We start from the raw sequence: 72,089 nt of genomic DNA, 5'->3' as shown, positions 1-72,089 counted from the left end.
AGACAAGTTATCTGTTATAACAAGTAAAAGTGATTTGTTAATCATGTATAAATTCCATATTACATATTGACGGCGCATATAACTTGAACTCTTTGCTAACTGACTCACTTTAACAAAAACAACTTTTAACGGTAATAATTATATACATTAACAAAAGTGATAAAACTTTTATCGACATTAGTTAATTGTCATTGGATCTAGTGTCTCTATAGACTTTAGGGGCATTTACAAACCACTAGCTAAAAATATGCTTTTAGCAGCAATTAAGCTTTTACCGCTAAAGATCATTTTTAATGTAATGACTCTTCACATTAGTACTCTATCCCGATGTCAGCGTAAAGATTTTTTTTACACTATCAAGTAGCTTAAAAGATATTACTTATAGATAAGTCTTCCTAAGGCATGCCATATATAATCTTAAAAATAAGACAGAGTACCTGTTACAACAAGGAAAGGTTGACTTGATGGTGTACAAATTTCTTACACTGACTGACGCACGATGCATATAACTTAAACTTTTTTCTTAGTAATTTTGATGTTGAAAATTTTATGACTAATTATTTTTTTGTACCAAAATTTTGCAGGCTAAGAACTCATTGTTGTACAGAGCCATACATTATTGCATCAAATAGGCAACTAAGTGCAATGCATCCAATATATAGATTGCTGCATCCTCATTTCAGATACACAATGGAGATAAATGCCTTAGCTAGAGAAGCACTTATTAATGCTAATGGTATTATTGAGAGTTCATTTTTCCCAGGCAAGTATGCAATTGAGTTGAGTTCTATTGCCTATGGTGCTGAATGGAGATTTGACCAAGAGGCACTCCCACAAAACCTTATTAGTAGGTAATAATTCACTAATCTTCTATTATTCTAATTTGATTCGGTGTTTGGTATCTGTTTTGGGACCCTACTAATCTAAATTCATGTAAAAAGATCCCACTTTGGAGTAAAACGCTCCCAATTAAATGTGACTCTATTAAAAAAAGGGGTAGATCTCGAGACACGTGGGGCTCATTTTAGGGTTAGAAAATCCTATATTGGAGGTAAAATGCTCCCAACCAAAGGTGCTTCCGTTTGCGAAGGTCGAACTTGAGACCTCTAATTATTAAGTTTATTTTTTATTGGGGCAATAGTTCTGAAAAGAAAAATAACTAATATTTTCTTTCATCTCGGGAGAAATACGATCAGGATGAGCTATAAAGTATTCACAAGTAACTTCTTTACCCTTTAGACAACCTTGATTTTCTAAATCAAGATTTATTGGTTTGTACATTGGTATAACACAAACAGGAGAATCAACATCTACTATATATATACATAAAAATAAGATTGACCTTATATATAGTATAATTTTTCGACGAAAAGGACTTGGACGAGCCCCTACTTCTACTAACATGTTATTTTGTGCAAAATTTACAGGGATTGGCAGTGGAAGATCCAAATGAACCACATGGATTGAAACTAGCAATAGAAGATTACCCTTTTGCTAATGATGGATTAGTACTTTGGGACATACTTAAACAATGGGTAACAAATTATGTAAACCATTATTATCCACAAACAAATCTTATTGAATCTGATAAAGAACTCCAAGCTTGGTGGTCAGAGATTAAAAATATTGGACATGGTGACAAGAGAAATGAGCCATGGTGGCCAGAGTTAAAAACCCCAAATGACTTAATTGGTATTGTCACAACAATAGTTTGGGTAACTTCTGGCCATCATGCAGCTGTTAACTTTGGCCAATACAGCTATGCAGGTACACACCTTACCTTTTTTTTGCTTTATCAGTATGATCTAACAAGTGGAGTCTGGAGTTTGCTGAAAAATAACGTGGTTTAGCTAGGTCAAAATTTTAGTTTAGGTATATATACTATATGTCCTTTAACTTGGTTTCAGCTGACATCTACGCTCTCCAACTTTGACTGTGCACAAGTAGACACTTAAACTTGTTATAATTGAACAAATAGACACATTCGTCCTACGTGTCCTATGTGGCATCCTACATGTATTATGCCACGTAGAACATGTGTGTCTACTTGTACACAACCAAAACTGGAGGGCATAGATGCTAGTTGAAGCCAAGTTAAAGAGCATATTTATGTATTATGCCCCTTTTTTATATTGTGACAACTGACACTCCTAAGTAAAACTTCTGGCTACGTCACTGTTTGGAGAGAGTGAGGCGTATTATACAGACCTTATCCCTATCTTGTTTGGGTGAACTAGGTAGATAGTTTGTTTTCGATAGCCGGGCGCTCGGCCCTCATCATATTAACTATTCTATTACATATGTAGGCTACTTTCCAAATAGGCCAACAGTTGCTAGATCAAAAATGCCAACTGAGGATCCAACAGCTGAAGAATGGGAGTGGTTCATGAATAAGCCTGAGGAGGCACTACTAAGATGCTTCCCTTCACAAATTCAAGCAACAAAAGTGATGACAATTTTGGATGTCTTATCAAACCATTCACCAGATGAAGAATATATTGGTGAAAAGATTGAGCCTTATTGGGCTGAAGACCCCGTAATTAACGCGGCGTTCGAGGTGTTTTCGGGGAAATTGAAGGAGCTTGAAGGGATTATTGATGCTAGAAATAATGATAGTAAGTTGAATAATAGAAATGGAGCTGGAGTTATGCCATATGAATTGTTGAAACCATATTCTGAACCTGGAGTTACTGGAAAAGGTGTACCTTATAGTATTTCCATTTGATTTTTGTGTGTGTGTGTGTGTAAAAGATATGAATTTTGTAATAAAGTTTCATGTGTAATAAAAATGATGCAATCTATCATATGTGCTAGCTCATTTTGCTTTTGCAAATGCCCGTTGATACAAATTAGTCGTGTTTGATGATAACCTGAACCGGATGTGTAGAATAAAAGAAGAAGTGGATAGAACCGGCTGCTCACCATAGCAGATTGCTTTGCCCATCTGCTATCCGCGAAAACTGCAGCTTCTATAGAATGCCTGTTTTTAAAAAATAAATAAAACATTTGAGATTTATTAAGAAATAGGAATGCACAGAGAACAGAGGCTAGTAGATCAAGAAAAAAAAGTATATCTTTGGTTTGGCATTAAATCTTGGGAGGCAAGTATATGTACATGGTAAAGAATGAGGAGTTGAGTGTCTTCATGACGACTGCATTGTTTGTGTTTTATGGAAAGATGGGTTGTTTGATATATGCTTCAAAGATATTTGATGCAATGATTAGCAAGCAGGTTTGCTCTTGAAATGTCACATGAATTTGGACTTGTAGCACTATGGTTGTCTGATTGATCTCTTACGCAGAGCTGGGCTACTACAGGAAGCGTACGACTTCATAAAGAAGATACCTTTTGAAGCTGATGCCACTGCTCTGATGGGTGCTTGTACATTTCATGGAGCTATCACTCAGTTGTGTGTTTATGTCCATCTTATTTTGGGCTCTGAACATTATTTCAGGTCTCTGTGCAAGTTATTGTTTGGGGCTGTGGCGTAGTTTGTTGTTGTATAACAGTGATGCTCAGGTCAACTTGTGTTCTATTCAATTAATTCAATTCAACTGGTACCGTCTACCTTCCACCAATAGAGATATCGGGGAACTCTGTCATCCGAGAGTTGGATTCTCCAGCACTTCAAAGAATGTTGAAACCACAGGATGTTGTCTATGTGAGGCAGTAGAGAATAATGCAAATCTTTTGCTGCTGCTTCAATGAAAAGAGTTAATGATAGAAAACTGCTACTTTGGTCCCTGATAATGTTTCTTTGATTTTTTGATGAAGGACCATCATGAGCCTTTATAAAAATATTTCCGAACTCTGTAACTACAGATTTTTTTTTATTTTTATGTTTTGGAACTTAAAGTGAGTGTTCTATGTTTATGTTAATGTGAAAGAGTTGAGGGAAATACAATGATTTTAGTGATGGCACATATTGTCCGATTGAATGATCTAAAGATTCAAGTTTGTGTCTGATTTCTGTTAACTAATAACTACATGCCATAGAAAAATTTGATTGAGTCTCAAAGAAGAAAATTCATGTCTTTATTCATAGGATAACAAACACCTAACGGAAACATCACAAACTAGGAAAGATAAAGGCTTTCATCTGCATCCTCAGCAACTCTGTAGGCATGAATCCTGCAATTTTCAAAAATAAAGCATTAAACTTGCACATTAATAAATCGATATAGAAGAAGTAATCTTCTGAAGGATAAAGATCAAGTTGAATACCTGTCGGTTACACACTAATATCTTTTCTTGTGTTTTTTCATTCTCGTAGTAATTCTGTGTTCCAATTGCACAACCAACCTCGAAAACCTTGTTGGATATTGTGTTGACAACATTATGTATATTAAGGACAATCCAATAACTAGACCACAACCGTAACCCATGAGAACCGCCTGCCAACTGATCATTGGTGAATCTTCTTCTTCTTTATCTAGCTCAACTGGAATTGTCACTTGTGGTACCCTATCATCACGACCACGATCTCTTGAGGGTGGCAATCCTCGTAATCCATCATTTCCTTGGTATGAACTGTTCTCAAACGTATCAAATTGCTTTCCTTTGGGAATGCATCCAACAAGATGATTGTGAGAGAGATTTAAGACTTCAAGAAATGTGAGGGATGCAAGCTGCTGCGGAATTTCTCCGCTGATTTTGTTAGATGAGAGATCCAATGATTCGAGCACAAATAGATTTTTCAATGATGCCGGTATATGACCTTCCAAGACATTATGAGATAAGTTCAACGTATGAAGTCCAACAAGATCTCCAATAATGTTTGGTATATGACCTTCAAATCTGTTCTTTGAGAGATTGATAATCATGTTAGAAGCCAAAATTCTAACAGAATCATAATCCTGTCCCTTTGTTGTAATTGTCATCACATAATCATAAACAAGCATATATTGATCAGAAATATACTGTCGGGTTCTTGTACTTTCATCAAATTTCTTCATGGCTTGCAAATTCCCCAAAAGACTTTCGGGTAAATTCTCACTAAATCCATTGGATGATAGATCAATAATTTGAAGCTGCGGAAACAAGTTTGTATTCCCTGAATATTTAATGGGACCATGCAACTTATATGATCTCAAGCTTAAAATCTGCAAATCAGGTAGGTCTCCTAACCAGTTAGGAAATGTGTCATTCAATTCATTGTTACCTAGATCAAGGAGTTTCAAATGTTTGCAATTGATTAAAGATCATGGGACTTTCCCCTTTAGCTTATTCCCATGCAAGCTAATGACCCTGAGAGAGTTTCCAATACTAAAAGTAGTATTACTTGTCCCACTAAGACTGTTGTTGCTCAAATCCAAATTCCAAAGGTATTCATTCATCGCACCCAAACATTGTGGGATTGTTCCCTCCAAATTATTACTTCTCAAATCTAGTACTGCCAATATTTTCAGATTGCAGATAGCTGAAGAAATCTGTTCACTGATATTATTGTGTGAAAGGAGAAGAAGTTGTAGGCTCTGCTGGTTTAGGAGTGACTTTGGAATAGGACCTTCCAGCTTATTTTGTCTTAGAGAAATGTTATATAATGTTTTGGACTTGAACCCCTGAAGTTTTCCACTGAAAGTGTTATTGCTCAAGTCTAACACTCTCAGTGAAGGAAGGGAAAATATCCAGGAAGGTATAGATAGTCCCATTCAAGTAGTTTGATGACAAGTATAGCTTTTTTAGGTTTTGCAGTCCACTCATGGTGGATGGAATTGGATGACAAAATTAGCCATTCAAGTTGCACCCAGCTTCTGTTGAAGGATAAGAACTCAAGTCGGTCATCAAAGTTGTTATTTTTAAGTGTTAACTTCTTGAGCTTTTCAAATCTCGAGAACTGGGAAATTGGTCCTTCAAGATGGTTATCATCAAGGAACAAACTCTCTATGTGGGTTAAATTCCATAGAGGTTTAGGAATGGGCCCTGACAGATTAGTATAACCCATGTACAACTCATGAAGTGAAGTTAGATGGCCAAATGATTCAGGTATCCTACCGGTAATATTCACATCATAGAGATATAACTTCATGAGTGATGCACTGCTATTCCATTTGGTAGTAGGAAACCTAACAGTGAGCTGGGGATTTTCTGATAAATCAAGGGATTCCAAATCGGAAAGGTGGAAAACTCTTTCGGGCAATACTCCACGTAACTGTGTGTCTAGAAGCGATAGAGTTTTAAATAAGTAGAGAAATTCAGAGGAATGGTGGAAGAGATGTTCACATAGTCAAGGTTGAGCTCTCTTAATTGGGTCAAGTTCTTAAGGAGCAGTTCAAAATTGTGAAGCCCAAGACTAAGCTCATATAGACCACTTATTCAAAGAACGTGCAATTTAGAAAGGTGAGAGATTTCAGAAGGGATTATACCTGTAAAACTTGAACATGACAAATCAAGATGCATCAAGTTAGAGAACTCGCCAAATTTAGGTGAAATGAGCGATCCAGTGAAATCATTATAAGACAAATCAAGCCTTTTGAGATTGGAGAGTTGAAAGAGACTACTATTGGAATGAAACTTGCCTTGAAGTTGGCTGCAACAGAGATCAAGCTCAATCACTTGTCCTGTCATCTCGTCACAATGAATTCCATCCCATGAGCAACAATCTGTGCTCTTGTTCCATAAAAGAGTTCTTGGATATGACTGAATCTCTTGCCCTGTACTTATGTTGAGACAATAATCAGAAGCATTAGGATTGATGGTAAACATGTGTTTGAATTGTAGAAGAGCAAGAGCTTGATCTTCGGGGCATAAATGAGGTAAGGATGAGGAGAAAGCAAGTTGACCGAAAAAGGGATATAGCATAAAAGATACAAGTTTTACACAACCCATTTCTGCACTAAAAATGATCAAAACTAATTAAGTTGGTAGAGAAGTAAACAAGAAATGTTTGCTTTATGTGTCTATTTAATAATTTTGATGAGGTATATATAACACAAATTAGGCAAAGAAGAATTTATTACAAGTTACCTAGTCATTTTGCTAATGCATTAAGGTTAGACTGGAAATCTACTCCGAATACAACGCCTTACATAGTGCGCCAGCTCCAGCTAATTTTCCACAAGAATTGACCTGCTGATGGAAGACAGTGCAGGAGTCCAGATATGGCATATTCTTCATATATTCAACTAAACATATTCTTAATTAATAGTTTGGTCTAAAAATGCCCATGCTGTCAATAGTTTGGACCAAAAATGTCCATACAATTTATAGTTTGGTCGAAAAATGCGTCTATTGTTATTGAATGAGTCAAAAATAATCATCCCAATATGTCACACCATATGCAAAGACTATGTAAACTAACAATATAAAGTCAAGTAAGAAACTGTTATTTTATTACGAATTGAAATTTTTCTTAGTTGGTGTATAGACTGGGGAAAAAACCTTTCAAGTCAAAAATTCAAAAAGTTTGATTAGTCAGAATAGGTGGCCATCAGAATAAGAATAATAGTTAGTGTATAGACTATGAGAAAAGACATTTCAAGTCAAAATTCCAAAAAGAAATTGATTGGTTAGGATAATCGTGTTGGTTGGTACATAGATCTTGACTTCCAAGTAGTTTCCAGTTTCTGTTCATCAGTCTAATAGGCCCCAGGAGATAGTTAGCTAATAATTGTGATACTGAATGTTGTTAATACGATGCTTGATGTTTGTGGGAAAAATGGGATATGGGTTTGGGGTTCTTGATGTTTTCTCACATGCCTTATAGAGATGTTTATTCATGGAATAGCATGATTTATGGGTACATGAAGAACGGGTGCTCTGAAGTTGCTGTTAAGTTTTTCCAGAGAATGATGGTACACGCAGAAGTGAAGTGTGGTTTATTGAAGCCAAATGAGACTACATTTATTAGTATTTTTTCTTCTTGCACGTTTTTGGATGTTTGTGTGGCATTATATATAGGGAGGCAAGTACATGGTTACATGGTAAAGAATGACGAGTTGAGTGTCTTCATGACGACCGCATTAATTACGTTTTATGGAAAGATGGGTTGTTTGGCTTATGCTTCAAAGATATTTGATGCAATGGTTAGCAAGCAGGTTTGCTCTTGAAATGTCACATGAATTTGGACTTGTAGCTAAGATGGAGCACTACAGGAAGCGTACGACTTCATAAAGAAGATGCCTTTTGAAGCTGATGTCACTGTCTTGGGGGCTCTGATGGGTGCTTGTAGACTTCATGGAGCTATTGAATTGGGAAATGAAGTATCACAACTACTGCTTGAGTCGCAAGTGAATCATTTGTGCTGGCGCAGAGAGGTGGGATTATGCTTCTGCCTTGAGAAAAGCAATGTTAGATGCTGGAATACTCAAGGTTTAAGCCCACAGTTTTATTTAGTGGAGCTGATAACTGCCGCATCAGCTAAGTCCTAGCTTGACAGATACATTCTTGTGAAATCTCGACTCATCAAAATCAGTTAAAAGGATCCTGCATATGGATTTTGCAGAGAGATTAAAGCACTGCTTAAGGAAAGCTGTAGTGATATCCTTTTGTTTGGCGAGGTATTTCCTATTGTTTACTACTTTTGTTTTTATGAATCTTTTTCTTTGCCCCGAAACTTTGAAATTGTGCAGCGGTTTGCTAAGTAATTAATCTGAACAATAGTTGATCACGATAAAGCTCACCTATAGTCAAGCGCTTCTGCTTGATTTCTTCCTAAATGAAGTTTGAAATCCTTATGGATTTCGATCACTAGAAATTCTATCATTCAGTTATGTGTTTATGTCTATCTTATTTTGGGGTTTGAACATTATTGCATGTCTCTATGCAAGTTATTGTTTGGGGCTGAGGCGCAGTTTGTTGTTGTATAACAGTGATGTTCAGGTCAACTTGTGTTCAATTCGATTAATTCAACCTGTACCGTCTACCTTCCATCTTAGAGATGTTGGGTAACTCTGTCATCCGAGAGTTAGATGGGAAGAGTTGAAGGCTCTTTCTCCAACTCTTCAAAGAATGCAGATTCCAGTCTATGTGAGGCTCAGACAGTAGAGAATAATGCAAAAAATCTTTTTGCTGCTGCTTCAATGAAAAGAGTTAAACATAGAAAATTGCAACTTTGGTCCCTGGTAATGTTTGACCTTTTGATGGAAAAAAGTATTTTTGAACTCTCTAACTACAGAGTTTTTCAACTTAAAGTGAGTATTCTATGTTTGTGTTAATGTGAAAGAGTTGAGTGAAATACAATATTTTTTAGTGATGACACATATCGTCTGATTGAATGATCTAAAGATTCAAGTTTGTGTCCGATTCTGTTTATCAGTCGAATTTATATCTAAATGCCACAGACAATGTAAACAAAATCTGGTCGAGTCTCAAAAGAAGAAAAGTCATGTCTTTATTCATAGGATAAGAAACACTTTATGGAAACATCACAAAGTATGAAAGAAAAAGGATTTTATCTGCATCCTCAGCAACTCTGTAGACATGAATCCTGCAATTTTCAAAAATAAAGAATTAAGTTAAGAGCTTTGAGGATGAAGTAATTCTTTGAAGGATAGAGATCAAGTTGAATACCTGGAGGTTACACACTAATATCTTTTCTTGTGTTTTTTCATTCTCGTAGTAATTTGGTGTTCCAATTTTACAACCATCCTCGAAAACCATGCTGGATATTGAGTTGAATACATTATGTATATTATGGACAGTCCAATAACAAGTCCACAACCGTAACCCATGAGAACTCCCTGCCAACTGATCATCGGTGAATCTTCTTCTTCTTCTTCTTGATCTTGCTCAGCTGGAGTTGTCGCTTGTGGTACCCTATCATCACGGACACAATCTCTTGAGGGTGGCAATCCTCGTAATCCATCATTTCCTTGGTATGAAGTGTTCTCAAACGTATCAAATTGTTTTCCTCTGGGGATGCATCCAACAAGATGATTGTGAGAGAGATTTAAGACTTCAAGAAATGTGAGAGATGCAAGCTGTTGCGGAATTTCTCCGCTGATTTTGTTAGATGAGAGATCCAATGATTCGAGTACGGATAGATTTTTGAATGATGCTGGTATATGACCTTCCAAGACATTATGAGATAAGTTCAAGGTACGAAGTCCAACGAGATCTCCAATAATGCTTGGAATATGACCTTCAAATATGTTCTTTGAGAGATCGATAATCATGTTAGTAGCAAGAATTGGAGCTGAATCATAATCATGTCCCTTTGTTGTAATTGTCGTCAAATAATCATAATAATTAGCATATGGATCAGAAACATACTGTGGGGTTCTTGTACTCTCATCAATTTCCTTCATGGCTTGCAAGTTTCCGAAAAGACTTTTGGGTAAATTCCCACTAAATCCATTGGATGATAGATCCATAATTTGAAGCTGCGGAAACAAGTTTGTATTCCCTGAAGATTTAATGGGACCATGCAACTTATTTGATCTCAAGCTTAAAATCTGCAAACCAGGTAGGTCTCCTAACCAGTTTGGAAATGTGTCATTCAACTGATTGTTACCTAGATCAAGAAGTGTCAAATACTTGCAATTGATCAAAGATCGTGGGACTTTCCCCGTTAGCTTATTCCCATACAAGCTAATGACAGTGAGATAGTTTCCGCTACCAAAAGTTGTATTAATTGTCCCACTAAGACTGTTTTTGCTCAAATCCAAATTCCAAAGGTTTTCATTCATCACACCCAAACATTGTGGGATTGTTCCCTCCAAATTATTCCTTCTCAAATTTAGCACAATCAGTTCTTTCAGATTGCAGATAGCTAAAGCAATGTGTCCATTTATATTATTGTGCGAAAGAAGAAGAATTCTTAGGCTTGGCTGGTTTAGGAGTGAATTTGGTATTGGACCTACCAGCTGATTTAGGTTTAGATAAACTTGAGACAATGTGTTGGACTTGAACTCCTGAATTTTTCCACTGAAAGTGTTATTGCCTAAGTCTAACACTGTCAGTGAAGGAAGGGAGAATATCCAGGAAGGTATAGTCCCACTCAAGTTGTTTGATGACAAGTAGAGCTGTTTTAGGTTTGGTAGTCCACTTACGTTAGGTGGAATGTGACCAGTAAGGTAATTGGACGAAAATTTTTAGTATTCAAGCTGTGTCAGGCTTTTGTTAAAGGATAAGAACTCAAGTCCGCCATCCAAGTTGTTATTTCTAAGTGATAGCTCCTTGAGCTTTTCAAATATCGATAACTGGCAGGAAATTGGTCCTTCAAGATGGTTATTACCAAGGTCCAAAAACTCTATGTTGGTGAGATTCCATAGAGGCTTAATAGGCCCTGACAGATTAGAATCACTCATGTACAACTCATGAAGTGAAGTAAGATGGCTAAATGATTCAGGTATCCTACCGGTAATATTCACACTATAGAGATATAACATCATGAGTGATGCACTACTATTCCATTTGGTTGTGGGAAACCTAACTGTGAGTTGGAGATTTTCATATAAATAAAGGAATTCTAAATCGGAAAGGTGGAAAACTCTTTCAGGCAATACCCCACATAACTCTGTGTATGGAAGCCGTATATTTATTAAATAAGAAGAGAAATTCAGAGGAATGGTGGAAGAGATGTCCACAGAGTGAAGGTTGAGCTCTCTTAATTGGGTCAAGTTCTTAAGGAGCAGTTCAAAATTGTGAGGCCCAAGACTAAGCCCATATTGATCACCTATACGAAGAACGTGTAATTTAGAAAGGTGAGAGATTTCAGAAGGGATTAGACCTGCAAAACTTGATCGCGACAAAACAAGATGCGTCAAACTTGAAAACTCACCAAATTTAGGTGATATGAGTGATCTAGTGAAATCATTATAAGACAAATCAAGTCTTTTGAGATTGAAGAGTTGAAAGAGGCTACTATTGGAATGAAACTTGCCTTGAAGTTGGCTGCAACGGAGATCAAGCGCAATCACTTGTCCTGTCGTCTCGTCACAATGAACTCCATCCCATGAGCAGCAATTTGTGGTTTTGTTCCAAGAAAGAGTTCTTGGATATGACTGAATCCCTGTATAGTCGAAACAAGCATAAGAAGCATCAGGATTAATGGAAAACATGTGCTTGAATTGTAGAAGAGCAAGAGCTTGATCTTTCGGGCACAAATGAGGTGAGGATGAAGAGAAAGCAAGTTGGTAGAGAAAGATATATAGCATAAAAAACACAAGTTTTACAGAATCCATTTCTGCACTAAAATGATGTTAAGTTGATAGTGAAGAAATCAAGTTTTACTCTGTCTGTGTCTATATTTTTCAGTAAGTTAGATGAGATATATATAGAACAAACTAAGCAAACAAGTTTAGTTGCATTGATATAATCAGTTCTACTGAAAATTCAAAAAGTTTGAATTAAGAATAATTGACGTATAGACTTTGAGAAAAGACATTGCAAGTATAAATTCTAAAAAGAAATTGACTGCTTAAGATAATATATAGTGTTGGTTGGTGCATAGACCTTGACTTCCGAGTCAAAAATTAACAACCCTGCCCCACACAACAGGTTTTGGTTCCCTTAACAACCCTGCCCCAATTCCCACCCACCCACTTTCAGCATGATTTCAGGTCCATTAGTCCATTTTCGTACCAAAGAAAATTAAAAAATGAAGGTCACTTTTTAAAATTTTCGGTCTAATTGAATGATCTAACGATTCAACTTTATGTCCAATTCTGATTTTCCTTTGTTTTGCTGGTTTGGGTCGATGAGCAGATTGGGCCTTCAGTGTTTTGTGCTTTGGGCTGTTACACTTCAAGAGGCCAGAATCTTTTCTAAGCACTATTTCATTGCCATTCATTTATGTTACTTGCATGCGTTAACGATGTATGAGAAGATGAGGGCAAAGGCGCTACAACCAAATGAGATTACCTTTGTGTCTGTTCTATCAGCTTGTGCGTATGCCAAGCTTGTCAATTTCAGTTTTAAATTGTTTGAAGCAATGTCACATGAATTTGGACTTGTAGCTAAGATGGAACATTATGGTTGTGTTGTTGATCTCTTAGGGAGAGCCGGGCTACTGCAGGAAACGTACAACTTCATAAAGAAGATGCCTTTCGGTAGTGTGTTCATGTCTAGTCTTAGTTAAGGCTTTAAACATTATTCGATAGTCATTTTCAGTCAATTTAAACTTGTCAATCACGTATGCCCATTCAATCTGTCACACAAGTGAATGCCGGAAACTATCAATAGTTCACATTCTCAATTCAAATGAAAGCAACAACACAAAGTTCCACGACTTGTACATAACACATGCATTATGTCTGATACTTTATTATAGACAAATTTGTCACTAAAAGTTCTACGTTTTGGCTCTCTTAACTACCCTCCACACACACACACACAACTTTTCTCTTTTTTTTTTTTACAACTTCTCTCAGGATTTCATGATTGGCTAATGAAAATGTGATGAGCTTATTTGTCTACTTTGTGTTCCCACATCTCAGGGAATAATAAACCTGAATATTAATAGATCAGGGAATCTGTTCAATGTTTGTTAATTAGTTTTCCTAGATTCACATTTCTACAGTTTTGGAACTGGAAGTGATGAATTAAGTTGAAAGTTGTTATGTCGATAATTGGGTGTATGAACAAAGTCTTGCATTAGAAGTTGGTACGAAAAAGAAGATATGTTTAAAGTGAAGTGATACTGTTAATTAATGATGTGAGACATTTAGGAGGAAACTTTTACCCAAAGCCGACAATATCACACCATTTTAAGAGTTTCTTCATCCAGATTTTTGTGCATGATATATGTCGGTCTATTTGAATCCTTTCAAGTTTTGATTGTTATATGAAAAGAAGAAGAATCTTTTACTTACTCTTTTACCTGGTTCTAGAATGAGTCCGACTAACTTATTTTGTCTGATACCTTATTATAGACAAACATGTCACAAAAAATATCTTTTTTTTTCTCTTAACAACCCTACACACGACTTTCCCTTTTCTATTTACCAAAAAAAATATTACAGTAGTGCCAGCTCTGAGGACAATCAAGAATGTGTGGTTTGCTTATAACTTTATATCGTAGGAATAGGACAGTCACTTTGCTAATGCATTCAGGTTAGATTAGAAATCTACTCTGAATACAGCGCCTTACATAGTGCACCAGCTCGAGCCAATCTATTCTGATGGAAGACAGTGCAGGAGTTCATACATGGCATGTTCTTCATAGATTCAATACCACTGATTCATTAAGATATATAGTTTCTATCTTCCTGGAACTTATAGGTGAGTGTGATACTGCTGTTCTTTTCTTCTTGGAGAGTAGAGCGGAAGAAACATGTTATATTCCTCAAAGTTTAGTGATGGAATGGAGGATATCCAGGATGGTGTATATCGTCCAATTCAAGTAGTTTGATGACAATATGAGAAACTGTAGGTTTTGTTAGGAGTGACTTTGAAATAGGATCTTCCAGCTGATTTTGTTTTAGTGTAACTACGATTAGTTTTTGGGATTTGAACTCCAAATAATTCACATTTACAAGTTATATACTTGAACTTTAGAACAATTTTTTTAACACCATAAGGATATTTAAGTCAATTACTAGGACAGTCTCAATTGAAATTACATCACAGATAAGATAACTTAATAAATTTAACTGAACTTCGCAGTCGAACTAAAGTAACTAACTAATAATCAGGCTGAATATATTACTACATATTATATAACAGACTATTGGTAAACGAAAACTCGTGCTATTGCATCCCAGTAACTCAGTAGACTTGAATTCTGCAATTTTAAAAAATGAAGTGTCACGCCCCGAGCCTACACCCTGGGCGGGACCGGCACCCGGAGACCATTTATGGCCCCAAGCGAACCCTTGGCCTGGCTTTCTTAACTCAGCGGAAACCTCAACAGAATAACTCAATGCAATGCAACATTTCAAAACAACTTAACTTATAAAATATGGCCATAAAGGCAACTCGAATCTCAAAATAGAATATTTACATATATATATGGATGAGAGACTCAAAACTAACTGACTGACGGTCTGTCTATGAAGCCTCTAAAAATACTGAGATGGATGTTAGGACAGACCCCGCAACATCCCAATAAAAACAAAGAACACCAAAATAATCGAGTCCTCCGGAATGCAAGGAGGCTCACCACTGACTCTGGAGTGCTCAGCTGGATCAACGACGTGCAGGATGCTGATCTGGGGTACCTGAATCTGCATCATCAAACGATGCAGACCAACTGGCATCAATACATGGAATGTACGAGTATGCGAGTTGGAAAATTAAGCAACAAAGGCTAGAAGGAAAATCTGGAAGAAACTGAATAGCTTACCTGGCTCAACTCAACTCAACCTGACTGACTTCTTTCAATATAAGGCAATTTTAAAACAAGTGCGATATAAAGAAAGACTGTTTAAAACATGCTATAAACTCTGTATGTATACAAAGATACAATAAGCCTGAAATGTATATAGAAATACAATGAACTGATGTATATAAAAATACAATAATCTCTGCATATGAAAATATAATAACTGCTGTGGGAGCTTCTCTAACCGACAACCATCACATAAGAGCTATAGTGATGATACAGCGATCGACCTCACGCTGCCAGAGCATCTTATACCCGGCCAAAAGTATAAGACCTGAACTGCCTAATGGATCCACTAGTCTAATATGAAAATGATTCATCTAAAAAGTATGATCCTTTTCTTCCCATGGTGGCTAACATGGTTCTATGGGGGCTGTGGGTTCTTTGAACGCTCCCCCAATTCGGTGCTCGATACTACTCCCAAAAAAAACGTACTGGCTCTTATGTTTTTAAAACATATTTATTCCTGCTGATATGAGATAATTACTCAAAAACTAGCCCGAAGGCTCCTTTGGAAATCTCAGTTTCCAACCTTGTCTAAATGTAAAAACATTTCTTTAAAACTTCTTTGGGAATACATAGTTCCCTAATATCTTTGAGAAAAGAACTCAACTTTAAACTCATGACTTAACTTGAAACTGAGACTCTTACTCGACTTGAAACTCTATACTCTTTTACTTGACTTCTGACTATCTTTCCTTGAATCGAAATTATGAATTTAAGGTATTCGATCACATGTTGAGGAGGGATCCTTGAACGCTTAGATGTACTTAGGAGTGTCGGAAACTACTATAAGACATAGGTATAATAGTTTGGAACTTGCATGAGAAAGTGAGAAAAGAAACGGGGAAACTTGGCTGAGACTTCAGGTTTTTGGTGACACAGGTGGAACCTACGGACGCCATCGACGGACCGTAGATGGACTTACGGTCCGTACTATAGGTCCGTGGATCGCGTCAGAGATTTTTCCCCAGAATTCATTTAAGAAAAATGACTAAGTGTTGACCTACGGTCCTGACTTACGGTTCGTAGGTCAGGTCACGGTCCGTAGGTCAGGTCACGGACCGTAGGTCGCGACCGTAGATCGAAGCCCCAAAAAAACCCAACTCCTGATCCGATTGACGGTTGACCAGTACGGACCGTCAATCGATCTACGGTCCGTAGGTCAGGCCCGTAGATGGGTATCGACAGCCCAGAAGTTTCTGCGAATTGAGGGTGGATCAACTTTAAAAGGGGCATACCTCTTAGAATCAAAATTTCCTCAACATACAATAGGTTTCAACTTAATTACACGACTCAATCATGTCTCACAACGAACAATAACCTCAACTACTCTACCAACAACATCAACAACAACTAACAACTTCAATAATTCAACAACAATTTCCGATTCTTTCTCAAACCATAGAATAGACTTGGTGTGTGTGAGGGAAAGGATAACCCACACGAAAACTGACATACCTACTAGGGATCACCCCCGACGATAATCCACGACGGAAACTTGTTGACCTCCTTTCTCCTCTTTCTTCTCTTCTTCTTCTTCTCCTTCTTCTCTTCTTCACTCCCAAGAACCCTAACTCTTTCTCTTCAAAAATGGGACAAAAATGATCCAAAGATCATCCTAATACAACAATATGAGCTCAAAATAAATAATTTGTGAAAGGACCAAAATGCCCTTAAATTTCCGGATGGATTTCCCTTCCAACTGCCCAACTTCTACAGGGAATAACTCCCTCATACGAACTCGGAATTGAGCAAACTCAGTGGCGTTGGAAAGATTGTTCCAAATGCTTCGCAACCATAACTGGAACTACTCCTAACTCATCCAGATCTAGGAGTTACGACTACTCAAAGTTGGCCAAAAACTCATTGATTTCCACACTTAGCCAAATCTCCAGATTCGTCATTTTTTTCCAAAAATGACTATTTCCAAATTTCAAGCTCCTTCAAAGCCACTTAAATTGTCGGATGTTACATGAAGAATTAAACTTAAGAGCTTTAAGGATGAAGTAGGTAGAAATTACTAAAAATAATCTTCTGAAGGATAAAGATCAAGTTGAATACCTGGAGGTCGTTACACACTAATATCTTTTCTTGTGCCTTTTCATTCTCGTAATCATTCTGTGTTCCAATTTCACAACCATCCTCGAAAACCATGTTGGATATTGAGTTGACAACATTATGTATATTATAGACAGTCCAATAACAAGTCCACAACCGTAACCCATGAGAACCGCCTGCCAATTGATCATTGGTGAACCTTCATCTTCTTCTTCTTCTTCTTCTTGATCTTGCTCAACTGGAATTGTCGCTTGTGGTACCCTATCATCACGACCACAATCTCTTGAGGGTGGCAATCCACGTAACCCATCATTTCCTTGGTATGAACTGTTCTCAAACGTATCAAATTGTTTTCCTCCGGGGATGCATCCAACAAGATGATTGTGAGAGAGATTTAAGACTTCAAGAATGTGAGGCATGCAAGCTGTTGTGGAATTCCTCCGCTGATTTTGTTAGATAAGAGATACAATGATTCGAGTACAGATAAATTTTGCAATGTCGCTGGTATATGACCTTCCAAGACATTATGAGATAAGTTCAACGTACAAAGTCCAACGAGATCTCCAATAATGCTTGGAATATGACCTTCAAATCTGTTCTTTGAGAGATCGATAATCATGTTAGAAGCCAAAATTGGAACAGATCATAATCCTGACCCTTTGTTGTAATTGTCGTCAAATAATCAAAATAACCAAAAAGTGGAAAATGCATAAGTACCTCCCCAGCCTATGCCCGAAATCCCAGAGCCACACCTAACCTTTACTAAGGTCCTATTACCCCCCTGGACTTATTTTATATGTAATATTCTACCCCTTTTTGGCCTACGTGGCACTATCTTGTGGGCCCAGCACATGTTGACAAAATTTTCAAGGATAGTGCCACGTAGGCCAAAAGGGGTAGAATATTATAGATAAATTAAGTTCGGGGGGGTAATAGGACCTTAGTAAAGGTTAGGTGTATTTCTGGGATTTCGGGTATAGGCTGGGGGTACTTATGCATTTTCCCCAAAAAAATCATCAATTATATACTGTGGGATTCCTATACTCTCATCAATTATCTTCATCGGTTGCAAATTCCCAAAAAGCCTTTCTGGTAAATTTCCACTAAATCCATTGGATGATAGATCCATAATTTGAAGCTGTGCGAACAAGTTTGTATTCCCTGAAGATTTAATGGGACCATGCAACTTATTTGATCTCAAGCTTAAAATTTTCAAATCAGGCTAAGTCTCCCAACCAGTTTGGAAATGTGTCATTCAATTCATTGTTACCTAGATCAAGAAGTGTCAAGTACTTGCAATTGATCAAAGATCATGGGACTTTCCCCGTTAGCTTATTCCCATACAAGCTAATGACATTGAGATAGTTTCCGATACCAAAAATTGTATTAATTGTCCCACTAAGACTGTTTTTGCTCAAATCCAAATCCCAAAGGTTTTCATTCATCACACCCAAACATTGTGGGATTGTTCCCTTCAAATTATTACTTCTCAAATTTAGCACATTCAGTGCTTTCAGATTGCAGATAGCTGAAGGAATCTGTCCATTTATATTATTGTGCGAAAGAAGAAGACTTCTTAAGTTTGGCTGGTTTACTTGCATGCCTTAACGATGTATGAGAAGATGAGGGCAAAGGGGATGCAACCAAATGAGATTACCTTTGTGGCTGTTCTATCAGCTTGTGCGCATGCCAAGCTTGTCGATTTCAGTTTTAAATTGTTTGAAGCAATGTCACATGAATTTGGACTTGTAGCTAAGATGGAACATTATGGTTGTGTGGTTGATCTCTTAGGGAGAGCTGGGCTACTGCAGGAAGCGTACGACTTCATAAAGAAGATGCCTTTTGAAGCTGATGCCACTGTCTTGGGGGCTCTGATGGGTGCTTGTAGACTTCATGGAGCTATTGAATTGGGAAATGAAGTATCACAACTATTGCTTGAGTCGCAACCAAATCATTCTGGCCGTTATGTGCAACTCTCAAGCATTTATGCTAGCGCACAGAGGTGGGATCATGCTGCTGCCTTGAGAAAAGCAATGTTAGATGCTGGAATACACAAGGTTCCAGCCCACAGTTTAATTTAGTGGAGCTGATAAGTGCAGCAGCTTGGTGATGAAATCTCGACTCATCAAAACCAGTTAAAAGGATCCTGCATATGGATTTTGCACAGAGATTAAAGCACTGCTTCAGATCAAGGAGGATACATTAAAGAAACCTGGTTTCAAAGTCTGTTTGGCTAGGTATTTCTTTTTGTTTTCTACTTTTGTTTTTCTGAATCTTTATCTTTCCCCCAAACCTTTGAAATTACGGTGCAGTTTGCTAATTAATTAATCTGAACAATAGTTGATCACGATAAACATCACCTATAGGCAAGCGGTTCTACTTGACTTCTACTTAAATGAAGTGTCAAATCCATATGGATTTGGATCACTAGCAATTCTATCACTTAATTGTGTGTTCATGTCTAATCTTAGTTAAGGCTTTAAACATTATTGCAGGTCTCTATGCAAGTGGTTATTTAGGACTGATGCATAGTTGCTGTTGTGTAGCAGTAATACTTGATTAACTCAATCGGTACCGCCTACCTCCCACCAACACAGATAGTGGGTAACTCAACCACCAACACAGGTCAGCTTGTGTTCTGCTAGGATTCTAACCTTGGTTTCTAAGGTTGTTTCTCCTATTTTTCAACTGCTAGACCAACCCCATTGTGGTTGTCGTTGCTATTCAAGTTATTGTATGTTGAACAATATCCTGACAAATTGTCACATATTTTACTATGATCTTGACCTTGGGCGTTGTACGTGATCCCTAAACATTATATTATCAACCCGTAGAACTTTACCAATTCATCTTATTTACACTTAAATTCATCTTTAGATACTTAAATGACACAATCCTATGAGCAGCCCATGAGGCCGTGTTGGATACTATAGCGTGTAATGCTGAATTCATTGATGATATTAACAGAAGATTCTCCTTCTCTGAGATAATAGTCTCTTTCTCATGATTCGTCGGTTGGGCATTTTGCTGCTGCTTCAATGATAAAATTTTAAGTTTGAAGACTGCAACTTTGGTCCATGGTATCCTGATGTTTTTTGATCTTTCGATGAGTCTGTAAAAAGTTTTCGAACTCTGTAACTACAGAATTTTATGTTTCTGAATATTAAGTCAAAAAAAAAAAAAAAAAAAGTCGAGTGCTCTATGTTTTTGTTATGATCTCACGTGACAGTGTTGAGTGAAATACAATGTTTTTAGTGATGACATATACCGTCCGATTGAATGATCTGAAGATTCAAGTTTGTGTCCGATTTCTGTTTGTCAGTCAAATTTATTTCAACATGCCATAGACAAATGAAAACAAAATCTGGTCGAGTCTCAAAGGAATAAAAGTCATGTCTTTATTCATAGGATTACAAAAAACTTTATGAAAACATCACAAACTATGAAAGATAAAAGGCTTTTATCTGCATCTTCAGCAACTCTGTAGACTTAAATCCTGCAATTTAAAAAAAATAAAGAGTTAAAGTTAAGAGCTTTAAGGATGAAGGAGGTCGAAAATACATTGATATATAAGAAGTAATCTTAAGAAAGATAAAGATCAAGTTGAATACCTGGAGGTCACTACACGCTAATATCTTTTCTTGTGTTTTTTCATTCTCGTAGTAATTCTTTGTTCCAATTGCACAACCAACCTCGAAAACCATGCTGGATATTGAGTTGACCACATTATATATATTACGGACACTCCAATAACAAGTCCACAACCGTAACCCATGAGAACCCCCTGCCAACTGATCAGTGGTGAATCTTCTTCTTCTTGATCTAGCTCAACTGGAATTGTCTCTTGTGGTACCCTATCATCACGACCACAATCTCTTGAGGGTGGTAATCCTCGTAATCCATCATTTCCTTGGTATGAATTGTTCTCAAATGTATTAAATTGGTTTCCTTTGGGGATGCATCCAACAAGATGATTGTGAGAGAGATTTAAGACTGCAAGAAATGTGAGGGATGCAAGCTGCTGCGGAATTTCTCCACTGATTTTGTTAGATGAGAGATCCAATGATTCAAGTACAGATAGATTTTGCAATGATGCTGGTATATGACCTTCCAAGACATTATGAGATAAGTTCAACGTACGAAGTCCAGTGAGATCTCCAATAACGCTTGGAATATGACCTTCAAATCTATTCCTTGAGAGATCGATAATTATTTCTGTAGTCAAAACTCGAGGAAGTTCAAGATCCAGTCCCTTTGTTGTCACTATCAAAGAATTTGTGTAAATAAAGGATAAATCATCTGCTACATACTCTCGGGTTTCACTGTTCTCAACAATTGTTTTCATGGCTTGAAAATTCTGAAACAGGCTCACCAGTAACTCTCCACTAAATCCATTGGATGAGAGATCTATGACTCGAATTTGAGAAAACAAGTTGCCAGTCCTTATCGGACCATAGAACTTATTTGATCTCAACTTTAAGATCTGCAAATGAGGTAGGTCTCCCAACCATTTTGGAAACGTGTCATTCAACTCATTGTTACTTAAATCTAGAAATTTCAAATATTCACAATTGATTAAAGATGGTGGAACTTTCCCCTGTAGCTTATTGTCATCCAATTTAATGATGTTGAGCTGGTTTCCAATACTAAAAGTCGTATCAATTGTCCCACTAAGACTATTGTTGCTTATATCCAAAACATCAAGTTCACTCATCTCACCCAAACATTGAAGGATTGTTCCCTCCAAATTATTACTTCTCAAATCTAGTAATAGCAGATTTTTCAGATTGCAGATAGCTGAAGAAATATGTCCACTGATATTATTGTGTGAAAGGAGAAGAACATATAGGCTATGCTGGTTTAGGAGTGAATTTGGAATAGGACCTTCCAGCTTATTTTGTTTTAGAGGTTTAGGAAGGGGCCCTGACATATTAACACTATTGAGATATAAGTACATGAGTGATGCACTGCTATTCCATTTGGTTGTGGGAAACCTAACTGTGAGCTGGGGATTGGATGATAAATCAAGTAATTCTAAATCGGAAAGGTGGAAAACTATTTCGGGCAATACCCCATGTAACTCTGTGTATGGAAGCCGTAGAGTTGTTAAATAAGAAGAGAAATTTAGAGGAATGGTGGAAGAGATGTTCATAGACCGAAGGTTGAGCTCTCTTAATTGGGTCAAGTTCTTAAGAAGCAGTTCAAAATTGTGAGGCCCAAGACTAAGCCCATATTGAACACCTATACGAAGAACGTGTAATTTAGAAAGGTGACAGATTTCGGAAGGGATTATACCTGTAAAACTAGAACTCGACAAATCAAGATGCGTCAAACTTGAAAACTCACCAAATTTAGGTGAAATGAGCGATCCAGTGAAATCATTATGCGACAAATCAAGCCTTTTGAGATTGAAGAGTCGAAAGAGGCTACTATTGGAATGAAAATTGCCTCGAAGTTTGCTGCAACGGAGATCAAGCTCAATCACTTGTCCTGTCATCTCGTCGCAATGAACTCCATCCCATGAACAACAATCCGTGCTCTTGTTCCATAAAAGAGTCCTTGGATATGACTGAATCAATTGGCCTACACTTATGTCGTAACAATAATCAGAAGCACTAATTGTAAACATGTGCTTGAATTGTAGAAGAGAAAGAGCTTGATCTTCGGGGCACAAATGAGGTAAGGATGACGAGAAAACAAGTTGAAAGAGAAAGGTATATAGCATAAAAAATACAAGTTTTACACAACCCATTTCTTCACTAAAATGGTCAAAAACTAATTAAGTTGGTAGAGAAAAAATCAAGAAATATTTGTTCTGTGTCTACTCAATAATTTTGATGAGGTATATATAGCACAAATTAAGCAAAGAAAAATTTTCCACGAGAATTGACTGGAAATCTACTCCGAATACAGCACCTTACATAGTGCGCCACCTCGAGCTAATTTTCCGCGAGAATTGACCTGCTGATGGAAGACAGTGCAGGAGTCCAGACATGGCATGTCCTTCATATATTCAACGGAAAATATTCTTAGTTAATAGTTTGGTTTTAAAATGTCCGTGCTGTCAATAGTTTGGTCCAAAATTATCCATACAACTTATAGTATTGTCCAATAATGCCCCTATTGTTACTTAAAGGGTCAAAAATAATGTAACCATCCAAATATGTCACATCATATGCAAAGCCTATGTAATTTAAATTTTTCTTAGTCACTTCCAAGTCAAGTTCAATTTTAGTGATTACATATATCATCCGATTGAATGATCTAAAGATTCAAGTTTGTGTCCGATTTATGTTTATCAGTCGAATTTATTTCTACGTGCCATAGACAAATGAAAGCAAACTCTGATTTGAGTCTCAAAGGAAGAAAAGTCGTATACATCACTATAATTTGAAGCGAAAAAAGAAAGAAGCTGCAATTTCATATACAAAGCATCCCATTGTAGTAGGGTCCGGAAAAAGGTTCATCCCTCTTAATAGCTTACTCTAATGCAAGCATTGATAATTACTCCCTCCGTCCCATTTTATGTGGCACTTTTCGAATTTCGAGATTCAAACAAGTCTAACTTTGACCGTAATTTTTTCATAGATCTTTTAAATAATTTGAATTATCAATTGTTGTGACTTATAGTACTTTTTACGTAGTTTACAAATATATAAATTTTATTTCAAAAAAATTGAAGATTTCATGCACAAATTCTTGGTCAAACTTAAATTGTTTGACTCTCGAAAAACGAAAAGTGCCACATAAATTGGGACAGAGGGAGTATTAGATTACGAACCGATCGTGACTTATAGATCACACACAAATGGCTTTACTATTACATCAAGGCTAGTTCCCGTTCATGATAAATATGGAACTTTAAAAAATAAGATGACTTTTGAATTTTGTGGTTCTAAATTAAAGATACATAGGATATATTAGATCACTGAACCACACATTAAAGTGCAAATTATAGCCTTTTCCTCCAAATATGACGACAATCGTTAATCCATTGCTATTTCACTCGTAGTTAACAAAAATCCGTCGCTAAATAGAATTAACAATGAATTTTGTTGTTTAACTACACGTTACACTTTAGGCGAATCTTACATCAAAATGGGAGAAGAAAGTTAGGGATCTTGTAAGAATAAGTAGTTCAAAATCAACTGTTGAGACCGAGGCTCAAAGCAAACAATACCTTAACAGTTGGACCAGTATAATTACAACAATTGTCTTGCCTTATTATATATACTTCTTTCAATTGTATCTTATTACAAAATTCACAAATATTAATTAAAAAAAATCAAATAGAAATGCTATAAGGGACACAAGAATTGACCTGCTGATGGAAGACAGTGCAGGAGTCCAAACATGGCATGTCCTTCAATGGAAAATGTTCTTAGTGAATAGTTTGGTCTAAAAATGCCCGTGTCGTTAATAGTTTGATCCAAAAATGTCCATACAACTAATAGTTTGGTTAAAAACTGCCCCTATTGTTAGGGTAAATAATAACCATCCAAATATGTCGAACCATATGCATGCGAAGACTATGAAATCTAACATTAGTCAAGTAAGAATTTAAATTTTTCTTAGTTGGTGTATAGACTGGGGCAAAAACTTTTCAAGTTGGAAATTCAAAAAGCTTGATTAATCAGAAAAGCAGCCATCATAGTAAGCGTAATATTTGGCGTATAGACTTTGAGAAAAGACATTTCAAGTCAAAATTCCAAAACGAAATTGATTGGTTAGGATAATCGTGTTGGTTGGTGATAGATCTTGACTTCCAAGTCAACAATCCAACTTAATTTACTGTTACGTCAAGCTAAGGTTAGTTCCCGTTCTTTTAAGGCTCTGTTCATATTTTAGGTTCAGTCAAATCAACTGCATAAATAAAAATTACAATTATAAACAACATTAAGTTAAAAATTATATAGTAGTCTTTTTTAATTTGTTTATCTTTGTTTGACTTGATATGAAATTTTAAAAAATAAAGATGACTTTTGACTTTTGTGGTTATAAATTAAAGATACGTAGAATATATTAACTACGAATTTCGTCGTTAATCCATCTCTATTTCACTCGTAGTTAACAAAAATCCATCGCTAAATAGAATTAACGATGAATTTTGTTGTTTAACTATACAAAATTTATCCATCAACGAAATCATCCTATTTTATTTTAGTAGTGATGGTTAGAACTAATATTGTTACAAAGGGCATTTACAAAACAAGAAGAACACATTTGAGACGCCCATGACGGAGGGATCATAGCCACTAAAAAAGAGGAATATGTTACACTTTAGGCAAATCTTACATCGAAATGGGAGAAGAAAGTTAGGGATCTTCTAAGAATGAGTTCAGAATCAACTGTTGAGGCACCGAGGCTCAAAGCAAACGTATAATACCTTAACAGTTGGACCAGTATCATCACAACAATTGGCTTGCATTATTATATATTCTTCTTTCAATTATACATCTTATTACAAAATTCACAAATATTAATTTAAAAAAATCAAATGGAAATGCTATAAGGTACACCTTTTCCAGTAATTCCAGGTTCAGAAAATGGTTTCAATAATTCATAAGGCATAACTCCAGCTCCATTTCTATTCTTCAAATTACAATCAGCATTTCTAGCATCAATTATCCCTTCAAGCTCCTTCAATTTCCCCGAAAATACCTCGAACGCCGCATTAATTACGGGTTCATCTTTCCAAAAAGGTTCAATATTTGTACCAACATACTCTTCATCTGGAGAATGATTTGATAAAACATCCAAAACTGCTATTACTGTTGTTGCTTGAAGTTGTGATGGGAAGCATTTTAATAATGCCTCCTCAGGTTTGTTCAAAAAATCCTCCCATTCTTCATCTGTTGGATCCTCAGTTGGCATTTTTGACCTAGCAATTGTTGGCCTATTTGGAAAGTAGCCTACATATTCAATAGTGTAAGTACAATCAATCGTCTATCAGAAACAATCTCTCTACTCTCGTAACAATATCGTAAGATTTGCATACATTCTACCCTCTCAGACCTCACCTGTGGGATTATACTGAATATTTTAAATAATTTTACTTATATATATACAGTAAAGAGTACGTAGCCTAGTGTACGAAGCATCCTACATTAATTCACACATGATTCAGGGAATGACACACCCTTAGTTGAGTATAATCTATGCAACATACTCTAAAAAATTCGTAACAATTTTACTGTTGTTCCAAGACCTATCCTTCATTTAACTTATATGCACGGACAACTTATTTTGCTTGGGCTTTCCAAAAATGTTGATACATCCATGTCTGATTCTCCAAAAATTTACTATTTTTGAAATATCTGACACACACTTGTCGATATTTTTAAAGAGTCTGAACAACATAGATTTATCGTTCATTTAACTTATATGCACGGACAACTTATATTACTTGAACTCTCCAAAATTGTTGCCAGATTCTCCAAAATTTCACTATTTTTGAAATAGCTGACACACACTAGCTGATATTTTTTAAAGAGTCCGAACAACATAGATCTATCCTTCATTTAACTTATATGCACAGACAACCTGTGTTACTCAAACTCTCCAAAAATGTTGTTATGTCTAATTCTCTAAAGATTCACTATTTTTGAAAAATCTGACACACACTAGTCGATGTTTTTAAAGAGTCTGAACAACATAGCAGACAATATGGAAAACAAATGCAAAGAGGCTAAGGAGAGTACCTGCATAGCTGTATTGGCCAAAGTTTACAGCTGCATGGTGGCCAGAAGCTACCCAAATTATTGTTGTGACAATACCAATTAAGTCATCTGGGGTTTTTAACTCTGGCCACCATGGCTCATCTTTCTTGTCACCATGTCCAACATTTTTAATCTCTGACCACCAAGCTTGGAGTTCTTTATCAGATTCAATGAGATTTGTTTGTGGATAATAATGATTGACATAATTTGTTACCCATTGTTTAAGTATGTCCCAAAGTACTAAACCATCACTAGCAAAAGGGTAATCTTCTATTGTTAGTCTCAATCCATATGGTGCATTTGGATCTTCCTCTGCCAATCCCCTGTATATTTTGCACAAAATAGCATATCAATACGGAAGCAGGGGGACAAGGTCCGAGTTCTTTTTCGTTGAAAAGTTACACTGTATATATAGTAGATGTTGAATATTCCCCTGGTCTATCGTACCAATGTTCACAACAACATGTCTTGATTCAGATATGTGTGTTGGTATGGATGTGTGATAGTAGGTTAGTTACCATTTTTACTAAGTAACCAATTCAGGTTAATTGTGGAGATTTACTTGTAAATATCTCATAACTAAATAATTAGCGAAAATCAAAAGTTGTGTTGAGGTGGTAAGTACCCTCTATATTTAACCAAAGATCTCTAGTTTGACCCATGTTGAGTCTCATTTGGTTGGCAGTGCTTAGCCTCCAAAATGGGACTTCCTCTATGAACTCAGACTAGTTGGATCCATAGAGGGTACCAGATGGAAAAAAAATAAAAAAAATAGAAGATTAATGACCACCAAAGATCACAGTGGGGTAAGTATCCCTCCATCCTTAACAAAAGGTTTCGAGTTCGTTCCCTATGAATAGCATCACATTGTTTGAAGTGTTTCACCCCAAAATGAGATTTTCCTATGAAGATTCATATTAATCAAACCCTAAAGCAAGCAAGCTCGGACATCAGATGAAAAACCAAAAAAAAAAGAAAGAGAAGATGAGTGACCACCAAAGTTTGTGGTAGACTAGTAAGAAAATATATGTTTATTTTTAACCACCTATGAATCGAGTCACCTTTGGTTGGGTGCGCTTTACTCCTAAAGTAGAACTTTCTTGCGTGAATTCTGATTAGTTGGATATCAAAACAGATACCGGACACCAAATCAGAAACAGAAAAATAGAAGATTAGTAAATTATTACCTACTAATAAGATCCTGAGGGAGTGCTTCTCTATCAAACCTCCATTCAAGATCATAGGCAACAGAACTCAACTCCATTGAATACTTGCCAGGGGAAAATGAACTCTCAATAACACCATTGGCATTAATAAGTGCTTCTCTAGCTGTACCATTTATCTCCATTGTATATCTAAAATGAGGAAACAATAATCTATATATTGGATGCATTGCACTTAGTTGCCTATTAGATGCTATAATGTATGGCTCTGTACAACAATGAGTTCTTAGCCTGCAAAATTTTGAAGAAAAACAATTAGCCATAAGTTTTTAGGTGATCCGATAGTATAAAAAAAGGCATAATAATAAATATATAGTCAAACTTGGACTCAGCTGGCAAGTAAGCACTCCAACTTTCAGTATGCACATCTAGACACCTCAACTCGTTTCTACTGAATACTCCAATTTATAAATGATCATCTAGACACCTCAAATTGTCTCCACTGTGTCAGTTGAACACTCAAACTTATAAAATGATCATCTAGACACCTTCCAAATTAATGTGTCACGTCAGTTCACGAGACACAGTGGGAACAAATTGGGAGTGTTTAGTTGTCAGTTGAGACCATTGAGGTGTTTAGAGACATGGACTCTCAAAGTTGGAGTACTTACTTGATAGTTGAGGCCAAGTTTAAATGTCTTTTTATGTGTTATGCTTATAAGAAAATTCTTATACGACGTAACTAGCGACTTTGTTGCTCAGACTCTTCAATAATGTTGACAAGTGCGTACCGAATCCTCCAAAAGTAATGCATTTTTTGGAGTATCCGACACAGACACTACAACATTATTTTAGAAGAGTCCGAGCAACATAGCACAGTGCATGTATCATCATCACTTACCAATGACTAACTAGTTGGTGATAGCCAGAGTCATGAGCGAGAACATGAGCTTTAGCAATCCTCCATAACCAAGCACCAGTGGCATACCAAGTTGGGCAATAAACTTGCTTCCATTGAGGCTTATCATCTACTGGTGGCCTAGTTAGCTCAATTGCCAAAGGTCTCAATGTGCCATTAGGTGTCAAGAAGAACAAAGTTCTTGATCCATAAAGTACGGTCCCTTTAAGTTCATTCACTTTGTTCACATATGGCAATAGCAAATCATGATAATCTAGGATGAACAACTTCTTTTGTTGAACTGCCTGCATTGATTATGAAACAAAGATCATAAGGGGAGATCTTGAATTTTTGAACCCCCTTAACAAAAAATAACATTTGTTGTTCATCGAGAATAAGTTCTAGATGTAATGTGCACATAAGTTAATTTTGTCTATGATGCAAGAGTTCGAGACAATTCAAGAAGTTAAAGAGAGTGAAGATAGTGTAGTGTGTTGCCTATTGGCGGGAGATTCAGTTGTCTTGACTTGTGAACAATTGAGCAACACATATAACTTGTGGAAAATTGAACACGTTCGCTATATTATTGAAATGTTTTTGAAATCTTGTGTCATAGTTAAAACCAATTTATGTCTGATGGGCAACAAAGGATATTTTTTATGCGAGATCAAAAGTTCAGGATCACTCCTTATGAAAGTCATTCTTGCACATCGCTCTGTATAATCACGTAAAGTGCACAAGCTAGTCATCTATTATTTGCGCAGTATGACCTTTCTTGAGACTATTATTTAAATCTCGCATCCCAATTAGTTCAACAAATTAACTAAATTTCGCCTTTAAAAGTAGTTGAATGAATCTTTTCCTTTTTAAAGACAAATTTAGCCCATTGAGCTATTGGGGGACATGATTTAAAGAGTGACCTCAAGAAGGGTCATCTGTGCAAATAAAAAATACCAAACTATTGGCCTGACCAAATATCGTCTGTCCACAAACAAACCAAAAAATATATATATTTTTCTCGTAGTTGAAAATAAATAAATAAAAATGTTGTGTTTATATATACCTCTTCAACAGTCATAAATCCTCCAATTTCTAATTCAATTAGCTCTTTTGTAATTGCTGATTCAGGAGGTCCATACACCTCAGGGTCTAGCTTGCTCTTCAATGGCCATTCCTGTATTTAGCAACGGATTAACAACATATAAAATTATGTTGGACGAAGCAATAAACTATATTCTAGCTCAAAATGTTTCAACCATTATTAAAATGAAAATTAAGGCAATAACATACGGTAACCAATTAGCGTATACTACATGGATTGATGTAAACAACCGATGTAGATAAATCTTTTTATCGGAATTACATACCTTAACCAATCGTATACTGTATGGATTCAAACCAGCTAAGGTTTGACGAGCAAATTCCACATCTCTAAACCATGCAAATTTGTCCCCTGCCATAAATATAAATAAAATATTTAGTTTTACAAAAAATAAAATAAAAATAAAAATTAAACATACAAACAATATTTCGCATGTTTGGTGGATCCGAACAACATTGTAAATTTCTAATCTACATAAGTTACAATTCTCAACAATAATGTTATCACCACATTCCTATAGGTACATATATGATATGTATCTGTCGATAGTTAGTAAAGAGTCTGAGCAACATATGCTTTATAGGTTTTAAGTACTTACTTTCAAGAAATTCAGGAGTTCCAAAAAGCAAGACATCTTTTCTAGTTTCAGAAATTGCCCTAATGAGCCTTCGTATAATCGAAAAAAGGCTATTTGTTTGAAGTGCCGGAAGTTCTACTTCGACGTTGTAAAGTGAGTCGATGGCCGGAAAATGGGGAAATCCGAGCTCGGGATCGGTGATGATCGATTGCAACCCTGGCACAACGGCGTGTAGGACCGCATAAATGGTGTTGCCTGAGAATGATAAGTTCTTCACTTCTGAAAATGCTTCATCTCTTGGTACATAGGTAAAGTCACTCTTTGATTCGGATAATGGATCTGCATGCTCGAAAAAGAGTCAGACTACAAGGATCTATCGCACTCATTCAAAAGATATTTACTATTTTGTATATATAATAAAGTGGAATGTGTATTGTGTAATCTTGAAAACATGGTCCAAGTTATCAGTTATGTAATCATGTCAAAAACTATAATCGATAGTAAGAGTGTGTAACTGGGTCTCGCCAGGCATAGATAGGATATGTTTGTATTATCCAACAATTCCCCTCCCAACATCTGTCACATGCAACATGTCATTCATGGGAATTGAACCCATAACCTTGATTCTGATACTACTTATTAGAATCTCAATCGCTTACCATTATACCAAAAAAACATAATTGATAGCCAGGGCACAGCTTTTATTTCGTAATTAATTTCATCAAGCAAATGTCATGTTCGAGTTCGATCATAACTCCGACCTAGACCATATCCGGCTTGTTGCCTTCATGATCAACTACATAATAAATAATCTAATTATGTACATAATTTTTTTATGTTGTCAGTGTATATTAAGCAATAAAAAAGTATTTTAGGTTTATGAACTACTCCCTCTGTCCCAATTTATATGACTCACTTTCCTTTGCAGTCAGTCCCAAAAAGAATGACACATTTCTATATCAAGTAACAATTTAACTTTAAAATGTATATTTTACCCTTAATGAAATGATTTATAGACACACAAACATTCATCACTTATTTTAGACCACAAGTTTTAAAAGTATTTCTTTCTTTCTTAAACTCCGTATCAAATCAAACTAACTCATAGAAAATGAAATGAGGAGAGAGTCTATATTTACCTTTTTCACTTCTTGGTCTACCAGTTCTACACCTTCTAGGATAAGGTAACTCTTTTCCACCAAGTACTGGTCTTTTACCATCAACATCACCATCAGGATTACCAATATCATTATAAACATCATAGTCATAAATTCTCTCAAATATTTTTCTTTCTCCAAATCCATCACCTCTTAATGTCACAAGTTCTGTCTCTCTTAACTTCTTTAGTCCACTTGGAGTTTGAGATGGTAAATATGACTGCCATAAGAAAAAAAAAGAATTAGAGTATACATCGTTGATCATATAATTAAGTAAATAAATAAATATGATTCTACAAATAGGATTTAGAAAGGGCAAGTAAATAAATAAATATGATTCTACAAATAGGATTTAGAAAGGGCAAAATATATGTAGATCTAATTTTCTTTACCTTAATGGAATATATAAATTATTTTCAATAGATCATCAACTCAAAAGAAAGAAAAACAAAACATATTTTACAATTTTTTTTACCCTCCCTAGGAGCTCCCACCCTTTTTACTCTCTTGATGACTCGAACTCGCAACCTTTAGGTTGGAAGTGAGGGGTGCTTACTTCCAAATTTAAATAGATTGCACGAGTCATGTATTTGTGAGCTGATTTTATTACCCTACGACCACTAATTATCATAAAGAATTTTCCTGCACATGTTTTTTTCTCTTTTTTTTTTTTTTTAATAATTGTGGTGTTCAATATAATTTATATATCTCTTTCTCGTATGTGTCCCATCACTCATGTGTAAGTGTCAATATCTCCTTTATTTTCCTAAATTCTAACGTTAGACTAATAATAATAATAATAATGGACTTATTAATATAAGGTGCACAATAATAGCATCATCCTATGTTTTGTACTATAATAATAAATAATTGAAATTGGACCACAACCCCACTTTTTTGTGACATTTTTTTGTCTTTAAAAGTGCAACATGAAATATAAAACAAAATTACTACTTTGCTTCTTTGTTCAGAAATTAATGGACGTATATGTGGTCCAATATTTCGATAGTTTATTACTCGTTTTAAATAATCTTTCATGATTTTTTTAAAAAATATTCATTAAAAATTTAATTAGAAAGTCTTTTTTTTTTTTTTGTAAAATAACTTATCTTTTATTGGTATTTATGAATAATTATAATATATATCAGTCATAGTTATTGTGTTTGTAGTTTTCAAAAATAATAACTACTAAGGATAGTAGGGATGAACTTCTAAAATGACTGATAATTTCAAATAATTATTTTTAAAAATTACGATAAATAATTTGAGACAAATAAATATATAATAACTCGTTATTCTAACCGTTAATTTACGACAACCAGTTACTTTTATATTTTGGACGAAGAAATCCTATATATAATAAGTTGTTTTTTTTAATCTTCAATTATGAGTAAAAATATACCACGTCAATATATATAATTCAAATTTCTTCAATAATAACATCTTTTCATTCATTATGAAAATCAACCTATTATTTTGAACGAAGAAACAATGTCTAAAATAAATCAAATTTTCCGAATTATCAAAGAATATAAATAAATAGAGGAGAGGGAATTTACGCAAACCTTATTGGTGAAGAAAATTCTTTTATCAGGATTATCATATTTGGAATGAACCCAAGAGTTGCATGTAATTTCAACTTTGCCATGGACAAAACCGTCAATTACTATATTCTTCACATACATTTGCTTGCGGTGTTGATTTTCTATTAAAATTGCACCAACGTCCCCAAAGTCTTCAGGAATTACAAATTCAACCTCATATTCTCTGTTGCCATCCACATCTCGTCCACGACGTGCAAATCCCTCAATTATTGGCTTCTCAATTCCAGTCTCTTTAAATAAATAAGGAATTAAAATAATTAATATAATATTCAAAGAATGGGAAATTAAATAAAATTTGGTAAACATTAGAGGGAGAAATTACAATTCAATATTTTAACTTGACATTAGCTGATATTTATGTGCCCTCTAACTTTGGGTGTGCATAAGTAGACACTTAAACTTGTATAAAGTTGAACAAGTCGGCATACACGTCTTATGTGGCATAATCAGGTAGGATGCTCCGTAGGATGCGAATTGTCACATAGAACGTCAAGTAGGACACGAGTGTCTACTTGTCCAACTCTATATGGAGTCGTTTGGTTGGGAACAAGTTATCCCATCATGTATATGGGATAGCTTATCTCATCACTAAGGTATAAATGATAGGATAAATAATCTCAGGACTGTCTAATATATCCAACCAAATGCATGATCAAATAATCCTGCATTTACCCCTGGGACTATCATTTATACCTTATAAGTTTAAGTAGTTTCTTGTGCATATCCAAAGTTGGAGGGTATAGATGTCAGATAAGACCAAGTTAAAAGACACATTTATATATTATGCTTTTGAATTTTATGAATTTCTATAACGACTTTAAATTAATATGCTAAAAGATAAGTTTACATTTTTTTTATATTTACAGATATCTAGTGATTTTTTAAATATAAATGCATGATCAGGACAAAATTATTAAATTCACATTAATTCAATGCTTCAAGGCCATATCTTACTCTAACTAAAGGTACTTTTAACTTCTAAAAATTTGGACAATTACAGTCTATATATTATAAATAACTTTTAGTAATATTTTTTTCTTTTTCTTTAGGATAGTCCTAAGCAAACAAACTACTCGCTCCCGTTTACGTTTGCTTATGCATTATACTAATAATAATTTCTTTTTTCACATTTAGTATATCGAAAGAAAAACACTTTTTTTCATCATGAATAAATCAATATGAACGGATGAAGTATAAATTAATAACCTGTTTAGCCAATTAAATTAAGCGCGCCAAAATTTTCAAAATAATAATAATAATAATATAAGTCCTTAATTTACCTATAAACCCTAGCATAGTCTGACCTCTTTATATATAAAATATTTTATTATAACAATTAAGTTTTTATGTCATAGATTTTTTATATTATGTTATATTATATTTTTTTTATAATAGCATATTACTATAACAGTAAAAAATATCTGAACAACCGATGTTATTCTAGAGAACTAGTTTACTTCTAAGTGAATGCGATAGAAGAAAATTTGCAAATGAAATGGCATCCACACGTAGTCTTATCAAAGGTACTTATTTGAAGTAGACATGAGGATAATTGTTTTTTTTTTTTCATTACAAAAGTATGTTATTTTTTTGTTTGCAAATAATTTAATTTTGAATAAATGTTACACAAGTATAGTATAATTAATGTTTCGCAAGTTCAAAAAATCTTTTCCTTCTATCTTTCTTAAATGTTATGTTCGATTAAAAAAGTTCACATACTATAAAATTATAGTAATATTATTTGTTTTCTGTTCGAACAACTCTTTGTGATAAAAATAAATTATTTTTTGGATATATTAGTAAATTTCAAATAAATAACATATTTTTATATTGCAAAATATCTAACTTTAAATTCACTACTAAAAATAAAAAATAGCGACTGACAATTTCTCCTTCATCAACTTCGAAGCTAGCTAGCTCTTCAGGGAAGGAAGGGAGCAAATAAAACTACTTGTTTTTTTTAAAAAAAAATATATGATAACAATAATTTTTTTGTTATTTCTAAACTGTCAAATCTCTTTAACATTATGTTTTTTTTTAGTATAGAGTCAAAGAAAATTCAAAAATATTAAATATATTCTTGAATATATCTCTGAATAAATTCTTGATCTCGCCACTAATTAAATATACTTTTCCTCCTATGTTGCACTCGCTTTTGCTCCCTTCTTTGGTTTCAACTGTGATTCATTAGCACATCCACATAGAGTTAAAGGATCATGATCAGTTTAACATTCTTCAATATTTTAGCAAATATATTACTCATATATATAAGTCAGAGAATAATTACTTTATATATTTTTTTACTAGTTTATATGGTATTGTTAAAAATTTGAGATTCAAATTAAACATCTAAACTTTGATCTTGAATTCGTACATATAGAAGCTTTAAGTTTCTTTGAAATAAAGATTCATCTATTTGAAACACTACGGTAAAAATGTTATAAATTTATAATTACGTAAAATATCTAAAAGACACATAAGGAAATTACGATCAAGTAAAAGTGACTCTCGAAACTCTAACTATGTCACATACATTAAGATTAGGATGGAAGAAGTATATATCAAACTTTGAACATTCTTAATGAAATTTCTCATTTCGCCAGCACTGCCCTGAATACTCTAACCAGCACACATAAAAGCTTAAATGAAGAGAGAACACACTTTTATTTACGGAAGAAATATAAATTTATGAGTGAATCATGAATACTTACTGGGATCAAGCTCAGCAGCAACAATAGACAAAAAAAGTGATCTACCAAATAAATCACCAATATCATCAAGTCCTCTTGTTAAACTCAAATTAGTTCCTCCAACTGTTCTTTGAACAATTACCAATGCTTTACCACTTGTTGATTTTTCAATATTAGAACTTTGCACATATGTGGATTTTTCAGTAGAACTTACCACAGCCTTGGTGATAAAATTCTTCTTTTTTTTATTAACTCTAAGATTTTTATTATTTAATGTATTTATGGGAAAAGAGTCTAAGAATAATGGTTTAGTATTCCAATATGGAATTAGGGTTTTTGTGGATTGTGATGATAGTTGAAGTTGAGGTTTCAACATATTTTTTTTTTAAATTGTTTTGTTTGATATATGGTTTGGTTTGTATTATGATTCTCTAAGGAGTTCTCTTTATATAGATGATGGAGTTTTGCTTAGGGAACTTTGGTTTTTTTGTTGTTGTTGTGTCTTTGGCTTGATATAGGTTTATAGATATGGTTGTTAAGTAGGCAGATTAGATTGAATTTTAATTTGTCAAATTTGTAACTTTAGTTAAAAATATTTGAAGTTGGTCTTGACAGATTATAGCATTTACTTTAGACCGATATCTATGTACTTACAAATATATATGAAGTTAAACACAAATTTTTAACTTCAGTCAAATACGTCTGAAGTTATATTTCTAAAGTGGTTAAACTTCACAAGAAAATATATATTAAATTTTGACTAGTCAAACCAGGTTGAGTTAAACGTCCATGATAAGTAACGAATCATAATCCAATCAGTTAAAACAAAAATTAAGAAACTTCTATCATATCATCCAAAAACCTTAAAGTTTTCTAAAAATTAATGGTCCAATTTCAAGAATATACGATGTCGAAAAGTATAACGTTTGAATAAATAAACAAAACGAATTATCAAAAACAACACATGGTGGTGTCACACTAGCTACAAATCTACCCCACTACTTGACTAATAAGATTTTACTCGCTCCGTTTCAGTTTTTTTGTTTTATTTTTCTTTTTAATTTTTTTCTGTTTTGACCAACCTTTTAAATATAATTTTCATTGTCTAGAATATATAGGTTGTGGACAAAAAAATTTTTATACGAATTAAGACTTGATAATTCATAACTTGACTAATAAATTCAATTTCAAGTTTGTAATTTTTTTATAAAAAAATTCAATTTTATTTATAATTTTATATTCAATGTGTGAATAGATTATTCGTATCATATGTGAGAATATTATATTAAAACCACATATATATCTCTACAATGTTTTTATAAATAAGTACTTGTATTATACGTTATTACAAACTTTCAAATTCACATAATCTTACAAAGATTCATTAGTACTCCAATAAATCTACAATAGAAATAACTGATTATTCTTTAATATAATCCCCAAGATGATACGGTCAATTTCTTCACATGTCGAGCATGACTTTTTTTCTGTAAAATTTCAAAATATAAATTTCTTTTTATAAAATATAAATTATAAATCAAATATTTAAGTTTTAAAAAAATTAAAATCACAGTCCTGAAATTTAAATCCTATATCTTTTAGGTGAATTTTGAAATTGCAAATATATATATTTTTATTTTATTTTTTTTCTTATTAATTTTTTTTTTAGAATTAGCTGTCTGAGAGAGATGGTGAGTTTTGTTTTTTTATGTTTTGAATTGCGATATGAAATTTCCAAAACTATGTTCAATTATGTCTATTTTAAACTTATCATAAACTTTATTTTAGACATTTTAATTATGATAAATTTAATTGAGTAATTGAATATATGATAAAGTATTCTTATTACATATTTAGCTCAATTCTTTTAAAAAAGTTTTTGTGTATGTTCTCAAATGTACCCATTAAATAAATAAATTAACCACTTAATATATGTCTTTTTTCTTAATTATACGCATTAACATAAAAAAAAACTATAAAACCACATGCATATTTCAATTGAAGCCGATAAATATAATTAAAGAAAGTGACGTATTTTATGGGTTAACTTATATATTTAAGAACTCTTTTTTATTTATTAACATCCTCAATTACATGGACCCTCCAGAAAGATGTTTTGGTAACCAGCCTATTCAAGATCTTTCTAGTTTTTTTTTCCAAAAAAAAAAAAAAAAACAGTATTATAGCATCATAAATTTGATGTATATTGTGACGTCATAATTAACAAATTTTTAATAAGTTAATGATATTGAACAATATTGTTTTTTCTCGACCATTTCAAACTCAAGAATTTTTCTAGAATTTTACTTGCACTATTTCGAATTTAAAAAATACATTATATTCACGTATGTTGAATGATTGTATTAAGGTTCCAACTTGAGGCCATGAATGCTAGACCACAATATATATATATATATATATATATATATATATATATATATATATATATTCTTTTATTATATAAGAGAGAGTTCGCGCTGAAGCAGGCACGTCTCCGTTGACATGCTTGCTTCAACGTGTTTCAAAAAAAAATTAAAAATTATTTCTTTTGTTCTACTTTAATTTAATTAATGTATAATTTTTCTCTTATTATGGAATCTGTTTTAGCTATGACTTTAATTTAAATTCAAGACTTCACGTTGAAGCAGGCACGTCGTGTTTGGGAAAAAAAAGTAAAAAAAAAATACTTCTTTATATATATATATTTTCTTATTATATAAGAGAGAGTTCGCGCTGAAGCAGGCACGTCTCCGTTGACATGCCTGCTTCAACGTGTTTCAAAAAAAAAATTAAAAATTATTTCTTTTGTTCTACTTTAATTTAATTAATGTATAATTTTTCTCTTATTATGGAATCCGTTTTAGCTTGACTTTTAATTTAAATCCAAGACTTCACGTTGAAGCAGGCACGTCGTGTTTGGGGAAAAAAAGAGTAAAAAAAATTATTTCTTTTGTTCTACTTTAATTTAATTAGTGTATCATTTTTTCAAAATTATGGAATCCGCTCTAGCTATGACTTAAGTTTTAAATTCATATTCTTTAGTTATTGTTTTATTATTTTGAATGTCGGTAATATTTGTTTATATCTTGTCACTACTTTGAGTAAAAATTCAACAATCAATGACAAAATATACTTTAATTATGGACATCTTAATGGACCCCTTCACATTAAATTTGCGCAAACAAAAAGTAATTAACAACTTAAATATCTCAAAATCATATTAAAATTTAATCAATTTTCTAAATTCTACCTATCACATAGTTAAATTAAAATAAAAAAAAATACTAAGATATAATGGACCCTTGTTAGCACGGGCGGAAGACTTAGAATTCACTAGTTTAGTTGAAGATAATAGAGATTAACTACTCCCACTAACAGTGGACAACAAAATTACACTGTTAGTCTACTGTATAATTTGAAGAATATGATCATCTCACCCAAAAGTAAAGGTGCTAGGGAGAACATATATTTATTTATTTAATTATATTATTTCTCGACGTGTTCTCTCACATTCGAGCCTGATTTTTTTCATGGACCGAGCACATGAAAATATTTTGTTTAATGGGTGATGTTGAGACTCAAATTCAGAACCTTTCTGTCTACTTTGATACCACACTTTGAAGTTTATGATCATCTCATCTAAAAATTAAGTTATCAAAGAAAATGTATTTTTATTTATTTTATTATATTATATCTTAACTTGACATGTTGGATATTTTTAGATAGATAACAACATATCAAAAGGATATTTCTTGGCAATTTAACATACGAAAAATGAATTTTTTGCCTATTATATTAGATGAAAATGAATGTTTTGGCAATAGTTCATAAAGGTCAAAAATAAGTTTGGTAGCTTGCTAGCTACTTGTTGGTTTGTGGACCAATTAATAGAAAATAATATGTGCTGAGGCTATAATATGAAAATGAACTTTTGACATTTCCTAAATTAAATAAAATCCGAATTTTTTGACATTCTAAATGGTGGTGTTTGTGTCCTCCACAAATCTTATCTTTCACATTTCAAATAGTTTGCTTGGGAAATTCCGGAGATATAATAATGGGATTATAGTATAAGAAAATAGTATATCTCATGTGAATTGTCAGTGAAATAAAAAAATTGAAAAATATTTGTCTTCGTACCAAACACACCATACTTAGACCTATACTATATGTAACATTTTGTTTTGGACATAATACATAAATATACCTTTAACTTGGCTTCAATTGGTATTTATGCCCCCAAACTTTGTGTGTGCACAAGTAGACACTTAAACTTATATAAATTGAACTAGTAGATACACACATTCTAGGTGACATAATACACATAGGACACAAAATTGTCATGTAGGACGCAAAAGTAGGATGAATGTGTCTATTTGTTCAATTTTATACAGGTTTAAATGTCTATTTATGCATACTCAAAATTGTAGGGCATAGCTGTCAGGTGAAGCCAAGTTAAAATGTATATTTGTGTCTCTTCCTTGTCTTGACTAGCCTTGTTCTCACCAATATTTTTGGATCTTGTCTTCCCTTCTACAACCCACTATAGGTTGGTTGAAAAGGTCCAAGAAAAAGGTGATTAGGTATAACATGGCTCTATGGCTTATTAGATAGAAAGATATAGAAATCGAGGATAAGGATAGAAGGGTTAGTTGGTAGTGTTATTATTACTCTCCCACTATTTTATTCTTCGACTTTAGTGTTACCTGTTGTTTCATTTGCTTCATTTATCGTATTATTTGTCGTTGCTACTTGTTCTCTTATTAATTATTTTCAGCATGATTTCTTCGCTACTGTAGTTGTTTCTATGAGCATTTGCAAAAGAAAAAAGGAACTAGAACATATGATTGATATAACATCATTTTTATTACATATGAAACATTATTATAAAATTCTTGTCTTTTACGCACACACAAAATCAAATGGAAATACTATAAGGTACACCTTTTCCAGTAACTCCAGGTCCAGAATATGGTTCCAATAATTCATAAGGCAAAACTCCAGCTCCATTTCTATTCATCAAGTTACAATCAACATTTCTAGCGTCAATTATACCTTCAAGCTCCACCAATTTCCCCGAAAACACCTCGAACGCCGCATTAATTACGGGGTCCTCTGCCCAATAAGGCTCAATTTTTTCACCAATATATTCTTCATCTGGTGAATGGTTTGATAAGACATCCAAAATTGCCATTACTTTTGTTGCTTGAATTTGTGAAGGGAAGCATTTTAGTAGTGCCTCCTCAGGTTTATTCAAGAACCACTCCCATTCTTCATTTGTTGGATCCTCAGTTGGCATTTTTGATCTAGCAATTGTTGGCCTATTTGGAAAGTAGCCTACATATGCAATAGAATAGTTAATATTTCAAGAATTTAAGAGGACATGTATGTATGATGAGAGCCGAGCGCGCGGCTATCGAAAACAATCTATCTACCTAGTTTAATTTGTAGGTTTAGGACATATATGCTAGCATCTTTTAACTAGTGGTGTAGTCCCACAAAGTAGGTCTATGAAGGATAGAGTGTATGCAGATCTCAAAAGTTGAAGAACATTTGTTTTGCGATAAGACCCTCAGCTTAAGGAAAAACAGTTCAAACCAATACAATATTGAGGACATATATGTAGATATGTAGTATAAATAATATAAGTAGAAAAAGGAGTTTTCATTTTAATTTGAAGATATTAAGGTAGAGTGGATGGTCCGGTGTATATGACTTAACTTCATATAAACTAAAGATCAGTTTGATGCCCGGAGCATCCTACATTCACATAGGGTCCAAAAAAGGGTTGTACCCTAAAGGGCTAAACAACTTATCCTGACACAAACATTAGTGACTGATTTCCCAGCACAAACACGTGACCTATAGGTTGAGCAAAGATAACTTTACCGTTACTCCTAATATCACCTTTATTTAACTTATATACACCGACAGTACGAATAAACTAAAAATTTGAAGTAAAGCAAAAAAGGTAAGGTGTGTGCACCTGCATAGCTGTATTGGCCAAAGTTAACAGCTGCATGGTGGCCAGAAGTTACCCAAATTATTGTTGTGACAGTACCAATTAAGTCATTTAGGGTTTTTAACTCTGGCCACCATGGCTCATTTTTCTTGTCACCATGTCAAACATTTTTAATCTCTGACCACCACCAAGCTTGGAGTTCTTCATCAGATTCAATGAGATTTGTTTGTGGATAATAATGGTTTACATAATTTGTTACCCATTGTTTAAGTATGTCCCAAAGTACTAAACCATCATTAGCAAAAGGGTAATCTTCTATTGTTAGTCTCAATCCATGTGGTGCATTTGGATCTTCCTCTGCCAATCCCCTGTATATTTTGCACAAAATAACTTGTTAGTGGAAGCAGGGTGTAGAAAGTTATACTATAAATATAGTAGATTCTTAATCTCCCTTGTTGTATTGTACCAATGTACGATACAACATGTCTACATTCCGATTTTTGATAATTAAGACTCATTTTTTATGGATTCATTTGTAAATAACCATATAATTGATATAATTGATCTGATTGTATAAATATTATTTACCCCATTGGTACTACATCAATCTATACTCAAAAATAAAACTTAACAAAGGATTATTTTCTGTAAAATTTTAAAATATAGATTTCTTTTTATAAAATATAGATTTACAAATCAAATATTTTTTTCTTTTTAAAATCACAGTCCTAAAAGGAAGTGACGTATTTTATGTGGGGTTAACTTAATATTTCATTTTTTTTTATTTATTTATTAAAATCCTCAATGGCATGAACCTTCCATAAGATATTTTGGTGACCAGCCTATTTTTCAATGGACTTGTTTTATTTTTATTTTTTAAAAAAAAAAAAACAGTATTATAACATCATAAATTTTGAATTTTGTATATTGTGACGTCATAATTAACAAATTTTTAATAAGTTATTAATGATATTGAACAATATTGTTTTTCCTCGACCATTTCAAACTCAGAATTTTTTCTAGAATAAAAAAAACAGTATTATAGAATATTCACGTATTTTGAATGATTGTATAGGTTCCGGCTTGAGGCCATGAATACTAGCTAAGAGAGACGTGCCTGCTTCAACGTGTTTCGGAAAAAAAAATTAAAAAAATAATTCCTTTTGTTCTAAATAATTACTGTATAATTTTTCTCTTTTATGGAATCCGTTTAAGCTATGACTTTTAGTTTTAAATTCAAGACTTCACGCTGAAACAGGTACGTCATGTTTCGAAAAAAAATTAAAAAATTTATCTCTTTTGTTCTACTTTAATTTAATTAGTGTGTAATTTTTTGAAATTATGGAATCCATTTTAGCTATGACTTTTAATTTTAAATTCATATTCTTTAGTTATTGCTTTATTATTTTGAATGTTGGTAATATTTGTTTATATCTTGTAACTACTTTGAGTAAAAATTCAATGATCAATGATAAAATATACTTTAATTATGGACATCTTAATGGACCTCTTCACATTAAATTTGCACAAACAAAAAGTAATTAACAACTTAAATATCTCAAAATCATATTAAAATTTAATCAATTTTCTAAATTCTACCTATCAGATAATTAAATTAAAATAAAAAAATACTAAAATAATGGGCCCGTGCTAGCAGGGGCGGAAGACTTAGACTTCACCTATTTTAGTCGAAGATAATAAAGATTAACTACTCCCACGGACAGTTGATAACAAAATTACACTGTCAGTCTACTATATAATTTGAAGAATGCGATCATCTCACCCAAAAGTAAAGGTGCTAGGGAGAACACACAATTATTTATTTAATTATATTATTTCTCAACGTGTTCTCTCACATTCGAGCCTAATTTTTTTCATGGACCGAGCACATAAAGATATTTTTTTGAATGGGTGACGTTGAGACTTAAATTCAAAACCTTTGTGTCTACTTTGATACCACACTTTTAGATAGATTTTTAGAAATTAAGTTAACAAAGAAAATATATTTTTAGATAGATAGAAACATATCAAAATGATATTTCTTTGCAATTTAACATAGGAAAAATGATTTTTTTGCATATCATACTATATGAAAATGAATGTTTTGGCCAAGTTCTTAAAGGTCAAGAATAAGTTTGGTAGCTTGCTACTTGTTGGTATGGGGACCAATTAATAGAAAATAATATGTGGTGAGGCTATATATAATATGAAAATGAAGTTTTGACATTTCCTAAATTAAATAAAATCAGAATTTTTTGACTTATTTTTTGACATTTCTAAATGGTGGTGTTTGTGTCCACAAATCTTATCTTTGACATTTCAAATAGTTTGCTTGGGAAATTCCGGAGACATAATAATGGGATTATAGTATAAGAAAATAGTATATCTCACGTGAATTATCAATGAAATAAAAAAATTGAAAAATATTTGTCTTCGTATCAAACACACCCTACTTAGACCTATACTATATGTAACATTTTGTTTGGACATAATACATAAATATACCTTTAACTTGGCTTCAATTGGTACTTATGCCCTCCAATTTTGTGTGTGCACAAGTAGACACTTAAACTTATATAAATTGAACTAGTAGATACACCCATTCTAGGTGGCGTAATACACATACGACACAAAATTGTCATGTAGGACGCAAAAGTAGGATGAATGTGTCTATTTGTTCAATTGTATACAGGTTTAAATATCTATTTGTGCATACTCAAAGTTGTAGGACATAACTGTCAGGTGAAGCCAAGTTAAAATGTATATTTGTGTCTCTTCCTTGTCTTGACTAGCCTTGTTCTCACCAATATTTTTGGATCTTGTCTTCCCTTCTACAACCTACTATAGGTTGGTTGAAAAGGTCTAAGAAAAAGGTGATTAGGTATAACATGGCTTTGTGGCTTACTAAAGACATGATCCTACGTAGAAAGATATAGAAGTCGAGGATAAGGGTAGAAGGGTTAGTTGGTAGTGTTATTATTACTCTCCCACTAATTTATTCTTCGACATTAGTAATACCTGTTGTTTCATTTGCTTCATTTATCGTATTATTTGTCGTTGCTGCTTGTTCTCTTATTAATTTTTTTCAGCATGGTTTCTTCGCTACTGTGGTTGTTTTACATGCTTGTTTTTTAGTATGTTTTACTTGAGCCGACGGTCTTTCGAAAACAACTTCTCGAGATAAAACTGCGTACGCACCTCTCAAGAAAAAAGGAACTAGCACATGTGATGGATATAGCATCATTTTTATTACATATGAAACATTATTATAAAATTCATGTCTTTTACACACACACACACACAAAATCAAATGGAAATGCTATAAGGTACACCTTTTCCAGTAACTCCAGGTCCAGAATATGGTTTCAATAATTCACAAGGCATAACTCCAGCTCCATTTCTATTCATCAAGTAACAATCAGCATTTCTAGCATCAATAATCCCTTCAAGCTCCTTCCATTTCCCCGAAAACACCTCGAACGACCGCGTTAATTATGGGGTCCTCAGCCCAATAAGGCTCAATTTTTTCACCAATATGTTCTTCATCTGGTGAATGGTTTGATAAGACATCCAAAATTGCCATTACTTTTGTTGCTTGAATTTGTTCAGGGAAGCATCTTAGTAGTGCCTCCTCAGGTTTATTCATGAACCACTCCCATTCTTCAGCTGTTGGATCCTCAGTTGGCATTTTTGATCTAGCAATTGTTGGCCTATTTGGAATAGAATAGTTAATTAATATTTCAAGAATTTAGGAGGACATGTATGTATGATGAGAGTCGAGAGCGCGGCTATCGAAAACAATCTATCTACTTAGTTTAATTGAAAGGTTTAGGACATATATGCTAGCATCTTTTAACTAGTATAGTAGTCCCACAAAGTAGGATCTATGAAGGATAGAGTGTGTGCAGATCTCAGAAATTGAAGAACGCATGTTTTGCGATAAGACTCTCAGCTCAAGGAAAAACAGTTCAAACCAATACAATATTGAGGACATATATGTAGATATGTAGTGTAAATAATATAAGTAGAAAAATGAGTTTTCATTTTGAAGATATTAAGGTAGAGTGGATGGCCTGGTGTATATGACTTAACTTCATATACACTAAAGATTAGTTCGATGCCCGAAGCATCCTACATTCACATAGGGTTCAAAAGAGGGTTGTACCCTAAAGGGCTAAAGAACTTATCCTGACACAAACATTAGTGACTGATTTCCCAGCACAAACACGTGACCTATAGGTTGAGCAAAGATAACTTTACCGTTACTCCTAATATGACCTTTATTTAACTTATATACACCGATGGTACAAATAAACTAAAAATTTGAAGTAAAGCAAAAAAGGTAAGGTGTGTGCACCTGCATAGCTGTATTGGCCAAAGTTAACAGCTGCATGGTTGCCAGAAGTTACACAAATTATTGTTGTGACAATACCAATTAAGTCATTCAGGGTTTTAAACTCTGGCCACCATGGCTCATTTTTCTTGTCACCATGTCAAACATTTTTAATCGCTGACCACCAAGCTTGGAGTTTTATCAGATTCAATGAGATTTGTTTGTGGATAATAATGGTTTACATAATTTGTTACCCATTGTTTAAGTATGTCCCAAAGTACTAATTACTAAACCATCATTAGCAAAAGGGTAATCTTCTATTGTTAGTTTCAATCCATGTGGTGCATTTGGATCTTCCTCTGCCAATCCCCTGTTTATTTTGCACAAAATAATTTGTTAGTTGAAGCAGGGGGGTCAAAAAGTTATACCGTATATATATAGTAGATTCTTAATCTCCCTTGTTGTATCGTACCAATGTACGATACAACATGTCTACATCCCGGCTTTTGATAATCAAGACTCATTTTCTAAAGATTCATTTGTAAATTCCGTATAATTGATCTGATCGTATAAATATATACCCTATTAGTACAACTACATCAATCTATACTCAAAAAATAAAACTTAACAAAGGATTAGTGTCCATCAAAGTTAGTGATAGGATGGTAAATACCGCCAGATTGGTAATCAGAGGTCTCAATTTCGACCATTGTGAATGGAGGTGACGTTGATTGGGAACATTTAACTACCAAAATGGGATATCCTGATACAAATTCGAATTAATCTTTTCCCAAAGCATACCCCAAACATCAGGTGGAAACAAAAAAAGAAGAAGATTAGTGATCAATAAAAGTTGTGGTAGAGTTGTTAGCACCCTTCCATCTTTAACCTCATGTCTCGAATTCTACCCTAGTTGTGAATCGAGTCGATTCAATTGAGAGCGCTTTACCCCTAAAGTAGGGTCCCAAAACAGATACCAAACACCGAATCAAATTAGAATAATAGAAGATTAGTGAGTTCTTACCTACTAATAAGGTTTTGTGGGAGTGCCTCATGATCAAATCTCCATTCAGCACCATAGGCAATAGAACTCAACTCAATTGCATACTTGCCTAGGAAAAATGAACTCTCAATAATACCATTAGCATTAATAAGTGCTTCTCTAGCTAAGGCATTTATCTCCATTGTGTATCTAAAATGAGGTTGCAACAATCTATATATTGGATGCTTTGCACCTAGTTGCCTATTTGTTGCAATAATATATGGCTCTGTACAACAATGAGTTCTTAGCCTGAAAAATTTTGGTACAAAAAAAAAAACTAGCCATAAAATTTTCAAAATCAAAATTACTAAGATATCGAGAAATGTAAGGAGTCGGTTAGCAAAGAGTTTAAGTTATATGCATCGTGCATCAGTTTAAGGAATTTATACACCATCAAGTCACATCTCCTTGTTCCTTGTTGTAACAGGTAACCTGTCTTATTTTCAAGAAAACTTATCGGTAGATGACTTGATAGTATAAAAAAAAAGTCTTTACACTACATCGTGATAGAGTACTATAATGTAAGGAGTCAGTTAGCAAAGAGTTCAAGTTATATGCATTGTCATCATCAAGTGATCACTTCTACTTAATATAACAAATAACTTGTCTTATCTTCAAGATTATAATAAATTCGATGTCTTAAGAAGACTTATTTGTAAATATCTTTTAGGTGATGTGATAGCTCAATTGCCAAAGGTCTCAATGTGCCATCAGGTGTCAAGAAGAACAAAGTTCTTGATCCATAAAGTATTGTCCCTTTGAGTTAATTCACTTTGTTCACATATGGCAATAGCAAATCATGATAATCTAAGATGAACAACTTCTTTTGTTGAATTGCCTACGCGGTTATGTGTAGCTCAAGAATTAAAATGATTAAAAAAAAAAAAAGAATACTTTACCCTAAGGGACAATCTTGAATTTTTTACCCTCTCTTAACATTTTTTTTTAAAAAAATGACATTTGTTGCCCATTGGGAATAAGTTCTAGTACTACTGTTTAAATCATGTATCCCTTTTAGTTCAACAAACTAAATTTCCGTCTTTAATAATAGTTGAATGAATCTTTTCTTTTAAAGACAAATTTAGCCCATTGAGCTATTGGGGGACATGATAATTTAAAGAATGGCCTCAAGAAAGGCCATTCGTGCAAAAAAAAAAAAAAGAAGATTAAACTAACGTTCTGACCATGACCAGATATCGTCTGTCCACAAACAAATAAAAAAATATAATTTTTTTCACAAATGAAAAATAAATAAAAATGATATGTTTATATATACCTCTTTAACAGTCATAATCCTCCAATTTCTAGTTCAATTAGCTCTTTTATGATTGCTGATTCAGGAGGTCCATACACCTTAGGGTCTAGCTTGCTCTTCAATGGCCATTCCTGGATTTACGACGGATAAAATTATGTTAGGTATGAAGCAATTTACTAATGAATTAACCATGAATTAGTTCATAATTAGTTCTATTAGTATATATTTTAGCTCAAATAATATTTCAATCAATAATTAACGAGCTAGCAATACATGAGAACTTTCATACAATTCCTTTTGAAACATAACTTTACTAAATCAATAGAGCTCATATGATACTAAGAATGAACAACACTTGTGAATAATGTTGAAAGTAAAGAAGCAAATAAACATTGTTCAACTGAAATGGGACTGTAAGATAAAATGCTCCAGCTTTAAAGTTGTTTTGTATTTGTTCTTTAATATGGTAAAATTAGGCCATCATATTGTGCTTAATCTACTTATTTTCATGTGATGATCATGGTTACCTATTTGTGCTAATTAGTTATTGAATATATCTCTTTCAGTTTATTAGATATTTGTGATTGTACAATTGATAATATTTGTGTCTACTACTATTTTATTGATTTCAGGGAAAATGCATAAGTACCCCAACCTATGCCCGAAATCTAAGAGACACACTTATACTATACGAAGGTCCTATTACCTCCGAACTTATTTTATAAATAATTTTCTACCCATTTTCGGCCTACTTGGCACTATCAACCAGATAACTTGAAAAAATTGTCAACACGCGCTGGGCCCAGAAGATAGTGCCACGTAGGCCGAAAAGGGGTAGAAAATTATTTATAAAATAAGTTCGAGAGGGTAATAAGACCTTATAGTATAAGCGTGTCTCTGAGATTTCGGGCATAGGTTGGGGGTACTTATGCATTTTCCCTGGATTTCTCAATAAAATGTAAGATATGCATGCTTCAATTTCTTGGATATGAAAGAAAAATGACACTAGAATGCAAAAAAATTAGGTCTGTGCTCTGCACGGGCAATCTCATCAAGTAATAATATATATATATATATATATGATATGATTATTCAGTTTGACTTGTTTTTCACGTGTTATTGTGATTTCCTTATTAGTTATTAAACACATGATGTTGTACGTGCCTTTTTTTTTTTCTAGTCTCTCTATGGTATTGTGGTTTATCAGTTTTGAATATGACGTTTAAAATAAATATTTTAAAATGATAAAACTCACTTAAAATATAATAGAACTATTTTATTCATTGAAATCAATCCATTCATTTGCCACTATTAGGTGGACTACATTAATCAATATTTATCAATGAATTATATTTAATATACTATAATTATGGTATGTTTGAGTTGACATCTAAACACATGATTAGGTATATCTAAACACTTTTAGCTCAAAATTTGAAGAAAAAAAAAAGTGTGCGCATGCATGTTCTCAAACGTCCATTAAGTAGACACTACTAGAAATCATGAAATCAGCTACAAGATTTATTGCTAATTAGTTGTTAATCAATCACTAAATAGCTCGTAACTAATTAAATTATCAAATAATCCAGTGCTAATTCAAAAGTGTTTGATTGAAATACTTCTAGACTAGACCATGACATAGTTTGACTGTTTGAATATCTAAAAAAAATTATTGACAAATTTAAGACATTATTAATATATTTTTATTTTTTATTTTTTATTTTTCATTTTTACTCCACTGTCTTGAAGTCCTTATTGTTAAGTGGAATTCCTATTGATGATGGTAATGTAATCACGTCGGATGGCATGACACATATTATTTTCTTGTAGTGAGAAAAGTTAATTATTTTCTTCATTTCAATTGATGTGATAAAGTATATGTTGGTGTAATATACCACAAATAAAAAATATTACAGTTGAAAATAAAATGACAAAAATGAATAAACAAATTTTTAGGCTGAGACACGGATATCTCGCTCTATTTAAGGAGATTCAAGCCCACTGTGACATAATCTACACCGATCCAGCAGTAATACTCTTGACTTGTCCCCTCCAGGATACAACAGCCCAACAACGTCGTACAACTCAAACAACTCCGGATTAGTTGAAGAGTCCAAAGCTCCACAAAAAGAACACCTTCCTTCAACATATATAAATACTCTCTTTTGTATATAGTGAATATAGTTGAAGACTTAGAAATATTATTTCACACTTCTCATCTTTCTTGAGATCTCTTGTTGTCTCTACTTCCTCCAACACAAGGAAGACCACACTATTTATAGGTGATGAATTCTTCCTTTGCAATGAATAGGAAGATAATGGGTAGTAAATTTTCCAAATGAATGGCCCAAATGTTACATAAGTTACAAGACTTAAAGATAGAATAATGGGTGAAATGAAGAGTTGGTGGTTACATAAGTTACTAAAAACTAATGACCACTTTCTTCCACAATTGATAAGAGTAAAGAGGCACAAATGTAATGTCCATTAATAGACATAACATGATATATAATGTGACATATAATATATTTTTATTAATATTAAAAAATGTCACACCAACAATATATATGATCTCACACAAAGTTTAAGAATGAAAGACTTTTGAAACTTGTGGTTTAAAATTAATCATAGATATTTGTGTGGTTATAAATTATTTTATCAAGAATAAAATGGACATTTTAAATTTATATTATTACAAAATATAAAAATGTGTCATTATTTTGGAACTGGCTGCTAAAAAGAAAAGTGAGTCATATAAATTGGGACAAAGAGAGTACCTAACCAAACCGAACCGATTTATGTTATTTTTCAATAAAATTGTGGACTTTTATTTAAGTTTATAACCATCCCGAACAATTGGGATGATCTTTTTAATTTATGAAAAAAACTGAAAAATTCCTGAACTGAACTGAATAACCTTACATGTATGTAAATATAATTTATACTTTAACAATATGTTAAATTTAAATATAGAATATATTTATAACATTTTTCAAATATAAATATAAGATAGGTCCTAGGCCTCTGGTGACTAGACGACTTTAATTTTAGTCTTTGCTCTTTAATTAGTCTTTACTTAATTGAGTTTACAATTAAAAGATATTGTAATAGATATGCTCTATCAAACAATACAACAAAACATATGTAGACACTCCTATTAAATGTTTTAGATCAAACAATACGGCAACAAGGTTTTACATTCTTGTCTTCTTGATGAAGAATTAAAGTGCTTCTTCAAGAACTTATTTGTGAATTAAATATTTTAATAGTAGTATATTTTGAGGTGATATTTTAAGAGTAAAAAAAATCAAAAATTAACCGAATTGTACCGATACCGAAGAGAAACCTATATGATTGGGGTTTTAAAAAATCTAATTTTGGTTATATATTATAAAATACCCAAAAAATTGGGATTTCATAATTTTTAAAAAATAACCGACCGAACCGTACCATTGACACCCCTACCGATACATAGTGTTTTGGTTTCGAATACATTTGTCAACGTCTCGATATATCACATCTCAATTTCTGATACATCATTCAACGTCTCGATACATCACGTATGTAAATATTTTTGTAATTTTTTCAAATGATGGAAAATTTTAAAAAAATATAGTAAAACAAGCTGTGTATTTAGATAATTTTTCCAAAATAAATATGCCCATTGGAGTAATACTATTTTTGAAAGTGATGGGAAGCTCTTCATTTTCCCTCTTATTAATAAGTGAAGAAAGAGAGTAAAGTAAAGTGTACCTAAAAGAAACTTTGAAGTCTTTCTTGTTTCTTTTTTCTCTTTGATAATATCTTAAATATTCCTCAAATGGCATTTAGCCCATTAATCTCAATTTTACTCTATAAAATTATGAATATCACCCTCATGATATGAAGCTATTCTTATGAGCACTCGTATCTCATAGTTTACTTAACATCAAAATAGTATAATAATTAATTTACAATAAATAACATATGATAAAAATTATAAAAATACAATTAATAATCGACACTAATAAGCTTAAACCTTCACGAGACAGAAACCAGGCAAATTAATACAACACATGGTTGCACATAATAATTACTTACTCTTCAACCTCCACCATATATTCAAAGGTGAAATATATGGAGGAAATTAGAGCAAAGTCTTCATTGTTAGTAAGTGGATCCACTACATATACTGACATTCTTTTTAAAAGTAAATATATTATATTTAATCATATAACAAGTAAAATAAATTTAAAAATTAATAAATTATCAGAATAAATAATTTGCTTGATATATATAATTCGCTATATTGTTAGTAAGTGGAAATTAGAGCAAAGTCTTGTTATATGTTATATTTAACTGTATAACAAGTTTTTTGATATATAATTTTCTTCAAATGATTCACATTTGCGGTATGTTAAATTTTAAAGAAGGAAAATAAGAGGCAGACTAAGAACAAAGAAGCAACATCAACATAAAGAAGATGAGGGGCTAAAAAAGCTAAAGTAAACCTAATGGGCTCACATTTCACATAATTTGCCTTAAAAATATTTGGAACCTTACACAAATCTTACAGTGTTAAGAGCTAATTTACATAATATTTGTATTTTTTTTCAAATTACAAAAATTCCTTAAATTTGGTGGAATCCTGATACGATATCCCAAAACGTCCCGATACATCGTGTCTCAATTTCGGATACATCCCCCAACATCTCGATATATCGCATCTCGATTACGGATACATCACTCAACGTCCTGATACATCGCGTACGTCTCGATACACCGTGTACGGCCAGATACATCACTCAACATCCCAATACATCGCGTACGTCCCGATACATCACTCAACATCCCGATACGTCACGTATGTCCCGATACATTGCATAAAGTGATGTATCCGTGAATAGGAGTGAGTAGATATTTTTGTAATATTTTCAAATGATAGAAAATTTTAGAAATTATGATAAAAATAAGTTGTGTATTTAAGTAATTATATTGTTAGTAAGTGGAAATTAGAGCAAAGTCTTGTTACATGTTATATTTAATCGTATAATAAGTTTTTTGATATATAATTTGCTTCAAATGATTCACATTTGCGGAATGTTAAATTTTAAAGAAGATGAGGGCTAAGAAAGCTAAAGTAAACCTAATGGTCTCACATTTCACATAATTTGACCTAAAATATTTGGGAAATTTTACACAAATCTTATAGTGTTAAGAACTAATTACATAATATACCTACTTTCTTTCAAAATACAAAAGTTCCTTAAATTTGGTGGAATCCGGATACATCCCAAAACGTCCATCGCGTCCCAGTTTTGGATACATCCTCAACGTCTCGATATATCGCATCTCGATTTTGGATACATCACTCAGCGTCCTGATACATTGCGTAAAGTGATGTATCCGAGAATAGGAGCGAGTAGAAATTTTTGTAATTTTTTCAAATGATAGAAAATTTTAGAAAATACGATAAAATAAGTTGTGTATTTATGTAATTTTTCCATAATAAATATGTCCATTGAATAGTAATACTATTTTTGAAATTGGTGGGAAGCTCCTCATATTCCCTCTTATAAATAAGTGAAGAAAGAGAGTGAAGTAATATCCTTGTTTATTGATAATATCCTAAATATTCCTCAAATGGCATCTACCCAAGTTAAGATTCCCACCATAGATTTTTGCAAATCTGAGCTTAAACCAAACACTCTACAATGGGAATCAACAAAATTTCAAGTTTTTGAAGCCTTACAAGAATTTGGTTGTTGTGAAGCAATATATGACAAAGTTCCAAATGAAATCAGAGAGTGCATGTTTGATACTTTAAAAGAAGTATTTGATTTTCCATTGTCCAAATTGATAGAATATAGAGAGAAACCCTTTCATATCTATGATGGCCAAATTCCACTCTATGGTAGTGTGAGCTCTGTTGATTTGGTCCTCCTAAATAGTGTTGAAACATTTTCCAATACCTTTTGGTCTAATGGAAACCCTAATTTTAGGTATGCATGCATTATTACTTCTTTTAACAATCTAATCACATGATTCATTGTCGCTATTCATATAGAATTGGTTATGATTATGGGAAGGGATGGAGGGGAGTACATTTCATTGAGGAACAATGCAACAGTTGGACATGATTTAACATGCTCGATCGAACAAGATATCACAATCTAAAATGATTAAAAATAACATTTTAATATTATCTGCACATCGCATAGATACGTATACTAGGTATATATACATATATATTAAGTGTATTTCTTACATAATTTTGAGTAGTATCACAATTAATATTGCATTACTATTTATATAAGTTTTGTATGTTTTAATTTGGCAGCAATGTGATAAAGTCCTACTTCGAGCAAATTATGGAATTGAATGACATGATGAAAAATATGGTTTTGGAGAGTCTCTGGCTAAAAAATTACATTGATGAATTCTTAAATTCCAATGTTTTTATGTCAAGAATTACTAATTACAAGGTAATTAAAGGTGAAAATGAGAATAAATCAGCATTACCTTCCCACACAGATAGTTCCTACTTGACCATAATTAAACAAAATCAAAATGGATTGCAAGTTCTCTACAAAAATGGAGAGTGGATTGAGCTCAATCATACTTCACCAAATTCCTATATTGTTTTGTCAGCAGATGTTTTCATGGTAAGTTATTATTTATTTTTGATTACAGGAGTCAAAAATACGCCTAAACTTTTTATCTATATGTATTTTTGACGCTTAACTCTTTTTTTTTTTTGTGTGTGTGGGGTGGTTTGTTGCTATAGTAGAGGAGAATAAAAGAAATAGAGATTTTTTTTGTATGATTGATTATTCAAGCCCAACTAGAAGCTAAAATTAGAAGAGTTTTGAAGCAACGAAAAAAAAATGTTTGTGTGTGATTTATAGATCATGATGCAGGCTCGGTCCGTGTGAAAGAAATCACTAATATTTGTATTAGATTAAATTGTTTACCTAACTAACATCCCTTAAAGTGCTGTCCTTTCTCCAAACCCTATGTGAACGTCAAATATTTTATGCATCAACCTGTCTTATTTTATTTGATCCCAACTACAATCCACAGAAATTACTAAATCTTAATATTAGTTGGAATAACATATCTCTTTTCTGGAAAATTGAAAATGATACCAAAATTAACTATCATAGTCTTTTTTTATAATTGTCTTGTTATTATCTTATTAATTTAAAATTTTCTTTCTTCAGAGGAAATTTAAGTCAATCTTTTTGTTCATTAATTAATAATTAAAATAAATAATTTGTTATATATACTTTTTATGTGTTGATGATGTGAATTTATACAGGCATGGACAAATGATCGATTAATATCTGCTCAACATAGGGTTGTAACAAAAGGAGACAAAGATAGATTATCTATTTAATTATTTTCTTTCCCATATCCAGATTATACTTTGAAGGTCTCAAAAGAATTAGTGGATGAAGAACACCCTTTAATGCTCAAGCCTGTTAAGTTGCCTGAATTTAATAAATATATTATGTTAGGTGCTAAAAATGGATTGGGTGTCAAGAATTATTGTGGTCTTTAAAAATTTAATAGCTATGAAAATTTATTTATGTATTGTTTTGATGAATAAAATGTATCAGATGACTGGTTGAATATTTTGAATTTATATTTGGATGGTTATTACATATGATTGAGTAAAGTATTGTATTGTATTGTATTTTGTTGTGTTGTGTTGTGTTGTGTTGTATTGTATTGTATTGTGTTGTGTTGTACTATGTTGTTTTGATGAATAAAACATATGAGCGGTTGAATATTTTTAATTTATATTTGGATGGTTATTGCCCATGGTTTCATAACATATTGTATTGTGTTGTATTATATTATATCATTTTGATGAATACACCATATGGATATATTTTATTATTTTTCGTCATTACCACATTAGTAATTTAAAGAATAAATATACAATATTATATTTTTTTTAAAATACTAGATAGAGTTATTACAAAAAAAAGTAAGGTAAAAGATAAATTAGGATTATTAAATAATAAGCACAGAAAAAATGATGTTTACGAAGAGATAAAGATAATGACGCGACCACACCAAATTGATCATTGATCATTATTATTATCATAAGACTTCTCATCATTATATAGCGAAAATAATAATGATGATCCGATCACTATTATGAGTTACAAAGAATTATGTCACCATTTTCTCCAATTTATGCCTACTAATTATATATCATGCACTTAATATTTTAATTTCTAATATTAAAATGCTCAATAACATCAACAACAATACATCATAGAATCATAAGCAATAAGCATCCAAACATTACTTCAAAATATTTAACCACTTGTATTCACCAATACAACACAACACAACACAATATATTATTAAATCATAATCATTGTACTTGTCTTCCATCTATCATTCCCTTATTTGTTTATATCCTCATAAATTTTGATGTGTAATTGTGATGTCCTTATCAAACAATAAACACATGATGATGTAAGTACCTCTGTTTCCTATTGATGAATATGGAGGGAAGTTGTTCCCTCAAGCTGAGATAATCACACATTTTGTTTTTACTTTGTTGATACAATAAAATTAAATAAATTATTTTCAACATTTTCATTCAGTAAAAGATTAAAATATTTTCTCCATGTTGAATTCTAAAGTAGAGTACTATTTTTTACTTGTGAAAACATGAGTAAATATGAGCTAAATTGTATTTTACCAAACACAGTTGTTACCCGACCCATTTTTACTCATATAAAATATGGATGAGTTGAATTATTACTCATTTTATATTAACCCATTTTCAACCCACCCAAATTTGAACCAATCCATCCATTTGCCACTACTATAGGTGAAATACATCGATAATCAATTAATTTATGAATGAATTTTATTTAATATACTATAATTACAGTATGTTCAAGTTCACATCTAAACTCATGATAAGGTATATCTAAACACTTTTAGCTCAAAGTTTGAAGAAAAAAAGTGTGTGCATGTTCTCAAACGTCCATTAAGTAGACACTTCTAGACATCATGAAATTAACTACAAGTTGTATCGATAATTACTTGTTAATCAATCGCTAAATAGCTCGTAACGAATTGAATTTTCAAATAATCAACTGCTAATTCAAAAGTGTTTGATTGAACTACTTCTTGGCTAGACCATGTCATAATTGAGTATCTAAATGAAATATATTGACAAATTTTAAGAGATTATCGATGATTTTTTTATTTTTTATTTTTCATTTTTCATTTTTCATTTTGATAGTGGTAGAATCTTTTTGTCAATTACCCCACTGTCTTGATTTGTGGGTCACTTTATGATACATATAGCCTCATAAATTTTAAAGTCCTTATTGTTAAGTAAACACCTAATGTTGTACGTGCTTTTTGGTACGCGAGATAAGGTGAAATTCTTAATACTATAGTCTATAGTTTGTTAGGTTTGAACATGACATTTAAAACAACTACTTTAAGATGATAAAACTCATTTTTAATGTGTTGTAAATGTTGTATTCTCTATGTTTTATATGACATTATTTAACTTGGTATAATATTTAAGATTTTTCTTTGAAAAAAATTGTGGTCTAAAATAATCCCTAGATATTGTGTGGTTGTAAACTATTCATTAAGAGTAAAATATAATTTTAAAGTTAAATAGTTTCTAATAGTAAAATAACATTCTCTTTTGGGACGGATTAAAAGGGAAAGACTGTCACCTAAAATGGGAGAGAGGGCATATTCATCAAAATAATATATTACAATTCAATACAACACAACATAACATTTACAATATAATATACTGATGAATATACCACAAATTATAGTAAATTTCAGTTGAAACTAAAGTGAATAAAAAAAAATATTCAGGTTGAGGCACAAATATTGTAACGACCTGATTTCATCGTTATGAAAAAGTCAGTGAAGAAAGAATTGGGGCCAGAAAACTTTTTGGTAGTAACTTGGAATTCCTAACCTAGTTCAAATTTGGATGAAATTGGAGTCATTAAGGTGTAGGGAAATCTGATAATGAATGAGAAATCTAATTATGAATTTTATTACATGAGTAGATAACTAAGATGATAAGGAACCCGTACGACTTTACGGAATCGAATTTGAGCGAGTAGAACTCCCGGAAATGATCTTAGCGTGAACGGGTACATTTTGTCTCCGTTGAGGCCGCTGTAGCGGGATGGGTCCGTTGTAGCGGGCCAGACACGACTTAAAGTCGTTAATAAACCCCTAAACGACCTTATTTGGTATTTTTTGACTTTTAGAGCTAAGGAGGTGACCCTAGACGAGTTCTTGACAGTTTTTCACCATTCTTGAGGCTAAATGTAAGATTTTAACTCCCTGAATCCATTTTTCGATCCGTAGAACCTATTTTCTTGGGTTATTATAGATGGGGAAGGGTTTGATCTAAGAATTATGGTGGAAAAAGCCCTAATTTGGGTATTAAGATCTTGGGTTTGGTCTAGGGTTATTGGGTTTGTTATAATCTGAATAATTAGACATTTGATTGTTGATCCTTGTGTATATTAATTGCTGTAAACCTAGAACAAGCGGAAAGAATTCGGAAAGGGAAGATTCAAGTGTCTTAGGAGATTCAAGCTTGGATTCGAGGTAGGTGATGGTTGTGATTTCATGTTAGTGTGATATATGTTGTGATTGCTTCATTATAATGCATGTATGTATGCGAATGTTGCATTATTGATCACCTTAATCGTAAATGAGGATAATTGAATAATTGTATTTCATAAATCATGACTTAAATGTATGATCTTGATGATGTACTTGTGATTGTGATTGTGGTGTGTGATTGGGGATCGGATTGTCACGTTTCGGCAAGCTAACTTGGATCGGATTGCCACGTTTCGGCATAAATATTGGATCAAATTGCCACGTTTCGGCATAAATATTGGATCGGGTTGCCACGTTCCGGCACAACTATGGGATCGGTTGCCACGTCCCGATATAAAAATGGGATCGAATTGCCACGTTCCGGCAAGCTAACAGTTTGGGTTTGGGTTCCATGAGAGGACCATTGAATTGTGTTGTGTATCTACTTGTGATGATTATGTTCATACCTAATGATGATTGATATTGAAAGACTATTTGTTGCTCTAAAATGAATTAATTGTATATTGTTGAGAATTGTGAAACTGTTCGTTGATGTGAATGATGAGGATATTGTATATGTTTGGTAGATGCCTATTTTATAATGTTGTGGTTACTTACATGTGTTTCACTTATTGGGATAGCCACGTGATCCTACCAGTACACTGTAGTTGTGTACTGATACTGCACTTACTCTTATTTTTGTTGAGTACAGGGTATCTTCTAGCGGCTATTGACAGACCTCGTTTAGAAGATCAGTGACCGTTTCGAATTCAAGGGTGTGCTAGTTCTTCCGGGCTGCCTTGAGTTCTCTTTGTTTAAGTCCACTCTTTTCGGACTCAAACTATTTGTTAAGGTGTTGTTTAGTTTCGGGGTTGTACCCCTTGTTCTTAGACTTGTCGCTAGTAGAGTTTTGGTACATTGACTTTCAGGTTCTAGGGGTTGTATTTGCGCATTCGTGTTAGTTCATTTGTTTAGTTCCTTAATAAATAATTTAGTTATTTAAAACTGCTTTTGTATATTTAGATGCCTAGTTTTTCATTAAGTTGCTTGGTTGGGTTGTAGTAATGATTCTCCCATCAGAGGGTTAGTGTGGGTGTCAATCACGATGATTTGGGTCGTGACAGATATCTTGTGCTCTTTAAGAGACTACTATATAATAATCTACACTGATTCAGTAATATAATTTTTAACTTGTCCCCTCTAGGTTACAACAACCCAACAATGTCATGTGATTCAAACAACTTCGGATTAGTTGGAGAGTCCGTAGCTCCACCAAAAGAACACCTTCCTTCAATATAAAACATTTTTCTTTGTCTCAACTCTCTCTTCCACTACACTAACTTCAAATTGTAAACATGTACAATATAATATTTTTCATCCACTTCTCTCATTTTTTTTCTCTGTTCTTCTATCTCAACAAAAGGAAGAAAAAATCTTTTATATAGGTGTAGGATTTCTTTCACAAATAAATCCCAAGAATGTGGATAGTCAATATTTGAGGATTAGTGGAAAAAATTAGAAGAAGATAATAATGAGAATATGTCATTGTGATTACATGAGTTAGAAAGAATTATATCACCATTTTCTCCAATTTATGCCTACAAATTATCATGCACTTAATATTTTAATTTATAATATTAAAATGCTCAATAACATCAACACAATACATCATGAAATCATAAGCAATAAGCATCCAAACATAACTTCAAAATATTCAACCACTCATACATTGTATTCCGGCGCAGTGAACTGTAATTGTGAAACGATTGAAAGATTTAGCCAAAGAAGGTGATAGCCCTGTAGATTCGTTCCCATGGTTCGATCCTTCCCAATAAAACGTGACGTGTTCGAATTCTGATCCCTTTTACGCAAAAAAGGGGGACCACCATCAAAATAATACAGTGCGATACAACGTTAACACAAAATATGTTATTAAATCATAATTATTGTACTTGCCTTCCATTTAATATTCCCTTATTTGTTTATATCCTCATAAATTTTGATATGTTATTGTGATGTCCTTATCAAACAATAATAAACACATGATGTTTCCTATTGGAGGGGAGTTGTTCCCTCAAGCTGGGAGAATCACACATGCATGTGCTTAAAAAATAGAACTGGATGGCTAACTTGCTAGCACATTTTAAATTTATATTATTATAGAAAATAAAAACATGTCATTCTTTTTTGAACTGACTAAAAAGAAAAGTGAGTCATATAAATTGAGAAAAAGGAAATACTTAAAATATGTTACCTCGTTTAATTATATCTGATTAGCCTCAATAAATAGTGAAATCACATTCATATTTGAATTGAAATTTATGCATATAATTAAAGGAGGTGACATTATTTTATGAGATTAACTTGTCAACATAATGGACGCGGTTTGAGAATGCAGTGGAAAATTATTGTTCCTAAATTAAATTCAAAAGTGTCTAATTGAAACATTTTTCAATTGAATCAAATCATAATTTGAGTATATAAATGAAATATATTGACAAGTTACATATTTTTATTTTACATTTTGGCATTGGAATGATTTTTTTTTCCTATACTTCATTGTCTCGATTTGTGTGTCACTCTGTTTTATTTAAATAACTAGTTTATTGTATATACGTTGCACGTGTATATGATGTTTGTTAATAAAAACGTATATAAAAAGAATAAATATTGTTCCAACATATATAGCATATACTATTGAATACCCAATTACTATTTTTTTATTTTAAAAAAATATTACTGTACAGATGCAATAATTGAGAAAAAAAAAGTTGCATGCCTTCAAAATTTGCAAAGAAATATAAAAATGGTTCAAGTCTCTTTAAATATAAAAACTTCTTGGTAGGGAGTTTTACTCCTCAATATGGGATTTACTGATGCGATTTCAAATTAATCGGGCTCCAATGTGGGCATCACCAGAAGTTTGATAGATGGGCTAGCAATGAATCCTAATAGTTTTGTTAATAAATTGTTCATATGGATTACTTGTTTTTTTTAAAAAAATTCAAGTAGTACTAAAGTATTACGTTGAACCATTTCCTTTTAAATAGTATAAGATCATTCATTTAAAATTGAGATAAAGCATAAAAAAAACACACCTAAACTATCCTTTTTTTTTTTAGTTTCATACCTAAACTATTGAAAGTATGAATTTCATATATAAACAATCATCATGGTGTGTGTAATATACTCTCTTTTATTTAAAAGATTATCACATCACACTCCACATGAACAGATCCACCTTGACAAAAATTAAATAAATTATTAGTATAAGTTAAAATTAAAGTTCAAAATATTTTTCTTACCCCACCATCACTTCCTCTCACCGTACCCCTCCCCCACCCCACCCACCCACACACACAATTTTTTTTAAAAAAATTTCTTTTATAAAAATATTTAATTTATTTTTTTTATTTATTTCATCTCCCCCCCTCAAATACTACTTTAGATTTTATTTTATTTTTAAAAAAAAAATTCTACCTACTCCACCTAACCTTCCGCTTCCAAACATTTTTCTCGTTTTGTGTTAGATATACACATATTGAAAATATTTTTAAATTAATTTTTTTTATTTATGTTATATTGGTACACAAGTAGAAAAAAATTCCTAAAATATATATGTACATATCTAATGCAAAACGAGAATTTTTTTTTAAAATAAATAAATTAGGAGCGGAGGGTTAAATACGATGTGGTAGAATTTTTATTTTTTTAAACCAAAATAATATCAATTTTTTTTTGGGAGGGGGGGAATGAGTGGGTGGTTTTTAAAAATATTTTATAAAAGAAAAGGACGGGGGATTGTCGTAGGGGGACGGGGTACGGAGAGGAGGTGGTGGAATGGGGTAAGAAAAATAATTTTAATTTTAATTTTTTTTGAAATATTTTTTTTTGGGATAGTAATATTTTTTAACGACCTGCTCCGTCGTTATAGAAAAGCCATCGGGGAAAATTTTTGGGCCGGAAAACTTTTTGGTAGTAACTTGAAATTTCCTAACCTAGTCCAGATTTGGACGAAATTGGAGTCAGTGAGGTCTAGGGAAATCTGATAATGAATGAGAGATCTAATTATGAATTTGATCACATGAATAGATAGCTAAGACGTTAAGGAACCCGTACGACTTTACGAAATCGAATTCGGGCGAGTAGAACTCCCGAAACTAATCTTAGCATGAACGGGTAATCTCTGAGTGTCATGGATTGAAGGTGTGTTGTGAAATAGGGGTTTGAAACTCTTTAATTAACTCTATGTCTCCGTGCAAGCCGCCAATGCGGGATTTTTCCCACTAGGGCAGGGACGCTGTAGCGGGATGAGGTCCGTCACAGCGGAACAAACGCAACTTAAGTCGGAAATAAACCCCAAAAACGTTAATATTTTGCAACATTCGATCTTGAGAGCTAAGGAACGACCCATGGATATTTCTTGAAGATTTTCCACCTCTTCTAGCACCAAAGGTAATGTTTTTATTCCATGAATCCATTTTTCAATCCGTAGAACTTAGTTTCTTGGGTAATTATTGATGGGGAAGGGTTTTGATCTGGGATTTATGGTGGAAGAAGCCCTAATTAAACTGGGTATGGGGATCAAAGGTTTGGCTTAGGGTTGATATTATTGATTATAATCCGGGTAATTAGGTATTTTTTTTATTGATCCTCATATTATATTGATTGTTTGTAGACCAAGAACAAGCGGAAAGAATCCAAAAAGGGAAGAATCAAGTTTCTTAGGCGATTCAAGCTTTGTTCGAGGTAGGTGATGGTTGTGATTTCATGTTTGTGTGATGTATGTTAGTATTTGCTTCATCGTAATGTTTGTATGTATGTGAATGTTGCACTATTGATCACACTTAATGTAAATGAGTATGAATGAAGGATTGTAAACCACGAATCAACATTTGATTGTATGATTATGAGAATATACATTGTGATTGTGATTGTGCATGTTGAATGGAACGGGTGTCATGTTCCGACACACTAACTGGGATTGGATGTCACGTACCGACATACAATTTGGAATGTGTGTCACGATCCAACACACTAACTTGGAACGGGTGTCACAATCTGGCACACTAATAGTTTGGGTATGGGTTCCATAAGAGGACCGTTGACTTGTCATACATGTGTATTATTGAGAATGTGGAATTTTACATTGAACGAATTGAAATGATGACTAATATTGTATATGTTCGATATATGCTTGTTTTACTATGTTATGATTACTTGCATATGTTTCACTTATTGGAATAGCCGCGTGGTCCTACCAGTACACTATGATTGTGTACTGATTATGCACTTGCTATTTGTTTGTTGAGTACAGGGCATCTTCAGGCGGCTACTGACTGACCTCGTTTAGAAGATCAGTGATTGAGATCAAATTCAAGGGTGAGCCAGTTCTTCCAGGCTGCCATGAGTTCTTGTTACGTTTGGTCCATTTCTATTCAGACTTATACTAGTACTTTAGTTATTCCTATGTTTAGTTTTGGTTGCACCCATTTCCTTTGACTTGTTGAACTTTAGATGTTTTGGTACATTGACTTTCAGATTCTAGAGGTGTTTTCCACAATGTTTTAGTAAGTGTTTTGTTAGACTTCCGGAGTTTATGGGAACTCCACTTTATTTCTGCATTTAAACTTGCTTCCGTATCTTTAAAAGTTTAGTTTTGGGATTAGTTGGTTAGTAGTAATGGTTCTCCCACCGAAGGGTTAGTGTGGGTGCCAATCACGACGGTCTGGGTCGTGACAACTTTAATTTTTAATTTTTTAATTTTAATTAATATTAATAGTTTATTATTTAATTTTTATCAAGGTGAAATATTTTATCCATGTGGAATGCCATGTGTCAAGGTTTATACAAATAAAGGGAGAGTGCATTACACACACCATTGGTGTTTCTCAAACTAATAAGTGATAGTTTAGGTTTGAAACTCAGACTCTCAATAGTTTATGTATGAAACTAAAAAAAAAAAGGATAGTTTAAGTGTGTTTTTGACACTTATCTCTTTAAATTTTTTATTTGCACAAAAACCACAAACAAAGCATGAATTGCCATCGAAATTACTTACTATTACATCAATTCAAACATAATATACACACTACTAAAGAAACACAAATTTCGACAAACATTCTTTTAGAAATCCCATATATACTTACGTATTCTAACAACAACGTTAAAAAAATCACATTTTTTTAATTCTAGCATATATAGCACAAAGAACTCTAAAGCTAAAGATACCCACTATTATAAAAACACGAATTCCAAATGAAATCCAGTGGAAATGATGAAGACATTTTCAATGAATATTCTGTCAGAAATCCCATATATACTAGCGGTACTCTAACAAAAACGTTCATCAGAAATTCAGGTTTAGTATATCAAAGACCACAATAAACCTTAAAAGCAACATTTGGAGCTGCATAGCCAGCTTGGGAAGTAACATACTTAGATAATCCAATTGTAACGACCCGAACTATCGTTATTTAGGAAAGGAAAAACGTCAGGAAAAAAACTGGGGCCACTATCCCGCCAGAGCGGGCCAGATACCACTAGGGCGGCGACGCCCCAGTGGAATAGGGCGCCAGAGCGGGAATGGAAGAGCATAACTTAAATATCGCAAAGCCTTATTTTCTCCTTTATCCAAAAACATCAAAAAGAGGCGAGAATCACCCCAAAAAATCTCAAAAGGAGATTTCTAGCGTAAGGATGTCGATAGCCTGCGGATTTCTGGTCAAAATCCATTGTCTCATAGTTCGGAAGCCTAGATTGGAGCTCTACATTTGCTTGGCGCCTAGGTAGGCTAGGTTTATTAATTAAGTAGTTGTAAATCCGTGATTCACTGCGTAGTATATTGGTAATTGATGGTAGAATTCATGTGTAGGCTTTTGTGCACCGATAAAGAGATGATTATACATATATTCCTATGTGTTACATCATACGTATATATACCGTAGGAGGAAGCCATAGCCCGTGAACTAGGGTAGGTGATGGTTTGATTTCATGTTTGTGTGACGTATGTGAGTATTTACTTCATTGTAATGTATGTATGTATGTGAATGTAGCACTTTTGATCAAACCTAATGAAAAGACTGAATATGTACAATTGCATGCCATGAACCTAATACTTGATTGCATATCTATAATTATGATTGTTGTGGATGTGATTTTGATTGTGATTGTGCTGACTGGATCGGGTGTCACGTACCGACACACTTACATATATTGAATTGGGTGTCACGTACCGACACGCTTACATGCATTGGATCGGGTGTCACGTACCCACACACTAACACGCATTGGATCGGGTGTCAGGTATCGACACACTAACATACATTGGATCGGATGTCTTGTACCAGCACACTAACATACATTGAATCGGGTGTCATGTACGTCACATATATATGCATTGGATCGAGTGTCACGTTCTGGCACACTAACAGTTTGGGTATGGGTTCCATGAGAGGACCACTTGGGATTGATAATTATGTATCTATTTGTTAATGACAATGTGGAATTGTATGTTACTCTTGAGTTGATAACTGTTTTAGAGCATTCTATTTATATACGTGGGTTTGCGGTGTCGTAAGGTAAATGGGTATATCTTGTTAATGAATGAACTGTGAATGGTCAGGCCTAAATCAGGATGGGGCATAGTAAGTGGAGACCAAGGGTCCAGGTGTTATGTACACTATGTCTTGTCTTAGAGAGGTGGTCATGTGTATAGTCGTTGAGAATTGGGGTGGTGATATGTCGTGATGTTAATAGTTGGGTATTTCCCCAGAAGGGGAGTAGTATTGAGATGGTTAACCAAGACTTAATAGACCATACCATGGGGTCAAGGGTTGAGTGGAGATGTGAAAGGAGTAAGGGGTATGTCGTGAGGGGTTGGCTGGATTGGTAGTGGTTACATCCAGAAACTCCTCTAGTAACTAGAAAGGTTAAGCTAGGATCAAGACTAGAATGATTAAGGGGTTGAAAGTCAAGTGTACTAGTGTATTTTTAAGTATCCAGAATTAGTAAGGGCGGGAAAATATAAAGTTGGAGGAATGAACAGTCTTATTGCATGATTTCCTACTAGTCGATTTCTTATATTATGCGGTGGGCATCGGGTTAATCGATGATGCCTACCAGTGCGTGTGGTTGTACTGATACTACTCTTGCTATGCCTTTTGACATAGTCTGGATGCAGAGTCAGTGATGTTTCATATGTGAAGACGAAGACAATCTCCAACAACTTCTACTTTTCCTTCCATGTGGTGGGAGCTGCGTCATGGTTATCATGTTTATAACTTGTAATCTTAGAAGCTCTTGTACCTGTTTAGACTAGATCCCTGGGGTGTTAATTACTTTACAAGTCTTAACTCGAATTGTTTTAAACTCTTATTTTATTAAAATCTCCATGAATTTGTTTCTATCTTAGTTTTCTTAATCTTCCGCATGTTTTTAAGTGTTTGGGAATTGAGGGTTCTCCTACTTAGGTGTTAGAGTAAGTGCCCGCACGGCCCGGTGGGTTGGGTCGTGACACCAATCATTTCAAATAGCTTGAAGAGTGAAGGGTGTTCTTCATCCACAAGTTCTTTTGGGGCCTTTACAAAGCGACCTGGTTTTGAGAATGAAAATAATTGAATGGAGAATCTATCATTTTCTCCATCCATTTTTACCTTGTAGACGGGAGAATGCAATCAACCATTTGTCCATGCCTATAGAAATTCACATAATCAATGCATAAAACTCAAAACACATTTTGAAGGATCCAACATTTTTAGAGATTCGAAAAGCATAGGCTCCAACAAATATCGAAATTTATTTTTCAGTTTTGCATGAAAATATTAAATATGTACATAGTTCCAATAACTTACTTCAAAAATATTATTCAATGTGTTACATAAAGATTCTTTAAAAATGTGTATTTTGGAGAAAAATCCCAACGCAAGTGGGATAACACTTTTTAAAGATTTGAGAAACATAGGTGAATTCCAACAAATATGAAGATTCAATTTCAATTTTGCATGAAGAAATTAAATATTTAGTTCCAAGTTCCAACCTTGGATATATTCTTCACAAATATTGTTTGGTATACGTCAGATACTCTTAAACCTATATTTTGTTTTTTGAAGGTGCAATAATAATATTTTTGAAGAGTTCGAGTAACACTGATTTTAACAAAGGAATAAGACTTGCTTTGAATGAATCACCAAACAAAACAACATAAGAATTTGGTGAAATATTGACATCAATCCACTCTCCATTTTTATTGATTTGCAAATCATTGACTTGATTTTGTGATATAAAAGTCAAGAAGTTACTATCTGTGTGGCCATTCAATCCATCATCATATTTAATATTATTTTCATCTCCACTAATAAAAGTCATAGTTTGAGTATATAAATGAAAGGGAAAAGGCTCAAATATGTCATCGAACTTTCAGAAAAGGCTCATTTATGCCATCCGTTAAAAGTTTGGCTCATCTATGCCATTACCGTTTAAGAAAAGGCTCATTCATGCCATTATTTTTTAACGGTGGTTTTGCAAAACCTTTTTTTACAAGTTGTATATTTTTATATTTCATTTTGGTAGTGGAAGGATCTTTTTTTCTATACTCTATTGTCTCGATTTGTGTGTCACTTTGTCTTTCTTTTTTAAATAACTAATTTAGTGTATATAGGTTGCACGTCTATGTCGCGTTTGTTAATAAAAATGTATATAAAAAGAAAAAATATTGTTCCAACATATATAGCAAATATTATTGAATACCCAATTGTAATTTTTTTATAAAAAATATTACTGTACAGATGCAATAATTGAGAAAAAAATTGCATGCCCTCAAAATTTGCAAAGAAATAGAAAAATGGTTCGAGTTTCTTTTAAGTATAAAAATGTCTTTAGTAGGGAGTTTTACTTCTCAATGTGGGACTTATCGATGCGATTTAAAATTTGATCAGACTCCAATGTGGGCATGGCCAGAAGTTTAATAGATGGGACTAGCAATGAATCTTGATAGTTTAGGTGTGTTTTTGACACTTATCTCTTCAAAATTTATTATTTGCACAAAAAACACAAACAAAGCATGAATTCCCATCGAAATTACTCACTATTACAACAATTCAAACATAAGATACACACTACTAAAGAGACACGAATTTCGACAAACATTCTGTTAGAAATCCCATATATACTTACGGTATTCTAACAAGAACGTTCATAAAAAATTCACGTTTTTTTATTCTAGCATATATAAAACAAAGAACTCTAAAGCTAAAGATACACTCTATTATAAAAACACGAATTCCAAATGAAATCCATTGGAAATGATGAAGACATTTTTGATGAATATTCTGTCAGAAATCCCATATATACTAATAGTACTAGTCTGACAAAAACGTTCATTAGAAATTCACGTTTACCATATCAAAGACCACAATAAGCCTTGAAAGCATCACTGGGAGCTGCATAGCCAGCTTGGGAAGTAACATACTCAGATAATCCAACCATTTCAAATGGCTTGAAGAGTAAAGGGTGTTCTTCATCCACAAGTTCTTTTGGGGCCTTTACAAAGTGACCTGGTTTTGAGAATGAAAATAATTGAATTGAGAATCTATCACTTTCTCCAAATATTTTTACCTTGTGGATGGGAGAATGCAATCGACCATTTGTCCATGCCTGTATAAATTCACGTCGTCAGTGCATAAAACTCAAACACATTTATTTGAAGGATCCAACATTTTTAGAGATTCAAAAAGCATAGACTCCAACAAATATCAAAATTCATTTTTCAGTTTTGCATGAAAATATTAAATATGTAGGTAGTTCCATTTAATATTCGAGAAACATAGGTTAATTCCAACAAATATGAAGATTCATTTTCAATTTTGCATCAAGATATTAAACCTAAATTTTGTTTGGTATATTCCAACCTTGGATATATTCTTCACAAATATCGTTTGGTATACGTCAGATACTCTAAAATCTATATTTTGTTTTTGAAGGTGCAATAATAATATTTTTGAAGAGCTCGAGTAACATGGATTTCAACAAAGTAATATGACTAGCTAAAAAAATAAAATGAGTAACACTTACTTTGAATGAATCACCAGACAAAACAACATAAGAATTTGGTGAAATATTGACATCAATCCACTCTCCATTTTTGTTGATTTGCAAACCATTGACTTGATTTTGTGATATAAAAGTCAAGAAGTTACCATCTGTGTGGCCATTCAATCCATCATGTTTAATATTATTTTCATGATCTCCACTAATAATTGATGATCCCTTGTAATGTGTAAATCTAAATCTCATATAATTAATATCCAACAATTCATCAATATGATTTTCTAATCCCAAATTCTCCAAAATCATCTTTTTCAACATTTCATCCAATTCCATAAGTGGATTTGAGTAAGCTTTTACCAAATTGCTGCAAAAATTTATCACATCACAAAAATAACTTTATCGCTACTCCACGACTCTAATCAATGCACAAAATAATTTTATTTTAAAAAAAAAAATAAAGTAGACATACCAGAAATCAGGATTACCATGAGGCCAAAAGATATTAGCAAAAGTTTCAACATTTTGAGGATTAAGCAAATCAGGAATACACAAACTCTCATAAAATGGCAAGTGTGGAATCATTCCTACATAGCCATGTAATGTTATATCTGAATAATTTTTCACTTTGGTCTCTAAAGGAAATTCAAATATTTCTTTTGAAATACCAAAAATACCCTCTCTAATTTCATTTGGAATTTTATCATATATTGCTTCAAAACAACCATATTCTTTTAAAGCTTCAAAAACTTGAAATTTTGTGGATTTCCATAGTGGAGTGTTTGGTTTTAGTTCTAGATTAGAAAAATCTATGGTGGGAATCTTAACTTTGGTAGATGCCATTTGAAAGAAACAAAGAAGGAATTAAAGACTTCACAATGTGAATAAGTAAAAGAGGGGGATAGAGAGTATATATAGACAAATAAATTATCACTTGTATTTTAAAATTTGTACACGACAAATTATAAGAGACTAACACCTTGTTTGGATGGTTTGCTACGCACTGTATTGTACTGTTAATTTAAATATAATATTTAATTTGATAGTTACTTAAATTTATTGTATCGTATTGTTTAAATTTGTTGTTAAGTAACGACGAAAAATATCATTTTATGTAACGATCGATTTGGTGCTGATCGTGCCGTTACCTTAATTTTTTTTTTCTTGTTTTATCTGTATTTCTTATTTAATAATTTTAGGGAAAATGCATAAGTCCCCCCCCCCCTCCAAACCTATGCCCGAAATCCCAAAGGCACACTTATACTATACTAAGGTCTTATTACCCTCCTGAACTTATTTTATAAATAATTTTCTGCCCTTTTCGGCCTACGTGGCACTATCAACCAGATAGCTTAAAAAAATTGTCAACACGTGCTAGGCCCAAAAGATAGTGCCACGTAGGCCGAAAAGGGGTAGAAAATTATTTATAAAATAAGTTAGGGGAGGAGGAGGGTAATAGGATTTTAATATAATATAAGTGTGTCTCTAAGATTTTAGGCATAGGTTGGGGTACTTATGCATTTTCCCATAATTTTACTTTATTCTTTACCCTACTTTTTTTATAGGAAAAGACATCAAACTTTGAACGTATTTACTTAAAGAATGGGCT

At 33.1% G+C, this 72,089-nt stretch overlaps 4 protein-coding genes and 4 pseudogenes across 4 annotated transcripts in view; 2 read left to right on the top strand and 6 right to left on the bottom strand.

Annotated features, from left to right (window-relative positions):
- The window catches only part of LOC125837480 (linoleate 13S-lipoxygenase 2-1, chloroplastic), a 10,994-nt gene extending 8,264 nt beyond the window's left edge, over positions 1-2,730 (top strand). The window contains exons 8-11 of the mRNA XM_049516587.1: positions 585-851; position 1,029; positions 1,428-1,767; positions 2,307-2,730. Coding sequence (XP_049372544.1) covers positions 585-851; position 1,029; positions 1,428-1,767; positions 2,307-2,725 — 1,027 coding nt within the window. The 3' untranslated portion in view covers positions 2,726-2,730. The remainder of the gene's footprint in view (positions 1-584; positions 852-1,028; positions 1,030-1,427; positions 1,768-2,306) is intronic.
- A 1,509-nt stretch (positions 2,731-4,239) lies between these two features.
- LOC125837370 (receptor-like protein Cf-9 homolog) lies at positions 4,240-6,870 on the bottom strand (annotated as a pseudogene).
- A 2,655-nt stretch (positions 6,871-9,525) lies between these two features.
- On the bottom strand, positions 9,526-12,126 carry LOC125837392 (receptor-like protein Cf-9). Its single transcript, XM_049516529.1, has 2 exons — positions 11,155-12,126; positions 9,526-11,004 (listed from the first exon to the last, which is right to left on the bottom strand). The coding sequence occupies exons 1-2, from the start codon at positions 12,124-12,126 to the stop codon at positions 9,526-9,528; spliced, it is 2,451 nt and encodes an 816-aa protein (XP_049372486.1).
- Positions 12,127-17,347: 5,221 nt separating this feature from the next.
- Positions 17,348-23,084, bottom strand: LOC125837360 (receptor-like protein Cf-9; annotated as a pseudogene).
- A 2,729-nt stretch (positions 23,085-25,813) lies between these two features.
- Positions 25,814-36,713, bottom strand: LOC125837349 (linoleate 13S-lipoxygenase 2-1, chloroplastic-like). The gene is made up of 10 exons (XM_049516487.1): positions 36,259-36,713; positions 33,509-33,777; positions 31,926-32,163; positions 30,808-31,125; positions 30,475-30,560; positions 30,171-30,281; positions 29,111-29,412; positions 28,234-28,500; positions 27,029-27,369; positions 25,814-26,239 (listed from the first exon to the last, which is right to left on the bottom strand). Exons 1-10 carry the CDS (start codon positions 36,611-36,613, stop codon positions 25,821-25,823), a joined length of 2,706 nt encoding a protein of 901 aa, XP_049372444.1. The 5' UTR covers positions 36,614-36,713; the 3' UTR covers positions 25,814-25,820.
- A 4,442-nt stretch (positions 36,714-41,155) lies between these two features.
- On the bottom strand, positions 41,156-48,761 carry LOC125835785 (linoleate 13S-lipoxygenase 2-1, chloroplastic-like; annotated as a pseudogene).
- A 5,663-nt stretch (positions 48,762-54,424) lies between these two features.
- On the top strand, positions 54,425-56,372 carry LOC125837900 (probable inactive 2-oxoglutarate-dependent dioxygenase AOP2; annotated as a pseudogene).
- A 13,079-nt stretch (positions 56,373-69,451) lies between these two features.
- LOC125837859 (probable 2-oxoglutarate-dependent dioxygenase AOP1) lies at positions 69,452-71,345 on the bottom strand. The gene is made up of 3 exons (XM_049516929.1): positions 70,953-71,345; positions 70,508-70,847; positions 69,452-70,090 (listed from the first exon to the last, which is right to left on the bottom strand). Exons 1-3 carry the CDS (start codon positions 71,321-71,323, stop codon positions 69,839-69,841), a joined length of 963 nt encoding a protein of 320 aa, XP_049372886.1. The 5' UTR covers positions 71,324-71,345; the 3' UTR covers positions 69,452-69,838.
- Between the last annotated feature and the right edge of the window lie 744 nt (positions 71,346-72,089).

Source organism: Solanum verrucosum, unplaced genomic scaffold (assembly GCF_900185275.1).
Source record: "Solanum verrucosum unplaced genomic scaffold, falcon-dt-bn FXZP01000284.1, whole genome shotgun sequence".
In the NCBI taxonomy this organism is placed as follows: domain Eukaryota; kingdom Viridiplantae; phylum Streptophyta; class Magnoliopsida; order Solanales; family Solanaceae; genus Solanum; species Solanum verrucosum.
The sequence above is the reverse complement of the archived record's forward strand: the minus strand, read 5'-3'. Positions and strand labels throughout refer to the sequence as shown.

What these genes read in the sequence shown, in the direction of transcription:
- LOC125837349 (XM_049516487.1), bottom strand. Translation starts at nt 36,613, where the DNA reads ATGTTGAAACCTCAACTTCAACTATCATCACAATCCACAAAAACCCTA. An exon ending in ACAGTATACGATTGGTTAAG is followed by an intron (nt 30,282 to 30,474) that starts GTATGTAATTCC and finishes TGCTAAATACAG; the next exon opens with GAATGGCCATTGAAGAGCAA. An exon ending in GATTTATGACTGTTGAAGAG is followed by an intron (nt 29,413 to 30,170) that starts GTATATATAAAC and finishes TAATCAATGCAG; the next exon opens with GCAGTTCAACAAAAGAAGTT.
- LOC125837392 (XM_049516529.1), bottom strand. Translation starts at nt 12,126, where the DNA reads ATGGATTCTGTAAAACTTGTGTTTTTTATGCTATATATCTTTCTCTAC. An exon ending in ATAACCATCTTGAAGGACCA is followed by an intron (nt 11,005 to 11,154) that starts ATTTCCTGCCAG and finishes CTTACTGGTCAC; the next exon opens with ATTCCACCTAACGTAAGTGG.
- LOC125837859 (XM_049516929.1), bottom strand. Translation starts at nt 71,323, where the DNA reads ATGGCATCTACCAAAGTTAAGATTCCCACCATAGATTTTTCTAATCTA. An exon ending in CATGGTAATCCTGATTTCTG is followed by an intron (nt 70,848 to 70,952) that starts GTATGTCTACTT and finishes AAATTTTTGCAG; the next exon opens with CAATTTGGTAAAAGCTTACT. An exon ending in TGTCTGGTGATTCATTCAAA is followed by an intron (nt 70,091 to 70,507) that starts GTAAGTGTTACT and finishes GAATTTATACAG; the next exon opens with GCATGGACAAATGGTCGATT.